Source organism: Salvelinus namaycush, unplaced genomic scaffold, assembly GCF_016432855.1.
Source record: "Salvelinus namaycush isolate Seneca unplaced genomic scaffold, SaNama_1.0 Scaffold502, whole genome shotgun sequence".
Classification (NCBI taxonomy): Eukaryota; Metazoa; Chordata; class Actinopteri; order Salmoniformes; family Salmonidae; genus Salvelinus; species Salvelinus namaycush.
In genome coordinates, this window is record NW_024061201.1 from 92,137 (window position 1) to 164,225 (window position 72,089).

The 72,089-nt window shown below is 41.6% G+C and overlaps 3 protein-coding genes across 3 annotated transcripts; all 3 read right to left on the reverse strand.

Moving 5' to 3' along the window:
• Positions 1–1,781: 1,781 nt before the first annotated feature.
• On the reverse strand, positions 1,782–2,494 carry LOC120041676 (zinc finger protein 32-like; the record flags this gene model as incomplete). Its single annotated transcript, XM_038986538.1, has 1 exon — positions 1,782–2,494. A coding segment is annotated over one exon (504 nt), but the record flags the coding sequence as incomplete, so codon positions are not given.
• Positions 2,495–23,350: 20,856 nt separating this feature from the next.
• Positions 23,351–24,822, reverse strand: LOC120041679 (zinc finger protein 135-like; the record flags this gene model as incomplete). Its single annotated transcript, XM_038986542.1, has 1 exon — positions 23,351–24,822. A coding segment is annotated over one exon (1,200 nt), but the record flags the coding sequence as incomplete, so codon positions are not given.
• A 14,570-nt stretch (positions 24,823–39,392) lies between these two features.
• On the reverse strand, positions 39,393–49,458 carry LOC120041678 (zinc finger protein 883-like; the record flags this gene model as incomplete). The annotated part of the gene is made up of 2 exons (XM_038986540.1): positions 39,393–41,622; positions 49,425–49,458. Coding segments are annotated over 2 exons (1,893 nt in total), but the record flags the coding sequence as incomplete, so codon positions are not given.
• Positions 49,459–72,089: the final 22,631 nt, after the last annotated feature.

Consider the following 72,089-nt stretch of genomic DNA (forward strand, 5'->3'; position numbering starts at 1 on the left):
TCTAAATATCACTTGATTATCAGAGGAGTGTATTATGACATCATATAGAACTACTCAGACATTCCAAATATCACTTGATTATCAGAGGGGTGTATTATGACATCATATAGAACTACTCAGACATTCCAAATCAGGCTTCATCCATATCATGAAGGTGGATATTGATCCAACCATTTCCAAAGTAATGACCGGGCTGACGGAAACAGGATATGCCTGTACAATTTTATTAATGCAGACAGACAATTTGTTAGTTCGTTTTACATGGTGGGGTCTCTTTGTGTCAGTAAAAATGTATGAATGAGAAATGGCGATGGAAACTCCTTTATGTGCAAATATTTATATAATAACCATCACATCTCAGTTAACTTGGAGTCACGCGATGATATATTGTGTGGTCCTCCCTCTACAACTTGGGAACCCATGCAGTTTATTAGGCTACAGATTAAATAAGTTATGAACTTCACAGGGTGGTGAAACTGCATGTGATGAGCTTGATGCTCCTTTCCAATACATTTTGATGGTCTTCTTCTGGTGACATGATGATTGATGCTTGGTTTCCATTTGACAAATAAAATAATATTGCTCTTATCCATAATAATCTCATCATGTAGGTAGCCTACCAACACTGTATATGTGAGCTGCTGACTACAGTACACGGGACAAGAGCACGTTTGCTATATAATACAACAGCTTTTTAAACCCTCAGTAGAGTTGAAAATGTGATGGAAACCCATTTAACTTGTATTTTTCATACGGTATATGGGATTTTAACAGCAAAAGTTGTTTTATTTGTCACACAAAGCCTTATGTCTGCAATTAGTCTGTTTGAAAGAAACATTTCTGGTGGGAAAATGCATATATTGTTTTGTACATATTTGAGAATATTCACATGAAAATCTGTCGCAAATTGCACGGAAACTTAGCTACTAAGGTGGATATTGCTCCAACACCTGCCGCTTATTCAAACCAGCCCACTGGGCACAGACGTCAGTTCAACATCTAGTTTCTATTTACATTTCTTTGAGTCGTGAATTCAACATGAAATCAACACAAAATGTCACCTGTCATTGGATTTAGCTTACAAGTTGGGTGAAAAATAAATAAAGATTCCTGATGTTGATGGCTTTTTACAAATCCAATCAGTTTTCTGCATTGATCAAACATCATCACATGGATTTGTTTTGTTGAAATGACGTGGAAACAACATTTATTCAACCAGTGGGAGGCTTGTAAATGACCCCAGGAAAGTGGAACGAGGAACTCTTCATTGAGACAATGATAAACAGCAATCTGTGGGAGAGTTGTGGTGGATATTATAAAATAAGGATCTGCTGGAATCCAAGTAAAACCAAGATTTTTTATTTCTGAGCTCAGAGAGAATAACAGAGTTACACAGCGCAGTGTAGACAGTCTGAATTCCTGAAGCATTGGGTGATGAGCACATATCTTTATAGTTTCCTGTTCCTGGGAGGGACTTTATTCATACAAGGACATAGGTGCAGCTGGTTTGCAACACAGGATGATACTCCCAGGAACAGTTTCACAAGGTTAGTCACATACGCAGATATGTGGACACATACAATTAACATTTTGCATTACAGAGTCTGTGAACATTTTAATTTCATTACATCATCAGTGGGCCAACATTGCAAATGTAAACAACGGAACAAATGCATCACATCCAAATATCACTGTATTATCTGTAGTGTTGGAGGAATGACACACAGATAAACACACACATAGTCAGAGTTTAAAAAAGGACCATTTAAACACATGGAATCTGATCTACTCTATATTCAAACTGACGTACTCCATATTCAATTCATGTTTTATTACAAAAACATATATTTGAGTATACTTTGAACCATTTCATTTAATATGGTACAAACAGGTAAACACATTCTCAGGCAACAATATAAGACAATTGGAGCACTGTGTATGTTCTCTGATAAATTTTAAGTTAATGTGATGTGAAATATAAATTTACACACTAGGAGAAGTAATTATTCTCTCCTGTGTGGATTCGCACATGATGTTTAAGTGACTGTGATGAGTAATATGTCTTCCCACAGTCTGAGCATTTGTAAGGCTTCTCCCCTGTGTGCAGTCTCATGTGTTCCTTCAGCTTCCCTGAATAGTTAAAACGCTTTCCACAGTGGGAACAATGGTAAGGCTTCTCCCCTGTGTGTATTCGCTCATGAGCTTTCAGGTTTCCTAAATGGGTAAAATGCTTTGAACACCGGGAGCAGTGGTAAGGCTTCTCCCCTGTGTGCAGTCTCTTGTGTTCTTTCAGGTTTCCTAAATGGGTAAAACGCTTTGCACACTGGGAGCAGTGGTAAGGCTTCTCCCCTGTGTGCACACTCATGTGTTCTTTCAGGCTTCCTAATTGGATAAAACGCTTTGCACAATGTGAGCAGTGGTAAGGCTTCTCCCCTGTGTGTATTCGCTCGTGAGCTTTCAGGCTTCCTGACTGGTTAAAACTCTTTCCACACTGGGAGCAGTGGTAAGGCCTCTCCCCTGTGTGCAGTCTCATGTGTTCTTTCAGGCTTCCTAATTGGGTAAAACTCTTTCCACACTGGGCGCAATGGCATGGCTTCTCCCCTGTGTGTATTCGCTCATGAGCTTTGAGGGTGTCTAACCGCTTAAAACTCTTTCCACACTGAGAGCAATGGTGTGGCTTCGTTCTTATGTGTACCCTCTCATGTCTTTTCAAGCTAACTAACTGGTTAAAACTCTTTCCACAATGGGAGCAGAGGTGTCGTCTTGCTGGTTCGGACGTCTTTGGTTCCTCCAAGGTTGGTTTTCCTCCTGCAAAAGACAATGTTAATTTTAAGAGATGCCAGAATGAAATCTCCACATGATAAAACTGCCTTGCTGAGGTTTAATCCAAATCACATCCCTCAATATCCTGATGCCAGTTTTCAAACATTTCATAATTTAAAACAAATGATGTAGAGCTTCCTGGTAATTACTGATAATATGTTTACATTACTTATTATTCTTTCTGTTATATAAGTCAGACCACAAAACACTAAACAGTTCTAGAACACTGAAGACACAGACTGGATTCCAATCAGCAGGTGGTTCTAAATACACTGCTCAAAAAAATAAAGGGAACACTTAAACAACACAATGTAACTCCAAGTCAATCACACTTCTGTGAAATCAAACTGTCCACTTAGGAAGCAACACTGATTGACAATAAATTTCACATGCTGTTGTGCAAATGGAATAGACAAAAGGTGGAAATTATAGGCAATAAGTAAGACACCCCCAAAAAAGGAATGGTTCTGCAGGTGGTGACCACAGACCACTTCTCAGTTCCTATGCTTCCTGGCTGATGTTTTGGTCACTTTTGAATGCTGGCGGTGCTTTCACTCTAGTGGTAGCATGAGACGGAGTCTACAACCCACACAAGTGGCTCAGGTAGTGCAGTTCATCCAGGATGGCACATCAATGCGAGCTGTGGCAAAAAGGTTTGCTGTGTCTGTCAGCGTAGTGTCCAGAGCATGGAGGCGCTACCAGGAGACAGGCCAGTACATCAGGAGACGTGGAGGAGGCCGTAGGAGGGCAACAACCCAGCAGCAGGACCGCTACCTCCGCCTTTGTGCAAGGAGGTGCACTGCCAGAGCCCTGCAAAATGACCTCCAGCAGGCCACAAATGTGCATTTTTGAGCAGTATATATAACCTTCATAGCTTTATGATACAGAATGTGACCTATACACTTCCTTGAACCTAAATTAAGTAAAGAAGTCATTTTGTGTGGAAGTTTCATTTTTACATTTGGAGCACATCAGGAACATCTCCCCGTTGTCGATAGGGTCGACACATTCCAAGATGGCGTAGCAGTCGGACGTGTGTTTTGTCTTGTCCCGTCCCATGTAAATATTTTTATATATTGTTTTCATTTGGTATATATTGTAATCTCACTTTCCATTTACGGACTAAATTAACTTTCCTGCAAACCGCCTCACCCAATGTGGTACAGATCTGCTATTTTTATACTTTAGAACCGGAACCCCCATCAGAAGCTAGCCAGCTAACTAGCTACTAGCTAGTAGTCAGTTAGCCACTACTAGCGGTCTTCACCGTTAACTCGGACACCAGCCAGCTTCAGCTCGGTCAATACCTGCCAGTCTGCACAGCGCGATATCAACCCAGAGCTTATCGGACTGCTTTTTCTCTACCACATCTCCGGATTCCTACCGCAAGCTCTGAACCTTTACACATCGCAGCTAGCTAGCTGCAATCCGAGTAGCTACTCCTGGCAAACGTCTCTGTCCCGAAGCAAGCACCACTTAGACTTGAACTAGCCTCGAACTAGGCCCATCTCCCAGCTTGCCAAAGTGGTCCACCAGCTAATTCTTGGGCTACAATACCTCTTTTGCCAATTGGCCTGGACCCATTACTGCCGACACGGAGCCCCGCCGATCCATCACGACTGGTCTGCCGACGTAATCGCCCGACATCGCCGAAGACCCATCTGCTAGCCCCTGCCCGCTAGCTTTCTGAATCACCATGTCTCCAGCTCGCCTAGCGTAGTAGCGACTACCGAACGGCTCCCTGACACACCTATTGCTGCTCATTGGACCCTATGATCACTCGGCTACACATGCCTCTCCCTAATGTCAATATGCCTTGTCTATTGCTGTTTAGGTTAGTTATTATTGTTTTATTTCACTGTAGAGCCCCCAGCCCCGCCCAACATGCCTTAGATAGCCCTTTTGTCCCACCCCCCACACATGCAGTGACCTCACCTGGGTTAACTGGTGCCTCTAGAGACAAAAGCTCTCTCATTATCACTCAATGCCTAGGTTTACCTCCACTGTACTCACATCCTACCATACCCTTGTCTGTACATTATGCCTTGAATCTATTCTACCGTGCCCAGAAATCTGCTCCTTTAACTCTCTGTTCTGAACGCACTAGATGACCAGTTCTTATAGCCTTTAGTCATACACTTATCCTACTCCTCCTCTGGTGATGTAGAGGCTAATCCAGGACCTGCAGCCCCACTCCCATTCCCCAGGCGCTCTCATTTGTTGACTTCTGTAACTGTAAAAGCCTTGGTTTCATGCATGTTAACATCAGAAGCCCACCCCCCCCCTAAATTTGTTTTATTCACTGCTTTAGCACACTCCGCCAACTGAGATGTCCTAGCCGTGTCTGAATCCTGGTTTAGGAAGGCCACCAAAAATCATGACATTTCCATCCCTAACTACAACATTTTCTGACAAGATAGAACTTCCAAAGGGGGCAGAGTTACAATCTACTGCCGAGTTCTGTCATACTATCCAGGTCTGTGCCAAAAACAATTAGAGCTTCTACTTTTAAAAATCCACAATTCAAATCAAAGTTTATTTGTCACGTGCGTCGAATACAACAGGTGTAGACCTTAGAGTGAAATGCTTACTTACAGGCTCTAACCAATAGTGCGAAAAAAAAGGTATGTGTGTGTAGGTAAGTAAAGAAAGAAAATAACAGTAAAAAGACATTTGAAAATAACAGTAGCAAGGCTATATACAGACACCGGTTAGTCAAGCTTATTGAGGTAGTATGTACATGTAGGTATGGTTAAAGTGACAGAAACAAGTCTATCACCGTTGCCGCTTGTTATAGATTCCCCTCAGCCCCCAGCTGTGCCCTGGACACCATATGTGAATTGATTTCCCCCCAGTCTATCTTCAGAGTTCGTACAGTTAGGTGACCTAAACTATGATATGTTTAACACCCCGGCCGTCCTACAATCTAAGCTAGATGCCCTTAATCTCACATAAATTATCAAGGAACCTACCAGGTACAACCCTAAATCTGTAACCATGGGCACCCTCTTAGATATCATCCTGACTAACTTGCCCTCTAAATACACCTCTGCCGTCTTCAACCAGGATCTTAGCAATCACTGCCTCATTGCCTGCGTCCGTAATGGGTCCGCGGTCAAACGACCATCCCTCATCACTGTCAAACGCTCCCTAAAACAATTCAGCGAGTAGGCCTTTCTAATCGACCTGGCCCGGGTATCCTGGTAGGATATTGACCTCATCCCGTCAGTAGAGGATGTCTGGTTTCTCTTTAAAAGTAATTTCCTCACCATCCTAAATAAGCATGCCCCATTCCAAAAATGTAGAACTAAGAACAGATATAGCCCTTGGTTCACCCCAGACTTGACTGCCCTTGACCAGCACAAAAACATCCTGTGGCGTTCTGCATTAGCATCGAATAGCCAGCGATATGCAACTTTTCAGGGAAGTCAGGAACCAATATAGACAGTGTCGTGGAAAATTGCAAGATGATGTTATAATGCTTGTATTGCATTATAATGGTTGTTTTATTCGACAGAAAAGAGTGTTCTGTTAACTATTGTGTGTGTGTTCCACTGAGGATGGGCCTCTATGAGATAGCACTGACAGAAGAGATTTACGATGTCTTTGGGTGATAAAACCAAAATAGTATTCCAGATAACATGAGGTAATGTTTTTGTGCTTTGAAGTACCAGGAACGAGATTAGAACCTCATCTTAGGGACCAAACTGAACGATAATTTACAGCGAATGCTATCTGGCTATGGGATACTCCTCTCTCTCAAGTAAAAGTCTTTCTTTGTGAACTTTTCTTAAGATATGTGGTTCGTCATGTAAATTGAGAGGGGTGTATTTTGGCTTTAAAAGATCTTTGTACTTTTCTGTTGACACTTTCAATGGTTCATTAGAGATAGCGCATCATTGAAAGTAAAATGCTATTGCAAAGCTCTTATTATTAAAGATGTAGTTTAAGTATAACTCTGACTGGTGTGTGAAGTTTGTAACTCTCCTCATTTGGTAAAGTAGAAATATGCCACCACAACAGTCAGTTAGGAAAGCTCAGGCTAGCTTTTTCAAATAGAAATTTGCGTCCTGTAGCACTAATTCCAAAACGTTTTGGGACACTAAAGTCCATGGAGAATAAGAGCACCTCCTCCCAGCTGCCCCCCTGCACTGAAGCTAGGAAACACTGTCACCACCGATAAATCTACAATAATCGATCATTTCAATAAGCATTTTTCTACGGCTGGCCATACTTTCCACCTGGCTACCCCTACCCCGGCCAAAAGCTCTGCACCACCTGCAGCAACTTTCCCAAGCACCAACCCCCCCACCCCCCCCCCCCCCCCCCCCCCACCCAAATCAAGACAGCTGATGTTCTGAAAGAGCTGCAAAATCTGTATCCTTACAAATCAGCTGGGCTAGACAATCTGGAACCTCTTTCCCAAAATTGTTGCAAACCCCAACTATTACTAACCTGTTCAACTTGTCTTTCGTATTGTCTGAGATCCCCAAAGATTGGAAAGCTGCCGCGGTCATCCCCCTCTTCAAAGGGGGAGACACTCTAGACCCAAACTGTTATAGACCTATTCCCATCCTGCCCTGCCTTTCTAAAATCTTTGACAGTCTCTATGGGGGTGACACAGGGTTCAATTTCTCTGTATATACAGTTGAAGTCGGAAGTTTACATACACCTTAGCCAAATACATTTAAACTCAGTTTTTCCCAATTCCTGACATTTAATCCCAGTAAAAATTCCCTGTTTTATGTCAGTTAGGATCACCACTTTATTTTAGGTGTGAAATGTCAGAATAATAGTAGAGAGAATAATTTATTTCAGCTTTATTTCTTTCAACACATTCCCAGTGGATCAGAAGTTTACATACACTAAATTAGTATTTGGTAGGATTGGCTTTAAATTGTTTAACTTGGGTCAAAGTTTCGGGTAGCCTTCCACAAGCTTCCCACAATAAGTTAGGTGAATTTTGGCCCATTCCTTCCTGACAGGGCCAAAATTGTAATTGAGACAGGTTTGTAGGCCTCCTTGCTCGCACATGCTTATTCAGTTCTGCCAACAAATATTCTATGGGATTGAGGTCAGGGCTTTGTGATGGCCACTTCAATACCTTGACTTTGTTGTCCTTAAGCCATTTTACCACAAATTTGGAAGTATGCTTGGGGTCATTGTCCATTTGGAAAACCCATTTGTGACCAAGCATTAACTTCCTGACTGATGTCTTGAGATGCTGCTTCAATATATCCACATAATTTTCTTTCCTCATGATGCCATCTATTTTGTGAAGTGCACCAGTCCCTCCTGCAGCAAAGCACCCCCACAACATGATGCTCCCACCCCCGTGTTTCATGGTTGGGATGGTGTTCTTCGACTTGTAAGCATCTCCCTTTTTCCTCCAAACATAACGATGGCCATACAGTTCTATTTTTGTTTCATCAGACCAAAGGTATGATCTTTGTCCTCATGTGCAGTTGCAAACCGGAGTCTGGCTTTTTAATGGCAGTTTTGGAGCAGTGGCTTCTTCCTTGCTGAGCGACCTTTCAGGTCATGTCGATATAGGACTCGTTTTACTGTGGATATAGGTCATTTTGTACCTGTTTCCTCCAGCATCTTCACAAGGTCCTTTGTTGTTGTTCTGGGATTGATTTGCACTTTTCGCACCAAAGTACGTTCATCTCTAGGAGACAGAACGCGTCTCCTTCCGTAGCTGTATTTATTTATTTTACCAGGTATGTTGACTGAACACATTCTCATTTACAGCAACAACCTGGGGAATAGTTACAGGGGAGAAGAGGGGGATGAATGAGCCAATATGACGGCTGCGTGGTCCCATGGTGTTTATACTTGCGTACTATTGTTTATACAGATGAACGTAGTACCTTCAGGCATTTGGAAATTACTCCCAACAATGAACCAGACTTGTGGAGGTCTACAATTTTTTTTCTGAGGTCTTGGCTGATTTCTTTTGATTTTCCCATGATGTCAAGCAAAGAGGCACTGAGTTTGAAGGTAGGCCTTGAAAAACATCCACAGGTACACCTCCAATTGACTCAAATGAGGTCAATTGGCCTACCAGAGGCGTCTAAAGCCATGTCATCATTTTCTGGAATTTTCCAAGCTGTTTAAAGGCACAGTCAACTTAGTGTATGTAAACTTCTGACCCACTGGAATTGTGCTACAGTGAATTAAAAGTGAAATAATCTGTCTGTAAACAATTGTTGGAAAAATTACTTGTGTCATGCACAAAGTAGATGTCCTAACCGACTTGCCAAAACTATAGTTTGTGAGCAAGAAATTTGTGGAGTGGTTGAAAAACGAGTTTTAATGACTCCAACATAAGTGCATGTAAACTTCCGACTTCAACTGTATCAATGATGTCGCTCTTGCTGCTGGGGATTCTCTGATCCACCTCTACGCAGACGACACCATTCTGTATACATCTGGCCCTTCTTTGGACACTGTTTTAACAAACCTCCAAACGAGCTTCAATGCCATACAACACTCTTTCGTGGCCTCCAACTACTTTTAAATGCTAGTAAAACTAAATGCATGCTCTTCAACCGATTGCTGCCCGCACCCGCCCGCCTGACTAGCATCACTACTCTGGACGGTTCTGACTTAGAATATGTGGACAACTACAAATACCTAGGTGTCTGGTTAGACTGTAAACTCTCCTTCCAGACTCACATTAAGCATCTCCAATCCAAAATTATATCTTGAATCGGCTTCCTATTTCGCAACAAAACCTCCTTCACTCATGCTGCCAAACATACGCTTGTAAAACTGACTATCCTACCGATCCTTGACATCGGCGAAGTCATTTACAAAATAGCCTCCAACACTCTACTCAGCAAATTGGATGTAGTCTATCACAGTGCCATCCGTTTTGTCACCAAAGCCCCATATACTACCCACCACTGCAACCTGTATGCTCTCGTTGGCCCTCTCTACATATTCGTCGCCAAACTCACTGGCTCCAGGTCATCTATAAGTCTTTGCTACGTAAAGCCCCGCCTTATCTCAGCTCACTGGTCACCATCAGCTTACCCACCAGTAGCACGCACTCCAGCAGGTATATTTCACTGGTCACACCCAAAGCCAACACCTACTTTGGCCGCCTTTCCTTCCAATTCTCTGCTGCCAATGACTGGAACGAATTGCAAAAATCACTGAAGCTGGAGACTTATATCTCCCTCTCTAACTTTAAGCATCAGTTGCCAGAGCAGCTTACCTGTACACAGCCCTTCTGTAAATAGCACACACAACTACCTCATCCCCATATTGTTATTTAGATTTTTTTGCACCCCAGTATCTCTACTTGCACATCATCATCTGCACATCTATCACTCCAGTGTTAATGCTAAATTGGCCTATGGCCTATTTATTGCCTTACCTCCCTAATCTTACTACATTTGAACACACTGTACATAGACCTTTTATATTGTGTTGTTGACTGTACGTTTGTTTATCTGTTTATCCCATGTGTAACTCTGTGTTGTTTTTGTAGCACTGCTTTGCTTTATCTTGGCCAGGTCGCAGTTGTAAATGAGAACTTGGATAAATAAAGGTGAAAAAAAAAGGCTTTTTTTATTTATTTAGAAGTTCACACATTTTTTTTAACATTTTGACTATCATTAATGTCATGATATTTTGAGTAAAGTAAAAAAATAATGAAATATTTTGGGTAGATGTTCCAAAAATGTAAATATGTAAAGTGTTGGTTCCATGTTTAATGAGCTGAAATAAAACATCCCAGAATTCTTCCACACGCATGAAAGATTATTTCTCTCAAATCTGGTTCACAAATTTGATAACATCCCTGTCAGTGAACATTTCTCCTTTGCCAAGATAATCCATTCACCTGACAGGTGTGCCATATCAAGAAGCTGATCAAACAGCATGATCATTACACAGGTGCACCTTGTGCTGGGGACAATAAAAGGCCACTAAAATGTTCAGTTTTGTCACACAACACAATGCCACAGATGTCTCTAGTTTTGAGGGAGCGTGCAATTGGCATGCTGACTGCAGGAATATCCACTGGAGCTGTTACCAGATAATTGAATGTTAATTTAATTTCTCTACCATAAGCCGCCTCTAACGTTGTTTAGGAGAATTTGGCAGTACATCCGACCGGTCTCACAACCGCAGACCATGTATAACAACGCCATCCAGGACTTCCACATCGTCTGAGCACCCGCCACCCAGAGCTATTTGACCAATTAGGAGAGTGATGTGGTGCTGCAGCAGTTGACCTGGCCTCCACAATCAACCGACCTCAACCCAATTGAGAAGGTTTGGGATGAGTTGGACCGCAGAGTGAAGGAAAAGTAGCCAACATGTGCTTAGCATATGTGGGAACTCCTTCAAGACTGGTTGTCCTGGTAACAGATACCAGATCTATTTTATTTGTTCAAACTAAACTACAGCACTTACTTTGATGAGTCAAATCTGATCCTTTCTTCTCTCCTCCTCCTCTCACAGTTCCATTTAGACCCGTTGTTTTCCTGCAGTCCACCAGCAGCACAGACAACCTCTTCATACCCAGCAGTAAGGCGCTACCGGGAGAGGCACGACATGGGGACTCTGGGAGGACGGAAGGGCTAGCGTTGTCCTGGTAACACTAAAGAGGGGACACAGACCATTATGGATGCTGATGTCACTGTTGTCATAAAGTGCTTAACAGAAAACCAGCCCCGGATAGAGCAAGATGTATGCTAGACCAGACCAAACTGTACCATCTGGTGTTGTGATCTGGAGAGACTCTTCTCTGACTCGTCAGCATCAGGATGTTGTTGAGGCTCCCCAGAGGATCCACGATAGTCATGTCTCTCTCCTGTGTGAACGAGAACATCAAACAGATTGTAAACTTATGATCTTCTATTACAATCATAGGGTCTAACAAGAGGCATTAATATGTCTAAAAAGGGCCCAAAATGGCCACTTCCATCATGATTTTATTAAATATTTTTTGTGATGCAAATGTAAAAGGGTCGTTCCACGAATTGGGTGAGTTTTGCATTCCTTTTAAGTATAAATTATGCACCAATATTGAATTTTAAAACCCCACATTAGTTCAACAATGGCAGAGTTTGTGCCCCTGTTTAAAACAGTACTCACTGTTGTTAATCTGATCTTCTGTCTCCTCCTCTTTCACTCCCAAAATGACCTCCTTCTTCACCTTTATTGAGACAGCCTCCTCTTCCTCTCTAAAAGGTTCTTCCTCTTTTTCCCCTACAACATCCTCCTGTTTCATTCTGAAAGCTTCTACCTCCTCTCCCACTCCTAAAGGTTCTTTATCTTTTTTCACAGCAACATCCTCTTCTTTCACTTTAACAGCCTCCTCTGCCTCTTTCATTCTGAAAGTGTCTAGCTCCTCCTCTTCCACTGTGACAGCCTCTATCCCCTCTTCCTCTTTCACTACAATATGTTCTTTCTCATATTTCACTGTAATACCCTCATCTTTCAGTGTGATATTCTCCTCTTCCTCCTTTTTCAATCTGAAAGCTTCTTCCTCCTCCTCTTCCACTGTGACAGCCTCTATCCCCTCTTCCTCTCCAAACGGAGATTTCTCTCCTTTCACTGTAACACCCTCTTCTTCTTCTTCTTTGACGACAATGTTCATTCCCAGAGCTTCTTTCTCAGTCCAGTAGACCTCCTTTTCTTTAGCAAGGGGCGAGTAGTTTAGTGAGCTCATGGTCCGTGATGTTAGCTAGTTAGCTAGCTAGTTAACATTAGCGACTAGCTTAGTGCTAGGCTCAGTATCAATCTTTAACAAGTTTGCAAATTGAACAACCAAATTAGCTAAAAGTTAACCAGTAGAAACGTCAACAGAATTGTGTTTAAAACACTGAGATTATCTAATGTACATAAACATGGTCTAAAGCGTCAATGTATCGCATTTAAATTAGCTAGCAAGCTACCGAGGCGTTTGAAAGAGTAGCCGTGTTGTTGTTCCTGAAGAAGCGTTCAGTCCACAAGATTATACGTCACGCATGAAGAGTGAGCTGAAAGACGCACATCGCCATCTGCTGGCTGGAGTGGGTAACGCAGATTGGAAACAACAGTTACTACACTTTTTGTATTGGAAATAACGTCATAATAATTTTACAATAAGCTGATATATTTTCTCTTCCATTTTACAAATAATACTTTCCTGTACACAGAAGTATAAGCTTAATATGAACATGTATATTGATTGAATTTATTTGACAGTTTGTAAAATACATACAATAAGGGCGCTCCAGCTGGTGACGCCTCCACATACAATTTAAGAAAATCATGAAGGATAACACAATAATGCTTAACAGATATTTACATGGTGGTTCTTTTCAAAAGGGGAAGGGGAAATACAACAAGGTTAGGCGGCGATTGTAAAGACAACAGACAATGAGAGACACAACTGTTGTTTGTTTCACAGCATCCGATAATTAATACAATTTCCTTTCCTAATTAACAACTATGGTACGTCTTCCTTGTCTCACATACCCTTAATATATAAACAATCAATACCTAATATATATATGCATATATATATACACAAGACAATCACAATATAATAAACAACATACCCTTAATATATAAACAATCAATCCCTAATATATATATGTATATATATATACACAAGACAATCACAATATAATAAACAACATACCCATAATATATAAACAATCAATCCCTAATATATATATATATATACAAGACAATCACAATATAATAAACAACTATGGTACATCTTCATTGTCTCACATACCCCCAATACATTTTGATTTGGCAAAATTACACAACTCTAATTCTTACACTATTAACTACTATCTTACACTACTTCTAACAAATTTGGCAAATACGGCTATTGGATCTTCCCAGACTCTTATCATCGGATGGACCCCAGCCACCAATCTGCAAGGCTTTGATCTTCCCAGACTCTTATCATCAGATGGACCCCAGCCATCAATCTGCAAGGCTTTGATCTTCCCAGACTCTTATCATCAGATGGACCCCAGCCATCAATCTGCAAGGCTTTGATCTTCCCAGACTCTTATCATCAGACGGACCCCAGCCATCAATCTGCAAGGCTTTGATCTTCCCAGACTCTTATCATCAGATGGACCCCAGCCATCAATCTGCAAGGCTTTGCCCTTTTGATCTGTGGAACCTTGCAAGTTGATTTGTAACAATAAATGCATAAAGTATTTGCTTGTTAGTTTGGATGAAAATGTAATTGAAACCAGAGTGAAAATGATCTTGAAGTTATACATTAGAATTTATTTCCTGTTGAGAGTTTACATTATAGGACCACTACTTATTCATCAGTTATTCAGCACACTACTATGTTACACAGCCCTATTATTCCCTATGATATCCTATGATACACATCCCTATGATATCCTGTGATACTATGATTCACAGCCCTATGATTCCCTATGATATCCTATGATACTATGATACACATCCCTATGATATCCTGTGATACTATGATACACAGCCCTATGATTCCCTATGATACTATGACACACATCCCTATTGGCCAGTGGAGGCGGCGCCAGACATTATAGCACCAGTACTTAATTATCCCCAACATCATTCTGAGATAACGGTTTATTTACATAAACATACACGCAGTAGTGAAAACACTGGAAAGTCAATACCTAACACGAATTTCCCGAGTCTCTGCAGCCTCCCACCACGTATAGGGCACCTCTCCTATGTCCCACTGTTCAGAGGCATATATTTATCCTACTGTTCAGCAGCCTAAAATCTGTCCTGTTTCCTACTGTTCAGTAGCCTACATCCTTATCTGTGTGTTTATCCTCAAGTGTTCTCATGTTACCTAACTGATTAAAACGATTTCCACACTGGGAGGAGTGGTAAGGCTTCTCCCCTGTGTGTGTATTCTCTCATGTGTTTTCAAGTTTAAAAACTGGGTAAAACTCTTTCCACACTGGGAGCAGTGGTACAGCTTTTCTCCTGTGTGTATTCTCTCATGCCGTTTCAGGTCCCCTAACTGGGTAAAATCCTTTCCACACTGGGAGCAGTGGTAAGGCTTCTCTCCTGTGTGTATTCTCTCATGCCGTTTCAGGACCCCTAACTGGGTAAAATCCTTTCCACACTGGGAGCAGTGGTACAGCTTTTCTCCCGTGTGTACTCTCTCATGTTGTTTCAGGTCCCCTAACTGGTTACAACCCTTACCACACTGGGAGCAGTGGTAAGGCTTGTCTCCTGTGTGTGATCTCTCATGTTTTTTAAGGTAGCTTTTCTGATTAAAACTCTTTCCACACTGGGAGCAGTGGTAAGGCTTCTCCCCTGTGTGTAATTGCTTGTGTGTTTTCAGGTTATATAAGTGGATAAAACTCTTTTCACACTGGGAACATTCTTAAAATAAAGTGGTGATCCTAACTGACCTAAGACAGTGCATTTTTACAAGGATTAAATGTCAGGAATTGTGAAAAACTGAGTTTAAATGTATTTGGCTAAGGTGTATGTAAACTTCTGACTTCAACTGTAATTATGACATAACATTGAAGGTTGTGCAATGTAACATCAATATTTAGACTTATGGATGCCACCCGGAACGGTTCCGTATTTCACTGAAAGAATAAACGTTCTGTTTTCGAAATTATAGTTTCTGGATTTGACCATATTAATGACCTAAGGCGTGTATTACTGTGTGTTTATTATATTATAGTTAAGTCTATGATTTGATATTTGACAGAGCAGTCTGACTGAGCGGTGGTAGGCAGCAGCAGGCTCGTAACCATTCATTCAAACAGCACTTTCCTGCAATTGCCAGCAGCTCTTAGCAATGCTTGAAGCACAACGCTGTTTATGACTTCAAGCCTATCAACTCCCGAGATTAGGCTGGCAATACTAAAGTGCCTATAAGAACATCCAATAGTCAAAGGTATATGAAATACAAATGGTATAGAGAGACATAGTCGACGCATCATAATTCCTATAATAACTACAAACTCAAACTTCTTACCTGGGAATATTGAAGACTCATGTTAAAAGGAACCACCAGCTTTCATATGTTCTCATGTTCTGAGCAAGGAACTTAGACGTTAGCTTTTTTACATGGCACATACTGTACTTTTACTTTCTTAATCCAACACTGTGTATTTGCAATATTTCTACCAAATTGAACATGTTTCATTATTTATTTGAGACTAAATAGATTTTATTTATGTATTATATTAAGTTCAAATAAAATTGTTCATTCAGTATTGTTGTAAATGTCATTATTACAAATACATATATAAAAATGTGCCGATTAATCGGTATTGGCTATTTTTGTTCCTCCAATAAATCCGTATCGGCGATGAAAAATCATAATCGGTCGACCTCTAGTACATACCCCAACCAGAAGTTATGGATTACAGGTAATATCCCCACTGAGCTAAAGGGTAGAGCTGCCGCTTTCAAAGAGCGGGACTCTAATCCGGAAGCTTATAAGAAATCCCGCTATGCCCTCCGACGAACCATCAAACAGGCAAAGAGTCAAAACAGGACTATGATCGTATCGTACTACACCGGCTCCGAGGTTCGTCGAATATTTGCAGGGCAAACTATCACACACTATAAAGAGAAGCACAGCCGCGAGCTGCCCCGTGACACCTACCAGATGAGCTAAATTACTTGTATGCTCGCTTCGAGGCAAGTAACACTGAAGCATGCATGAGAGCATCAGCTGTTCCGGGTCAACATTCCCAAGGCCGCAGGGCCAGACGGATTACACGGATGTGTACTCCGATCATGCCCTGACCGAGTCTGTAATACCAACATAATTCAAGCAGACCACCATAGTCCCTGTGTCCAAGAACACTAAGGTAACCTACCTAAATTACTACCGACCCGTAGCACTCACGTCTGTAGCCATGAAGTGCTTTGAAAGGCTGGTCATGGCTCACATCAACACCATTATCCCAGTAACACTTAGACCCACTCCAATTTGCATACCGCCTCAACAGATCCACAGATGATGCAAAAATTGTCAAAAGACTCCAGCCACCCTAGTCATAGACTGTTCTCTCTTTTACCACATGGCAAGCGGTACCACATGGCAAGCGGTATCAACAGTTTAAGCCCGGTATGAGGACAGGGACAGTGGAGGAAACTAAACTGTTCGCAGCACATTGATGTCAAAAAAGTTAGTAATTTCAAATGAAACAATGTTCTTTAAAGTCTATGTTGGAGTTCAGCCGTCATTTGACCTGATAAAGTAGAAAATTAAATGAATTTTGGCCATTACAGAGACGGAGGCCAAGTCTTGCAAAAAATGCTTTTCATTTATACATATTTCATGGCTTTTAGAAAAGGCTTTACAGAGTTTGTTTTAAACAATATATTTGTTGTGTAGATCAGATATTAATGAAGCAATACAGACCACATTGAAGTGTCTGGAGTTTAGTTTGTGTGTTCTACAGTATTGTAAAGAAAGGGGGGGTTGACTGGGACAGGCAATGTAACATCCATAATGTTTTTAGGAAAAGGTTTTGTAAAACAAGCACCTTACATCAGATCATCTTGAAACGTTCTCTCTAAAGCTAACTTTCATCAAGGTTTTATATGGTCTATTGGTTTCTCTCTTTTCATTGACAGAATCCTTTTTCAGTGTTATGATATTCATAACATCCATATCCACCAGTCCATCTTCCTGTCAACTAACAGAACTCTGCTGGTTGTCCTGGTAACAGATACCAGTCTATCTTCCTGTCAACTAACAGAACTCTGCTGGTTGTCCTGGTAACAGATACCAGTGGGCAGATCTATTGTATTTGTTCAAACTAAACTACAGCACTTACTTTGATGTGTCAAATCTGATCCTTTCTTCTCTTCTCCTCCTCTCACAGTTCCACTCAGACCCGTTGTTTTCGTGCAGTCTACCAGCTGCACAGACAACCTCTTCATACCCAGCAGTAAGGCGCTACCAGAAGAAGCACGACATGGGGACTCCGGGAGGGAGGAAGGGCTAGCGTTGTCCTGGTAACCATAAAGAGGGGACACAGACACATATCATTATGGATACTGATGTCACTGTTGTCATAAAGTGCTTTACAGAAACCCAGCCCAGACCCAGACAGAGCAAGCTGTATGCTACACCAGACCAAGCTGTACCATCTGGTGTTCTGATCTGGAGAGACTCTTCTCTGACTCATCAGCATCAGGATGTTGTTGAGGCTCCCCAGAGGATCCACCATAGTCATGTCTCTCTCCTGTGTGAATGAGAACATCAAACAGATTGTAAACTTATGACCATCTATTACAATCACAGAGTCTTACAAGAGGCATGAAAATGTATAAAAAGGGCCTAAAATGGCCACTTTCATCATCATTTTGTCGAATATTGTTTGTGTTGTAAATGTAAAAGGGTCGTTCCACTAAATGGGTGCCTTTTACTTCCCTTTGACATTTTAAGTAGGAAATTATGCATCAATATTGCATTTTAAAAGCCTGTTATTTTAGATGAAGTGCACTTTAATACAGACAACAAGGATAATTAAATACATCTCATTTAAAAGTCCCAAAAATATATGTATCAATGGCAGATTACACCTTAAACAATTCCTACAGTACTGAACAACATAGTCAAGTGTAGAACTTCAGTAGAATGTCCCTTTAAAACCACACATTAGTTCAACAACAGCAGAGTTTGTGTCCCTGTTTTTAAGTCAGTACTCACTGGTGTTAATCGGATCTTCAGCCTCCTCCTCCTTTATTGAGATAGCCTCCTTATCCTCTTTTACTCCAAAAGGTTCTTCCTCTTCTTTCACTACATTCTCTTCTTTCAATTTTACGGCATCTTCCTCCTTTTTGATTCTCAAAGCTTCTACCTCCTCCTCTTCCACTTTGACAACCTCTTTCCCATCTTCCTCTTTCACTGTAATATCATTCTCTCCTTTCAATGTGATAGCCTCCTCTTCCTCGTCTTTCATTCTGAAAGCTTCTTCCTCTCTTTTCATCAGAGCTTCTTTCTCCGTCTAGTTTAGTGAGCTCATGCCAGGTCGCAGTTGTAAATGAGAACTTGTTCTCAAATAGTCTACTTGGTTAAATAAAGGTGAAATAAATACAAATTGAAAATGCTCAGGGACATTAGCCTAGCGCAGTACCAATGTAACAGATTTGCTAATGTAATAAGCAAATTGCGTTTAAATGAACAAGTAGATACGTAAACAGAATGATGTTCTAAACACTAAGATTAGTATACACAATATTGGTCTAAAGATCTTAAATGGTTCGGTTTAATGTTCGCTACAAACCACCACGGTGGGTGAATCAGAAGCCTTTTGTCGCTGTTGAAGAGGCCTCCCGTCCCGTCCGCTATATTATACGTCACACAAGAACCATCAACTGAAAGACTCACATCGCCGTCTGCTGCCTGGAGTGGGTAACGCAGACTGGGAAAAAAATCCCCATTACATTGTTTATTCTGGCAAGCAATGTCATAAGAAGTCATTTAAAAACAACCAGATGTTATGTTTTCTCCTCCTTCTTTACAGCCAATACTTTCCTCCAGGGCTGACCTGCCCATTAGGCAGGATTAGGTGACAGATTGAAGAGGGTGGCATATTCCTAGCTAAATTGACCAAGGCTCATCTGGTGGTATAATTTGTATTCATTTTTGCCATAGTTATTCTGAACCTACTGCCTGCAAGTTGTCATTATCTACACCCAAAAAATGAAAATATCTTCTCAGATATCTCAAATATTTTTCTCAGACTTCAAAAGTGGTCTCCTGATGTGGTTTAATTATTGTTGTGGACTTAGAACATCCAATGTTGTTGTTTTTCTATTAACAGTGTGATTTTGGAAGCGAAAAACAGAAAAACAGCAACAATCAGAAACCTTGAAAAACTAAACGTAGAATATAAATGAAAGATTAGGTCCTTGAATGGTCAAAAACCTCTTCAAATAGAAGTACGTTTATAGCACAAAATATCTTACAGGTAGACCCTCTCTCATCATGTCACAAGCTGACAGGCTCCCAGAGGCAGGGCCATAAAAGGCCCCAGCTCACTCAACTGCCCCTCCCCTTTCCAACAGCCATCAACCCAGAACATCCTGAAGACAGAACATCTAAAAGATCATCTGGGAATCCTTTCTTCCTCAAGGAGCTTTTCAAAAGTGAGGTGAATATTCAATGTGATGTTTGTTCAGTGCATTCGGAAAGTATTCAGACCCCTTTACTTTTTCCACATTTTGTTACGTTACAGCCTTATTTGAAAATGGATTTTAAAAATATATATTCAGCAATCTACACACAATAGCCCATCATTTGGGGTGGCAGGTAGCCTATTGGTTAGAGCATTGGGCTAGTAACCATAAGGTTGATGGATCGAATCCCTGAGCTGACAAGGTAAAACTCTGTTGTTCTGACCCCGAACAAGGCACTGTTCAGCGGTAGGTCGTCATTGTAAATAAGAAATTGTTCTTAACTGACTTGCCTAGTTAAATATAAAACATCTAATTACAAAGCAAAAACAGGTTTTTAGAAACATTTATTAAAGATAAACAATATACCTTTACATAACAGTAAGTATTCAGACCCTTCAGTAAGTATTCAGACCCTTTATATGAGACTGTCAGAGTAAAAACCAAGCCATGAGGTAGAAGGAATTGTCTGTAGAGCTCCGAGACAGGATTAGGTCGAGGCACAGATCTTGGGAAGGGTCCCAACACATTTCTGCAGCATTGAAGGTCCCCAAGAACACAGTGGCCTCCATCATTCTAAAATGGAAGAAGTTTGGAACCACCAAGACTCTTCCTAGAGCTGGCGGCACAGCCAAACTGAGCAGTCGGGGGAGATGGGCCTTGGTCAGGGGGGTGACCAAGAACCCGATGGTCACTCTGACAGAGCTCTAGAGTTCTTCTGTGGAGATGGGAGAACCTTCCAGAAGGACAACCATCTCTCCACCTCTCCACCAATCAAGCCTTTATGGTAGAGTGGCCTGACGGAAGCCCCCCCTCAGTCAAATGAACATGACAGCCCACTAGGAGTTTGCCAAAAGGCACCAAAAGGACTTTCAGACAATGAGAAACCAGATTCTCTGGTCTGATGAAACCAAGATTGAACTCTTTGGCCTGAATGCCAAGCGTCACGTCTGGAGGAAACCTGGCACCATCCAAGGGGGGAGCATGGTGGTGGCAGCATCATGCTGTGGGGATGTTTTTCAGCAGCAGGGACTAGGAGATTAGTCAGGATCAAGGGAAAGATGAACCGAGCAAAGTACAGAGAGATCCTTGATGAAAACCTGCTCCAGAGCACTCAGGACCTCAGACTGGGGGCGAAGGTTCACCTTCCAACAGGACAACAACCCTAAGCACACAGCCAAGACAATGCAGTAGTGGCTTCGGGTCAAGTCTCTGGTCTCTGAATGTCCTTGAGTGGCCGAGCCAGAGCCCGGACTTGAACCCGGTCTAACATCTCTGGAGAGACCTGAAAATAGCTGTGCAGCGACGCTCCCCATCCAACCTGACAGAGCTTGAGAGAGTCTGCAGAGAAGAATGGGAGAAACTCCCCAAATACAGGTGTGCCAAGCTTGTAGCGTCATACCCAAGAAGACTCAATGCTGTAATCGCTGCCAAAGGTGCTTCAACAAAGTACTGAGTAAAGGGTCTGAATACTTATGAACATTTTGTTTTTCAAATTTGCAACAATTTCTAAAGACCTGTTTTTGTTTTGTCATTATGGGATATTGTGTAGATTGATGAGGGGAAAAAATGATTTAATACATTTTAGAATAAGGCTGTAACGTAAAAAAATGTGGAAAAAAGTCAAGGGGTCTGAATACTTTCTGAAGGCATTGTATATATCCATGTTATAAAGTATGAAAAGGCTTGTTCATTCACATGTCATGAAATCACTATGACATCATCATATTTGTATATATCCTAATGAATAAACTTTGTCTGGAAACATGGTTATTATTTATTTAACAAGGTAAGTCAACTGAGAACACATTGTCATTTACAGCAACAACCTGGGGAATCATTACAGGGGAGAGAAGGGAGGATGCATGAGCCAAATTGTAAACAGTTTATATAGTTTACACAAATATTAGTCTCTTAGCTCTTATTGCAGGACTTTGACTGTGGTACATCACCTCCCCAGTCAACCTATTGTCAGAGGGGTGTATTATGACATCATATAGAACTACTCAGACATTCTAAATATCACTTGATTATCAGAGGGGTGTATTATGACATCAGATAGAACTACTCAGACACTTCAAATCAGGCTTCATCCATATCATGAAGGTGGATATTGATCCAACCATTTCAAAAGTAATGACCAGGCTGATGGAAACAGGATATGCCTTTACAATTTTATAAAAGCCGACAGACGATATGTTAGTTCGTTTTACATGGTGGGGTCTTTTTGTGTCAGTAAAAATGTTTAAGCGAGAAATGGCGGTGGAAACTCCTTTATGCTCAAATATTTATATTTAAGTTTTGTCACGCAAAGCCTTTTATCTGCAATGAGTATGTTTGATAGAAACATTTCTGGTGGGAAAATGCGTATATTGTTTTATGCAGACTTTAGAATATTCACATGAAAATCTGTCGCAAATTGCATGGAAACTTAGCTACTAAGGTGGATATTGATCCAACACCTGCCACGTATTCAAACCAGCCCACTGGGCACAGACGTCAGTTCAACATCTAGTTTCTATTTACATTTCTTTGAGTCGTCAACTAAAGTGAATTCAACATGAAATCAACACAAAATGTCACCTGTCATTGGATTTAGGTTGCCAGTTGGATGAAAAATAACTAAAAATACCTGATGTTGATGGCTTTTTACAAATCCAATCAGTTTTCTACATCTATCATCATCACATGGATTTGTTTTGTTGAAAGTACGTGGAAACAACGTTTATTCAACCAGTGGGAGGCTTGTAATTGCCCCCAGAAAAGTTGAACGAGGAACTCTTCATTGAGACAATGATAAACAGCAATCTGTGAGTGAGTTGTGGTGAATATTATAAAATAAGGATCTGCTGGAGTCCAAGTCAAACCAAGATTCTTTATTTCTGAGCTCAGAGAGAATAACAGAGTTACACAGCGCAGTGTAGACAGTCTGAATTCCTGAAGCATTGGGTGATGAGCACATATCTTTATAGTTTCCTGTTCCTGGGCGGGACTTTATTCATACAAGGACGCAGGTGCAGCTGGTTTGCAACACATAATGATGGTCCCAAGAACAGGAGATTATAATAGGACAGTTTCACAAGGTTAGTCACATAATCAGTTATGTGGACACACATACAATTAACATTTTCTGTTACAGTCTGAATATTTGAATTTCATTAAATCATCAGTGGGCCAACAATGCAAATGTAAACAATGGAACAAATGCATCACATCCAAATATCACTGTATTATCTGTAGTGCTGGAGGAATGACACACCCAGATAAACACACACAAAGAGTTTTAAAAAGGACCATTTAAACACATGGAATCTGATCTACTTTATATTCAAACTGACATACTCCATATTAAATTCATGTTTTCTAATAAAAACAAACAAATATGTTTGAGTATACCTTGTACCATTTAATTTCATATGGTAAAAACAAGTAAACACATTATCAGTCAACAATATAAGACAATGGGAGCACTGTGTATGTTCTCTGATGAATTTTAAGTCAATGAGATGTGAAATATCGATATACAAGTAATTCTTCTCTTCTGTGTGGATTCTCTCATGACGTTCAAGTGACTGTGATGAGTAATATGTTTTCCCAGTCTGAGCAATTTCTAAGCCTTCTCCTCTGTGTGTAGTCTCATTTGTTCTTTCAGGCTTCCTAAATGGGCAAAAACTTTGCACCCTGGGAGGAGTGGTAAGGCTTCTGCCCTGTGTGTATTCTCTCATGAGCTTTAAGGGTTCCTAACACCTTAAAACTATTTCCACACTGGGAGCAGTGGTAAGGCTTCTCCCCTGTGTGTATTCTCTCGTGTTGGGTCAGGCTTCCTTTCTGGTTGAAACACTTTCCACACTGGGAGCAGTGGTAAGGCTTCTCCCCTGTGTGTATTCTCTCGTGCCGTTTCAGATATTCTGGCTGTTTGAAACACTTTCCACACTGGGAGCAGTGGTAAGGCTTCTCCCCTGTGTGTATTCTCTCGTGTTGGGTCAGGCCTCCTTTCTGGCTGAAACACTTTCCACACTGGGAGCAGTGGTAAGGCTTCTCCCCTGTGTGTATTCCCTCGTGTTGTTTCAGGTCCTCTGGCCGATTGAAACACTTTCCACACTGGGAGCAGTGGTAAGGCTTCTCCCCTGTGTGTATTCTCTCGTGTCGTTTCAGGTCCCATGACCGATTGAAACACTGTCCACACTGGGAGCAGTGGTAAGGCTTCTCCCCTGTGTGTATTCTCTCGTGTTGTTTCAGGTCCCCTGACCGATTGAAACACTTTCCACACTGGGAGCAGTGGTAAGGCTTCTCCCCTGTGTGCATTCTCTCGTGTTGTTTCAGATGACAAGGCCGATTGAAACTCTTTCCACACTGGGAGCAGTGGTAAGGCTTCTCCCCTGTGTGTATTATCTCATGTCGTTTCAGCTCCCCTAAACTGCTGAAACACTTTCCACACTGGGAGCAGTGGTAAGGCTTCTCCCCTGTGTGTATTATCTCATGTCGTTTCAGCTCCCCTAAACTGCTGAAACACTTTCCACACTGGGAGCAGTGGTAAGGCTTCTCCCCTGTGTGTATTCTCTCGTGTTGTTTCAGACGACAAGGCCGTTTGAAACTCTTTCCACACTGGGAGCAGTGGTAAGGCTTCTCCCCTGTGTGTATTCTCTCATGAGCTTTAAGGGTTCCTAAAAGCTTAAAACTCTTTCCACACTGGGAGCAGTGGTAAGGCTTCTCCCCTGTGTGTATTTTCTCGTGGGCTTTAAGGGTTCCTAAAAGCTTAAAACTCTTTCCACACTGGGAGCAGTGGTAAGGCTTCTCCCTTGTGTGTATTTTCTCGTGTTGTTTCAGGTTCCATAACCGGTTACAACCCTTTCTACAGTGGGAGCACTGGTGTCGTCTTGCTGGTTCGGACGTCCCTGGCTCTGGTTCCTCTGAGTCTGGTCTTTCTCCTGCCAAAGACACTGTGTTATTTTTAAATAGAGACCCGAATGAAACCTCCACATGATAAAACAACCTTGCTACGAGGGTAAATCCTAAATCAGATCTCTCAATAACCTGAGGCCAGTTTTAACAATTATAGTGTGATTTTAAAACAAATGTAGAGCTTCCTGGCAATTACTGCTATGTTTACATTACTTATTTTATTCATCCTGTTTTACAAGTCAGAACACAAAAAAATAGACAGTTCTAGGACACTGAAGACACTGAAGACACAGACGTCGCTAGATTCCAAAGAAGCAGGTGGTTCTAAATATATAACTTTCATAGCTGTATGATACAGAATGTGACCTACACACTTCCTTAAACATAAAAAAACTAAAGAAGTAATTTTGTGTGGAAGTCCAAAACTTGTTTTTACGTCGAAAATACAAAGCACAAGATACAAAGCACTTGAACTTTGTGAAGCGTTTATTTGGGCTGCAATTTCTAAGGCTGCTAACTCTAATGAACTTATGCATCAGAAGTAACTCTGGGCTTTCCATTCCTGTGATGGTCCTTAAAGTAATGATGGACTGTTGTTTCTCTTTGCTTATTTGAGCTGTTCTTGACATAATATGGACTTCGTCTTTTACCCAATAGGGCTATCTTCTGTATACCACCCCTACCTTGTCACAACACAACTGATTGGCTCAAACACATTAAAACCTGTTACAAGACCATGGTGCTTGCCTACGGAGCTGTGAGGGGAACGGCACCTCTGTACCTTCAGGCTCTGATCAGGCCCTACACCCAAACAAGGGCACTGCGTTCATCCACCTCTGGCCTGCTCGCCTCCCTACCTCTGAGGAAGTACAGTTCCCGCTCAGCCCAGTCAAAACTGTTCGCTGCTCTGGCACCCCAATGGTGGAACAAACTCCCTCACGACGCCAGTTCAGCGGAGTCAATCACCACCTTCCGGAGACACCTGAAACCTCACCTCTTTAAGGAATACCTAGGTTAGGATAAAGTAATCCTTCTACCCCCCCCCCCCCTTAACCTCTAATTCCTCCCAAACCCGGATCCGGGAGCACCCCCCACAGTAAAAAAGCTGACTAGCATAGCGTCACAAGTAAATACTAGCATCTAAATATCATTAAATCACAAGTCCAAGACACCAGATGAAAGATACACATCTTGTGAATCCAGCCATCATTTCTGATTTTTAAAATGTTTTACAGGGAAGACACAATATGTAAATCTATTAGCTAACCACGTTAGCAAAAGACACCATTTTTTTACTCCACCAGTTTTTTACTCCATCAGTAGCTATCACAAATTCGACCAAAAAAGATATAAATAGCCACTAACCAAGAAAAAACTTCATCAGAGGACAGTCTGATAACATATTTATTGTATAGCATATGTTTTGTTAGAAAAATGTGCATATTTCAGGTATAAATCATAGTTTACCATTGCAGCCACTATCACAAAACTCAACAAAAGCGACTAGAATAACTACAGAGAGCAACGTGTATTACCTAATTACTCATCATAAAACATTTCTTAAAAATACACAGCGTACAGCAGATGAGACACAGATCTTGTGAATCCAGACAATATTTCAGATTTTCTAAGTGTTTTACAGCGAAAACACAATATAACGTTATATTAGCTTACCACAATAGCAAACATCACAACAGCATTGATTCAAGCAAAAACATAGCGATTAGTATAAGTCACCAAAAGATATACATTTTTTCACTAACCTTCTCAGAATTCTTCAGATGACAGTCCTATAACATCATATTACACAATGCATATAGAGTTTGTTCGAAAATGTGCATATTTAGCGGCACAAATCGTGGTTATACAATGAGAATTATTGGCCAAAACTTAGAGGAATCTGTCCGGCGCCATCTTGGTGAAGCACCTATTCTAATCGAAAAATATTCATAAACTTGACTAAAAAATACAAGTTGGACAGCTAATGAAAGATAAATTAGTTCTTAATGCAATTGCTGTGTTAGATTTTTAAAATTAACGTTACTAGACATACAGTGTGCGTTACAGCCAGACCAGTGCCTGCAAAAATGGCGACCATACACTTTTACATTTTTCCACATAAATACGGAATAACATCACAAATATCTCTTACTTTTGGACGAGCTTCCATCAGAATCTTGGGCAAGATGTCCTTTGTCCAAAAGAATCGTTGCACGGTCCTAAAACGTCCTCTTCACCTTTGGAATTAGCAGCTAACAATAGCTATGTCGCACAGACATGCCCAAACCTCAAAGCGCAATACTAAGGAAATACCGAAAATAGCAATATACTCGCATAAACTGATATAACTCGGTTTAAAATAACTTCGTTATGATGTTTCTAACACTTATATTGAATTAAATCACAGACGGATATACATAAGGCCTAAAACGAGAGCGTTTGAGCATGCCATTCTGATGTCCTCTGCGTCTTGAAGAAAGTCGAAAAGAGCGGACACTGCATGCCATGGGGTTTTATAAGCTCTGAGATCTACGTAGAAGCTCCATTCCACTTCTCATTGGTTACTGACATCCAGGTGAAGGCGGGTGCAGTTCATGACGACCCATAGGATGCATACAGAGTTTTAAACTGATCCTAGAACAGAGTCAACATTTTCAGATTTTGCAGTACCTATCAGGAATTTCGCTGCCAAACGAGTTCTGTTTCACTCAGAGAAATAATTCAAACGGTTTTAGAAACTAGAGAGTGTTTTCTATCCAATAGTAATAATAATATGCATATTGTACGAGCAAGAATTGAGTACGAGGCAGTTTAATTTGGGAACGCTAAATGTCGAAGTTGAAACAGCACCCCCTGTAGTGTCAAGAGGTTTTAAAAGAGTTAGATGCATTATTGTAAAGTGGTTGGTCCACTGGATATCATAAGGTGAATGCACCAATTTGTAAGTCGCTCTGGATAAGAGCGTCTGCTAAATGACTTAAATGTGAATGTAAATGTTATGGCTAGGGGTTCCGCTAGCGGAACGTTTTGACAACATCCGGTGAAATTGCAGAGCACAAAATATTTTTTATTCACAAGTGCAATACACCAAATTAAAGCTTAACTTCTTGTTAATCTAGCCACCGTGTCAGATTTCAAAAAGGCTTTACGGCAAAAGCAAACCATGCGATTATCTGAGGACAGCACCCCATCAAACAAACACATGACAATCATATTTCAACCCGCCAGGTGCGATACAAAACTCAGAAATAACTATATAATTTGTGCCTTAAGTTTGAAGAGCTTCTTCTGTTGGCACTCCAATATGTCCCATAAACATCACAAATGGTCCTTTTGTTCAATTAATTCCGTCGTTATATCTCCAAAATGTCCATTTATTTGGCGCGTTTGATAAAAAAAAACACCGGTTCCAACTCACCCAGCATGACTACCAATATCTAATAAGTTAAGTTACCTGTAAACGCTGTCCAAACATTTCAAACAACTTTCCTAATCGAACTTTAGGTATTTTAAAATGTAAATAATCGAGAAAATTTAAGACGGGATAAACTGTGTTCAATACAGGATAAAAACAACGTGAAGCGTGTGACCTGGAGCGCGGATCAAAACATTAGAGAGCACTAGGCTGGACCCTCGTTCTGAATAGCCGTACTTCTTCATTTCTCTAAAGAAAAACATCAACCAATTTCTAAAGACTGTTGACATCTAGTGGAAGCAATAGGAACTGCAACCAAGTGCCACAGAAAAGTGCCACACAAAGCCATTTGAAAACAGAGTCACCTCAACAACAAAAAATTCCTCCTGGATGGTTTGTCCTCGGGGTTTCACCTGCCAAATAAGTTCTGTTATACTCACAGACATTATTTTAACAGTTTTAGAAACTTTTGAGTGTTTTCTATCCAAATCTACCAATTATATGCATATCCTAGCTTCTGGGCCTGAGTAGCAGGCAGTTTACTTTGGGCACGCTTTTCATCCGGACGTGAAAATACTGCCCCCTATCCCAAACAGGTTTTAAGGAAAGAAATTTCACAACTTAACTTCTAAAAAGGCACACATGTTAATTGAAATGCATTTCAGGTGACTACCTCATGATGCTACAGTCCTCCTTTAAGACTCCATGCTACAGCCCTCCTTTAATACTCCATGTGTCATCATTAGATGCTACAGTCCTCCTTTAAGACTCCATAATGTTTCATCATTAGATGCTACAGTCCTCCTTTAAGACTCCATCATGTTTAGAATGTGTCTGGAAGCGCTACTCTATCTATTCTACTCTCATCCTTTCAGTTTTAATCATATTTATGATAATAATGTTATAATAGGTAATAACTAACTTTAATAACTAGGGTTAATACCTGCCTGGCGCCCCAACAAAATCTTTATCTTTACCCCCCTCTAACAATACCGCTACAGAATTAGCATATTAGAACATGTAACTTAAGGTCATCTGAAATATTTAGGACTAACTAATTCTTTGCCACCCATTCTGAAACTAACTGCAGCTCTATGTTAAGTGTTGCAGTCATTTCAGTTGCTGTGGTAGCTGACGTGTACAGTGTTGAGTCATCCGCATACATAGACACACTGGCTTAACTCAAATGTCATTGGCATGTTCTTGGTAAAGATTGGAAAAAAGAAGGTGCCAAACAGCTGCCCTGGGGAATTCCTGATTATACCTTGATTTTGTTGTACAGGCTTCCATTAAAGAACACTGTGTTCTGTTAGACAGGTAGCGCTGGGGCGGCAGGTAGCCTAGTGGTTAGAGCGGTAGGCCAGTAACCGAAACATTGCTGGATCGAATCCCCAAGCTGACAAGGTAAAACTCTGTCGTTCTGTCCCTGAACAAGGCAGTCCTAGGCCGTCATTGAAAAAATGTATTTGTTCTTAACTGACTTGCCTAGTTAAATAAAGTTTACATTTATTTAAATGTATTTATCCACAATATAGCAGGGGGTGTAAAGCCATACGTTTTTTTCAGCAGCAGACTATGATCGATAATGTCAAAAGCCGCACTGAGGTCTAACAAAACAGCCCCAACAATACTTTTGTCATCAATTTCTCTCAGCCAATCAGTCATTTGTAAGTGCTGTGCTTGTTGAACGAACTTCCTTATAAGCTGAAAGTCTCAATTTGTTTACTGTAAAATAGCATTGTATCTGGCCAAACAGCATTTATTTTTTTAAATGTAAGGGTTGGTAACAGGTTGATTGGTCGGCTATTTAAGCCAGTAAAGGGAGCTTTACTATTCTTGGGTAGTGGAATGACTTTAGCTTCCCTCCAAGCCTGAGGGAACACACTTTCTAGTAGGCTTAAATTGAAGATAATGCGAATAGAAGTGGAAATATCGGCCGCTATTATCCTCAATCATTTTCCATCCACGTTGTCAGACACCAGTGACATGTCATTGTTGATTTTTTTGCCCAAAATGTCATTTAAGGTGCTCCAAAGCTTTTTAAAATCATCCTTCATGTCATTTATCTTTGTTTCATAGTGTAGTTTCTTCTTTTTATTCAGTTTAGTCACATGATTTCTCAATTTGCAATAGGTTTGCCAATCAGTTATACAGCCAGACCTATTTGCCATCTCTTTTGCCTCCCTCTTCATCATACCATTTTTAAATTCCTCATCAATCCACGTGGATTTAACAGTTTTTACAGACATCTGTGGATTAGATGAAGCAGGGGTTGAGGTCAGGACAGATTGTCATCAGGGAGACGAAGGTGTGGTATCCTGTTACCCTCTTTACTCTCTTCCTGTGGAACCATAAGATGTAAGGATTGGAGAGAAGGAGGAGTGTCTTAAGTGAGATATATATCTGGATGGAACAAATGTTGGGATGTCTGAATTGCAGCTGTACATAACCTTTGGGAATAATTAAACTTGGTTAAAGCTTCTCTAGTGTCTGTGAGTTATTTACTGTGAAAAAAAAGAACCTAACAACATCTACAACATAGGAATCACTACAAACAATTGTATGACCTCTTATATAGAACAGTAGGCCCAGCCTTTTGGAACTGTGGTTTTCCTAGATATGGCTACTATATTGTGATCACTACATCCGATGAATTTGGATACTGCTTTCAAACAAATATCTGCAGCATTAGTAAAGATATGATCAAAATATGTTGATGATTTAATTTCTGTACTGTTTGTAACTACCCTGGTAGGTTGATTGATAACCTGAACAAGGTTGCAGGCACTGGTTATAGTTCAAAGCTTTCTCTTGAGTGGGCAGCCTGATCACAGCTTCCCTCCAGTATTAGTTAATTAATTAACAGTGTCTGGAGTTTAGTTTGCCTGTTCTACAGTCTTGTAAAGATACGGGGGTTGACTGGGACAGGCAATGTAACATCCATAATGTTTTAAGAAAAAGTTTTTGTAAAATTTGCACCTTACAACGGACCATTGAAACTTTCTCTCCAAAGCTAACTTTCATCAAGGTTTTATATGGTCTATTGGTTTCTCTCTTTTCATTGGCAGAATCCTTTTTCAGTGTTATGATATTCATAACATCCATATCCACCAGTCTATCTTCCTGTCAACTAACAGACCTCTGCTGGTTGTCCTGGTAACAGATACCAGTCTATCTTCCTGTCAACTAACGGAACTCTGCTGGTTGTCCTGGTAACAGATACCAGTCCATCTTCATGTCGACTAACAGAACTCTGCTGGTTGTCCTGGTAACAGATACCAGTGGGCAGATCTATTTATTTGTTCAAACTGAACTACGGAACTTACTTTGATGAGTCAAATCTGATCCTTTCTTCTCTCCTCCTCCTCTCACAGTTCCACTCAGCCCCGTTGTTTTCCTGCAGTCCACCAGCAGCACAGACAACCTCTTCATACCCAGCAGTAAGGTGCTACCGGGAGAGGCACGACACGGGGACTCCAGGAGGGAGGAAGGGCTAGTGTTGTCCTGATAACCACAAAGAGGGGACACAGACACATATCATTATGGATGCTTATGTCACTGTTGACATAAAGTGCATTACAGAAACCCAGCCCAGACCCCGATAGAGCAAGCTGTATGCTAGACCAAACCAAGCTGTACCATCTGGTGTTCTGATCTGGAGAGACTCTTCTCTGCCTCGTCAGCATCAGGATGTTGTTGAGGCTCCCCAGAGGATCCACGATAGTCATGTCTCTCTCCTGTGTGAACGAGGACATCAAACAGATGGTAAACTTATGACCATCTATTGCAATCTTAGAGTCTTACAAGAGGCATGAATATGTCTAAAATGGCCACTTTCATCACGATTTCCTAAAATGTTGTTTGTGATGCAAATGTAAAAGGGTCGTTCCACAAAATGGGTGACTTTTGCGTCCCTTTGATATTTTAAGTAGAAAATATGCACCAATATTGAATTTTAAAAGCCTGTTATATTAGATGAGGGGAACTTTAATATAGACCACATGGAGAATTCACCACATGGAGAATTCAATACATCTAATTGAAAAGTCCTAACAAAAAATGTACCAATGGCAGATCGAACCTTTAACAATTTATACAGTACTGAACAACATATTCAAGTATAGAACTTCAGTAGAACGCCCCCACAGTTCAACAACTGCATAGTTTGTGCCCCTGTTTTCAAGACAGTACTCACTGGTGTTAATCGGATCTTCTGTCTCCTCCTCTTTCACTCCCAAAACGTCTTCCTCCTTCACCTTTATTGAGATAGCATCCTCTTCCTCTCTAAAAGGTTCTTTCTCTTCTTTCACTATAACAGCCTCCTCTTCCTCCTTTTTCATTCTGAAAGATTCTTTCTCCATACAGCAGACCCCCTCTTCATTAGCAAGGGAGGAGTAGTTTGGTGAGCTCATGGTCAGGGATGTTAGCTAGCTGGCTAGCATTAGCGACTAGCCTAGTGCTAGGCTCAGTATCAATCTTTAACAAGTTTGCAAATTGAACAAGCAAATTAGGTTAAAGTTAAGCAGTTGATACGTCAACCGAAATTTGTTTAAAACACTGGGATTAGCTAATGTACACAAACATGGTCTAAAACGTAAACCTTTCAGTTTTATGTTGGCTAGCAAGCTACCGAGGTGGTTGAAAGAGTATCCGCGTTGTTGTTCCTGAAGAAGCGTCCGGTCCAGAAAAATGACACGTCACGCAAGAAGCAACACCTGAAAGACGCACTTCGCCATCTGCTGACTGGAGAGGGTAACGCAGTTTGGTAACAATAGTTACTACACTTTTTGTATTGGAAAAAACGTCATAATAATTTAACAATAAGCTGATATATTTTCTCTTCCAAATAATACGTTCCTGTACACAGACGTAGAAGCTCAATATGAATATGTAGATGATTAATAAATACTTATATGAATAGGTAGTGTGTTAATACACATTTTCTCTGTTTATTTTTCACATTCGTTTTTATCTAGATGTGACCATACTATTCCCTTAAAGCCACGCTCTATAAGATACAAATCATCCTGTAAACAACAGAGCAAATGCATCACATGCAAATAGCACTTGATTATCTGTAGAGCTTTACACTGAGTCTACAAAACATTAAGAACACCTGCTCCTTCCATGACTTAGACTGACCAGGTGAATCCAGGCTAAAGCTATGATCCCTTACTGATGTCACTAGTTAAATCCACTTCAATCCGTGTAGATGAAGGGGGGAAACAGGTTAAATAAGGATTTTTAAGCCTTGAGACATGATACATGGATTGTGCATGTGTGCCATTTAGAGAGTGAATGTGGAAGACAAAATATTTAAGTGTCTTTGAACGGGGTATTGTAGTAGGTGCCAAGCGCATCGGTTTGTGTCAAGAACTGCAACGCTGCTGGGTTTTTCAGCTCAACAGTTTCCCATGTTTACCAAGAATGGTCCACCACCCAAACAGTGGTGGTCAGTGCCGTTTAAGATGAGGCAGGACGATTGTTTTTTTCATGAGCATGGCCTTAATTCTATTACAGCATATTGGATGACTGTCATTCATATTTCACTCACCCTGTTCAATGTAACAGCAATAGGTTTAGGCTACTACATGATACTAACATTTCCCCTATACCCATCATGAGGTAGCAACCTAGCCTATGAATGAAAGTTTAGAATGTAGGTTCACACAGGTCGAGAGCAAATTTTGCGGTGACAGACAGTGACACATGGACAGACAGTGACACATTCAATATCGCCTTGCACACTCTCGCCTGCATCTAGCTGAAATAGAGATATTACTGGACAAATTCAGGTATGTTTATCCTGGTCTTGTTCCGTTTAAGAAACATTTGTCAACAGAATCGGCGGAATGAATACACCCCTGATCATGCATAAACACAGTTCACTTTCATAACAGCCACATTGTATTCCTTCTCTCCTCCTCTCACCTTTTCCCTTTGCTTCTGGACTTCAATGCACAACACATCAGCTGTATGTGACCAGGCGAAAAAACCTTTCCAAGTCAAACCATACCATAACTGCTACACACAGCCTACATCCTTGTCACCATATTAGCTAAAGTAATGTCATAGTCAACATAGCTAATAGAACTAACGCGTTAGTAAACCTGCTACAATCATGCAGTAACATTACAGTGTACAGTCAGTAAGCAGTTTAGCACTTACATTGGCGGGTCCCAGTGGCAATAAATTAGTAAAACCAAAAGCTTACCTTGACTTGGAAGAGTTCCAGTGTTGTGTTGGATAGTCATAGCCAGCTAGCTAACATAGCATCCCTTTGTTTGACCCAAGTGTTTGAGTAGGCTAAACTGTAGTAGACCTTACCGTGAAATGCTGAATACAACCTTACTGTGAATTGCTTACTTACAAGCCCTTAACCAACAATGCAGATTTAAGAAAAATAAGAGTTAAGAAAATATTTAGTAATAAAACCAAAGAAAAAAAGTAACACAATAAAGAATACAGGAGGTACCTGTACAGAGTCAATGTGGAGGCTATATACATGGGGTACCAGTACAGAGTTAATGTGGAGGCTATATACAGGGGGTAGCGGTACAGAGTCAATGTGGAGGCTATATACAGGGGGTAGCGGTACAGAGTCAATGTGGAGGCTATATACAGGGGGTAGCGGTACAGAGTCAATGTGGAGGCTATATACAGGGGGTAGCGGTACAGAGTCAATGTGGAGGCTATATACAGGGGGTACCAGTACAGAGTTAATGTGGAGGCTATATACAGGGGGTACCAGTACAGAGTTAATGTGGAGGCTATATACAGGGGGTACCAGTACAGAGTTAATGTGGAGGCTATATACAGGGGTACCAGTACAGAGTCAATGTGGAGGCTATATACAGGGGTACCAGTACAGAGTCAATGTGGAGGTTATATACAGGGGGTACCAGTACAGAGTTAATGTGGAGACCATATACAGGGGGTACCAGTACAGAGTTAATGTGGAGCCTACATACAGGGGGTACCAGTACAGAGTCAATGTGGAGGCTATATACATGGGTGTACCAGTACAGAGTCAATGTGGAGGCTATATACAGGGGGTACCAGTACAGAGTTAATGTGGAGGCTATATACAGGGGGTACCAGTACAGAGTTAATGTGGAGCCTACATACAGGGGGTACCAGTACAGAGTTAATGTGGAGGCTATATACAGGGGTACCAGTACAGAGTTAATGTGGAGGCTATATACAGGGGGTACCAGTACAGAGTTAATGTGGAGGCTATATACAGGGGGTACCAGTACAGAGTCAATGTGGAGGCTTTATACAGGGGGTACCAGTACAGAGTCAATGTGGAGGCTATATACAGGGGGTACCAGTACAGAGTTAATGTGGAGGCTATATACAGGGGGTACCAGTACAGAGTCAATGTGGAGGCTATATACAGGGGGTACTAGTACAGAGTCAATGTGGAGGCTATATACAGGGGTACCAGTACAGAGTCAATGTGGAGGCTATATACAGGGGATACCAATACAGAGTCAATGTGGAGGCTATATACAGGAGGTACCAGTACAGAGTTAATGTGGAGGCTATATACAGGAGGTACTAGTACAGAGTCAATGTGGAGGCTATATACAGGGGTACCAGTACAGAGTCAATGTGGAGGCTATATACAGGGGATACCAATACAGAGTCAATGTGGAGGCTATATACAGGAGGTACCAGTACAGAGTTAATGTGGAGGCTATATACAGGGGGTACCAGTACAGAGTCAATGTGGAGGCTATATACAGGGGATACCAATACAGAGTCAATGTGGAGGCTATATACAGGAGGTACCAGTACAGAGTCAATGTGGAGGCTTTATACAGGGGGTACCGGTACAGAGTCAATGTGGAGGCTATATACAGGGGGTACTGGTACAGAGTCAATGTGGAGGCTATATACAGGGGGTACCAGTACAGAGTTAATGTGGAGGCTATATACAGGGGTACCAGTACAGAGTTAATGTGGAGGCTATATACAGGGGGTACCAGTACAGAGTTAATGTGGAGGCTATATACAGGGGTACCAGTAATATACTGAGGTACAGCTTAGGAGCAGGTGTTGAAATAAAAAACATACAGCTTTATACAGTTTGATTTAATGAGGCTTAATGACCAAAAGCACAATTCTATTTTTGTAGAAAACATGAGACAAGTGTACGAGCATTATGCCTGTTCTCTAATGAACTTTAAGTAGCCTACATTTGATGTGATATACTCCTTTCGAGACAGGATTGTGTCACGGCACAGATCTGGGGAAGTGGACCAAAACATTTCTGCAGCATTGAAGGTCCCAAAGAACACAGTGGCCGCCATCATTCTTAAATGGAAAGTTTGGAACCACCAAGACTCTTCCTATTGCTGGCCGCCCGGCCAAACTGAACAATTGGGGGAGAAGGGCCTTGGCCAGGGAGGTTACCAAGAACGCGATGGTCCCTCTGACAGGGCTCAAGAGTTCCTCTGTGGAGATTGGAGAACATTCCAGAAGGACAACCATCTCTGCACCACTCCACCAATTTGGCCTTTTTGGTAGAGTGGCCAGACGGAAGCCACTTCTCAGTAGCAGGGACTGGGAGACTAGTCAGGATCGAGGGAAAGATGAACGGAGCAAAGGACAGAGAGATAATTGATGAAAACCTGCTCAAGATTACTCAGGACCTCAGACTGGGGCAAAGGTTCACCTTCCAACAGGAAAACAACACAAGGCACACAGTAGAAAAACATAGAGGTGGCTTTGGGAAAAGTCTCTTAATGTCCTTGAATGGCCCAGCCAGAACCCGGATTTGAACCCGATCGAACAACTCTGAAGAAATCCTGAAAATAGCTGCGCAGCGACGCTCTCCATCCAACCTGACAGATCTTGAGAGGATCTGCAGAGAAGAATGGGAGAAACTCCACAAATACAGGTGTGCCAAGATTGTAGTGTCATACCCAAGGCGGCTTGAGGCTGTAATCGCTGCCAAAGGTGCTTCAACAAAGCACTGAGTAAAGGTTCTGAATACTTATTTAAATGTGATATTTCAGTTTTAATTTTAAATTGCATTTGCAAACATTTCTAAAATCCTGTATTTGCTTCGTCATTACAGAGTCACAATTGTTGTGCAGATTCATGAGGAACACCTCCCAATTTAATCAATTTTAGAATATTCCAGTAAATTCAGGAAGTAAACTGAAAATGCCAATTCTCTTCTATGTTTTTCAATGAGGAAAATGTGGAATTTGGTTTACTTCCTGATTTGACTGGAATTGAAATGGAATTGACTCCGACCCTGGTTTTACTACAAAGCTGTCAACGTCATCATTTAGTCAATCGGTGTTATAATGTATAACGCTCACAGATGTTCTTGTTCTCAATCAGAGTACATTTTCTAATTGAATAAAACAGAATTAAACAAATAAAATGTATTATGCACCTGAGTATCTTCAACATGGACAGTCTGGTTGATTCTCTGCTCAACAACACTGACTGTGAATCAATCTGGTTGATTCTCTGCTCAACAACACTGACGGTGTCAAACTTTGATGTGTGTCCAGGCTGTCACTTCTGTCATCAGCTACTAACACAAAGTGTAGAGTGTAGACTTTGTATAGTCACTGTACAGCCTTAACTGTGGAGTGACCTCATAAAATGGGATATCAGCCAACTCAGTGACAACCACAGAACACAACTATGTATAGTTTACACAAATATTAGTGTCTTAGCTCTTATTGCAGAACTTTGACTGTGGTACATCACCTCCATAACCAACCTATTGTGTGTATTGAACATTCATATTGGACTGTAGCAGCACAGCTAACTGGCTACTAATCAACCTATTGTGTGTATTGAACATTCATATTGGACTGTAGCAGCTAGCTAACTGGCTACTGATCAACCTATTGTGTGTATTGAACATTCATATTGGACTGTAGCAGCTAGCTAACTGGCTACTGATCAACCTATTGTGTGTATTGAACATTCATATTGGACAGCCTTACCTATATAGTAGCACCACCACCCATCAGCCTATTCTCTTCTTGACGTCAAAGCTGCAGTGTATTGTTGGTATAGGAGTATTAAATTAATGAATAATCCTATTTATTTAAAGCCCCGCTAAGATGTCACCATACTATTCCTTTAAAGCCCCTCTGTCAGATATAAATCATCAGAATGGATATGCCTGTACACTTTTATAAATCCCGACAGACGATTTGTTACTTCATTTGACAATTTGTTTGTATATTTGTGTCAGTAAAAATGTCTAAGCGAGAAATGGAGGTGGAAACTCCTTAATGCTCAAATATTGATTTAATAACCATCACATCTTAGTTAACTTGGAGTCACGTGATGATATGTTGTGTGGTCCTCCCTCTACGACTTGGGAACCCATGCAGTTTATTAGGCTACAGATGAAATAAGTTATGAACTTCACAGGGTGGTGAAAGTGCATGTGATGAGCTTGATGCTCCATTCCAATACATTTTGATGGTCTTATTCTGGTGACATGATGATTGATGCTTGGTTGCCATTTGACAAATAAAATAATGATCTCATCATTCGGGTAACAACGTTTATTCAACCAGTGGGAGGCTCGTAAATGCCCTCAGGAAAGTAAAACAAAGAACTCTTCATTGAGACTAATAAACAGCAATCCGTGGGTGAGTTGTGGTGGATATTATAAAATAAGGATCTGCTGGAGTCCAAGTCAAACCAAGAATCTTTATTTCTGAGCTCAGAGAGAATAACAGTTACACAGCGCAGTGTAGACAGTCTGAATTCCTGAAGCATTGGGTGATGAGCACATATCTTTATAGTTTCCTGTTCCTGGGAGGGACTTTAATCATACAAGGACGCAGGTTCAGCTGGTTTGCAACACATAATGATGGTCCCAAGAACAGGAGATTATAATAGGACAGTTTCACAAGGTTAGTCACATAATCAGTTATGTGAACACACATACAATTAACATTTTCCGTTACAGTCTGAATATTTGAATTTCATTAAATCATCAGTGGGCCAACAATGCAAATGTAAACAATGGAACAAATGCATCACATCCAAATATCACTGTATTATCTGTAGTGCTGTAGGAATGACACACCCAGATAAACACACACAAAGAGTTTTAAAAAGGACCATTTAAACACATGGAATCTGATCTACTTTATATTCAAACTGACATACTCCATATTAAATTCATGTTTTCTAATAAAAACAAACAAATATATGTTTGAGTATACCTTGTACCATTTAATTTCATACGGTAAAAACAAGTAAACACATTATCAGTCAACAATATAAGACAATGGGAGCACTGTGTATGTTCTCTGAAGAATTTTAAGTCAATGAGATGTGAAATATCAATATACAAGTAATTCTTCTCTTCTGTGTGGATTCTCTCATGACGTTCAAGTGACTGTGATGAGTAATGTTTTCCCAGTCTGAGCAATTTCTAAGCCTTCTCCTCTGTGTGTAGTCTCATTTGTTCTTCCAGGCTTCCTAAATGGGCAAAAACTTTGCACCCTGGGAGGAGTGGTAAGGCTTCTGCCCTGTGTGTATTCTCTCATGAGCTTTAAGGGTTCCTAACACCTTAAAACTATTTCCACACTGGGAGCAGTGGTAAGGCTTCTCCCCTGTGTGTATTCTCTCGTGCCGTTTCAGATATTCTGGCTGTTTAAAACACTTTCCACACTGGGAGCAGGGGTAAGGCTCCTCCCCTGTGTGTATTCTCTCGTGTTGGGTCAGGCCTCCTTTCTGGCTGAAACACTTTCCACACAGGGAGCAGTGGTAAGGCTTCTCCCCTGTGTGTATTCTCTCGTGTTGGGTCAGGCTTCCTTTCTGGTTGAAACACTTTCCACACTGGGAGCAGTGGTAAGGCTTCTCCCCTGTGTGTATTCTCTCGTGCCGTTTCAGACATTCTGGCTGTTTGAAACACTCTCCACACTGGGAGCAGTGGTAAGGCTTCCCCCCTGTGTGTATTCTCTCGTGTTGGGTCAGGCCTCGTTTCTGGCTGAAACACTTTCCACACTGGGAGCAGTGGTAAGGCTTCTCCCCTGTGTGTATTCTCTCGTGTTGGGTCAGGCTTCCTTTCTGGTTGAAACACTTTCCACACTGGGAGCAGTGGTAAGGCTTCTCCCCTGTGTGTATTCTCTCGTGCCGTTTCAGCTCCCCTGACCGTTTGAAACACTCTCCACACTGGGAGCAGTGGTAAGGCTTCTCCCCTGTGTGTATTCTCTCGTGTTGGGTCAGGCCTCCTTTCTGGCTGAAACACTTTCCACACTGGGAGCAGTGGTAAGGCTTCTCCCCTGTGTGCATTCTCTCATGTTGTTTCAGTTGACAAGGCCGTTTGAAACTCTTTCCACACTGGGAGCAGTGGTAAGGCTTCTCCCCTGTGTGTATTCTCTCATGTCGTTTCAGCTCCCCTGACCGATTGAAACACTGTCCACACTGGGAGCAGTGGTAAGGCTTCTCCCCTGTGTGTATTCTCTCATGTTGTTTCAGGTCCCCTGACCGATTGAAACTCTTTCCACACTGGGAGCAGTGGTAAGGCTTCTCCCCTGTGTGTATTATCTCATGTCGTTTCAGCTCCCCTAAACTGCTGAAACACTTTCCACACTGGGAGCAGTGGTAAGGCTTCTCCCCTGTGTGTATTCTCTCGTGTCGTTTCAGCTCCCCTGAACTGCTGAAACACTTTCCACACTGGGAGCAGTGGTAAGGCTTCTCCCCTGTGTGTATTCTCTCATGAGCTTTAAGGGTTCCTAAAAGCTTAAAACTCTTTCCACACTGGGAGCAGTGGTAAGGCTTCTCCCCTGTGTGTATTTTCTCGTGGGCTTTAAGGGTTCCTAAAAGCTTAAAACTCTTTCCACACTGGGAGCAGTGGTAAGGCTTCTCCCCTGTATGTATTATCTCATGTCGTTTCAGCTCCCCTAAACTGCTGAAACACTTTCCACACTGGGAGCAGTGGTAAGGCTTCTCCCCTGTGTGCATTCTCTCGTGTTGTTTCAGATGACAAGGCCGTTTGAAACTCTTTCCACACTGGGAGCAGTGGTAAGGCTTCTCCCCTGTGTGTATTCTCTCATGAGCTTTAAGGGTTCCTAAAAGCTTAAAACTCTTTCCACACTGGGAGCAGTGGTAAGGCTTCTCCCCTGTGTGTATTTTCTCGTGGGCTTTAAGGGTTCCTAAAAGCTTAAAACTCTTTCCACACTGGGAGCAGTGGTAAGGCTTCTCCCTTGTGTGTATTTTCTCGTGTTGTTTCAGGTTCCATAACCGGTTACAACCCTTTCTAAAGTAGGAGCACTGGTGTCGTCTTGCTGGTTCGGACGTCCCTGGCTCTGGTTCCTCTGAGTCTGGTCTTTCTCCTGCCAAAGACACTGTGTTATTTTTAAATAGAGACCCGAATGAAACCTCCACATGATAAAACAACCTTGCTACGAGGGTAAATCCTAAATCAGATCTCTCAATAACCTGAGGCCAGTTTTAACAATTATAGTGTGATTTTAAAACAAATGTAGAGCTTCCTGGCAATTACTGCTATGTTTACATTACTTATTTTATTCATCCTGTTTTACAAGTCAGAACACAAAAAAATAGACAGTTCTAGGACACTGAAGACACAGACGTCGCTAGATTCCAAAGAAGCAGGTGGTTCTAAATATATAACTTTCATAGCTGTATGATACAGAATGTGACCTACACACTTCCTTAAACATAAAAAAACTAAAGAAGTAATTTTGTGTGGAAGTCCAAAACTTGTTTTTACGTCGAAAATACAAAGCACAAGATACAAAGCACTTGAACTTTGTGAAGCGTTTATTTGGGGTGCAATTTCTAAGGCTGGTAACTCTAATGAACTTATGCATCAGAAGTAACTCTGGGCTTTCCATTCCTGTGATGGTCCTTAAAGTAATGATGGACTGTTGTTTCTCTTTGCGTATTTGAGCTGTTCTTGACATAATATGGACTTTGTCTTTTACCCAATAGGGCTATCTTCTGTATACCACCCCTACCTTGTCACAACACAACTGATTGGCTCAAACACATTAAAACCTGTTACAAGACCATGGTGCTTGCCTACGGAGCTGTGAGGGGAACGGCACCTCTGTACCTTCAGGCTCTGATCAGGCCCTACACCCAAACAAGGGCACTGCGTTCATCCACCTCTGGCCTGCTCGCCTCCCTACCTCTGAGGAAGTACAGTTCCCGCTCAGCCCAGTCAAAACTGTTCGCTGCTCTGGCACCCCAATGGTGGAACAAACTCCCCCACGACGCCAGTTCAGCGGAGTCAATCACCACCTTCCGGAGACACCTGAAACCTCACCTCTTTAAGGAATACCTAGGTTAGGATAAAGTAATCCTTCTAACCCCCCCCCCCCCCCCCCCCCCCTTAACCTCTAATTCCTCCCAAACCCGGATCCGGGAGCACCCCCCACAGTAAAAAAGCTGACTAGCATAGCCTAGCATAGCGTCACAAGTAAATACTAGCATCTAAATATCATTAAATCACAAGTCCAAGACACCAGATGAAAGACACACATCTTGTGATTCCAGCCATCATTTCTGATTTTTAAAATGTTTTACAGGGAAGACACAATATGTAAATCTATTAGCTAACCACGTTAGCAAAAGACACCATTTTTTTACTCCACCAGTTTTTTACTCCATCAGTAGCTATCACAAATTCGACCAAAAAAGATATAAATAGCCACTAACCAAGAAAAAACTTCATCAGATGACAGTCTGATAACATATTTATTGTATAGCATATGTTTTGTTAGAAAAATGTGCATATTTCAGGTATAAATCATAGTTTACCATTGCAGCCACTATCACAAAACTCACCAAAGCGACTAGAATAACTACAGAGAGCAACGTGTATTACCTAATTACTCATCATAAAACATTTCTTAAAAATACACAGCGTACAGCAATTGAAAGACACAGATCTTGTGAATCCAGACAATATTTCAGATTTTCTAAGTGTTTTACAGCGAAAACACAATATAACGTTATATTAGCTTACCACAATAGCAAACATCACAACAGCATTGATTCAAGCAAAAACATAGCGATTAGTATAAGTCACCAAAAGATATACATTTTTTCACTAACCTTCTCAGAATTCTTCAGATGACAGTCCTATAACATCATATTACACAATGCATATAGAGTTTGTTCGAAAATGTGCATATTTAGCGGCACAAATCGTGGTTATACAATGAGAATTATTGGCCAAAACTTAGAGGAATCTGTCCGGCGCCATCTTGGTGAAGCACCTATTCTAATCGAAAACTATTCATAAACTTGGCTAAAAAATACAAGTTGCACAGCTAATGAAAGATAAATTAGTTCTTAATGCAATCGCTGTGTTAGATTTTTAAAATTAACGTTACTAGACATACAGTGTGCGTTACAGCCAGACCAGTGCCTGCAAAAATGGCGACCATACACTTTTACATTTTTCCACATAAATACGGAATAACATCACAAATATCTCTTACTTTTGGACGAGCTTCCATCAGAATCTTGGGCAAGATGTCCTTTGTCCAAAAGAATCGTTGCACGGTCCTAAAACGTCCTCTTCACCTTTGGAATTAGCAGCTAACAATAGCTATGTCGCACAGACATGCCCAAACGTCAAAGCGCAATACTAAGGAAATACCGAAAATAGCAATATACTCGCATAAACTGATATAACTCGGTTTAAAATAACTTCGTTATGATGTTTCTAACACTTATATTGAATTAAATCACAGACGGATATACATAAGGCCTAAAACGAGAGCGTTTGAGCATGCCATTCTGATGTCCTCTGCGTCTTGAAGAAAGTCGAAAAGAGCGGACACTGCATGCCATGGGGTTTTATAAGCTCTGAGATCTACGTAGAAGCTCCATTCCACTTCTCATTGGTTACTGACATCCAGGGGAAGGCGGGTGCAGTTCATGACGACCCATAGGATGCATACAGAGTTTTAAACTGATCCTAGAACAGAGTCAACATTTTCAGATTTTGCAGTACCTATCAGGAATTTCGCTGCCAAACTAGTCCTGTTTCACTCAGAGAAATAATTCAAACGGTTTTAGAAACTAGAGAGTGTTTTCTATCCAATAGTAATAATAATATGCATATTGTACGAGCAAGAATTGAGTACGAGGCAGTTTAATTTGGGAACGCTAAATGTCGAAGTTGAAACAGCACCCCCTGTAGTGTCAAGAGGTTTTAAAAGAGTTAGATGCATTATTGTAAAGTGGTTGGTCCACTGGATATCATAAGGTGAATGCACCAATTTGTAAGTCGCTCTGGATAAGAGCGTCTGCTAAATGACTTAAATGTGAATGTAAATGTTATGGCTAGGGGTTCCGCTAGCGGAACGTTTTGACAACATCCGGTGAAATTGCAGAGCACAAAATATTTTTTATTCACAAGTGCAATACACCAAATTAAAGCTTAACTTCTTGTTAATCTAGCCACCGTGTCAGATTTCAAAAAGGCTTTACGGCAAAAGCAAACCATGCGATTATCTGAGGACAGCACCCCATCAAACAAACACATGACAATCATATTTCAACCCGCCAGGTGCGATACAAAACTCAGAAATAACTATATAATTTGTGCCTTAAGTTTGAAGAGCTTCTTCTGTTGGCACTCCAATATGTCCCATAAACATCACAAATGGTCCTTTTGTTCAATTAATTTCGTCGTTATATCTCCAAAATGTCCATTTATTTGGCGTGTTTGATAAAAAAAAACACCGGTTCCAACTCACCCAGCATGACTACAAATATCTAATAAGTTAAGTTACCTGTAAACGCTGTCCAAACATTTCAAACAACTTTCCTAATCCAACTTTAGGTATTTTAAAATGTAAATAATCGAGAAAATTTAAGTCGGGATAAACTGTGTTCAATACAGGATAAAAACAACGTGAAGCGTGTGACCTGGAGCGCGCATCAAAACATTAGAGAGCACTAGGCTGGACCCTCGTTCTGAATAGCCGTACTTCTTCATTTCTCTAAAGAAAAACATCAACCAATTTCTAAAGACTGTTGACATCTAGTGGAAGCAATAGGAACTGCAACCAAGTGCCACAGAAAAGTGCCACACAAAGCCATTTGAAAACAGAGTCACCTCAACAACAAAAAATTCCTCCTGGATGGTTTGTCCTCGGGGTTTCACCTGCCATTTCAGTTCTGTTATACTCACAGACATTATTTTAACAGTTTTAGAAACTTTTGAGTGTTTTCTATCCAAATCTACCAATTATATGCATATCCTAGCTTCTGGGCCTGAGTAGCAGGCAGTTTACTTTGGACACGCTTTTCATCCGGACGTGGAAATACTGCCCCCTATCCTAAACAGGTTTTAAGGAAAGAAATTCCACAACTTAACTTCTAAAAAGGCACACATGTTAATTGAAATGCATTTCAGGTGACTACCTCATGATGCTACAGTCCTCCTTTAAGACTCCATGCTACAGCCCTCCTTTAATACTCCATGTGTCATCATTAGATGCTACAGTCCTCCTTTAAGACTCCATAATGTTTCATCATTAGATGCTACAGTCCTCCTTTAAGACTCCATCATGTTTAGAATGTGTCTGGAAGCGCTACTCTATCTATTCTACTCTCATCCTTTCGGTTTTAATCATATTTATGATAATAATGTTATAATAGGTAATAACTAACTTTAATAACTAGGGTTAATACCTGCCTGGCGCCCCAACAAAATCTTTATCTTTACCCCCCTCTAACAATACCGCTACAGAATTAGCATATTAGAACATGTAACTTAAGGTCATCTGAAATATTTAGGACTAACTAATTCTTTGCCACCCATTCTGAAACTAACTGCAGCTCTATGTTAAGTGTTGCAGTCATTTCAGTTGCTGTGGTAGCTGACGTGTACAGTGTTGAGTCATCCGCATACATAGACACACTGGCTTAACTCAAATGTCATTGGCATGTTCTTGGTAAAGATTGGGAAAAAGAAGGTGCCAAACAGCTGCCCTGGGGAATTCCTGATTCTACCTTGATTTTGTTGTACAGGCTTCCATTAAAGAACACTGTGTTCTGTTAGACAGGTAGCCCTGGGGCGGCAGGTAGCCTAGTGGTTAGAGCGGTAGGCCAGTAACCGAAACATTGCTGGATCGAATCCCCAAGCTGACAAGGTAAAACTCCGTCGTTCTGTCCCTGAACAAGGCAGTCCTAGGCCGTCATTGAAAAAATGTATTTGTTCTTAACTGACTTGCCTAGTTAAATAAAGTTTACATTTATTTAAATGTATTTATCCACAATATAGCAGGGGGTGTAAAGCCATACGTTTTTTTCAGCAGCAGACTATGATCGATACTGTCAAAAGCCGCACTGAGGTCTAACAAAACAGCCCCAACAATACTTTTGTCATCAATTTCTCTCAGCCAATCAGTCATTTGTAAGTGCTGTGCTTGTTGAACGAACTTCCTTATAAGCTGAAAGTCTCAATTTGTTTACTGTAAAATAGCATTGTATCTGGCCAAACAGCATTTATTTTTTTAAATGTAAGGGTTGGTAACAGGTTGATTGGTCGGCTATTTAAGCCAGTAAAGGGAGCTTTACTATTCTTGGGTAGTGGAATGACTTTAGCTTCCCTCCAAGCCTGAGGGAACACACTTTCTAGTAGGCTTAAATTGAAGATAATGCGAATAGAAGTGGAAATATCGGCCGCTATTATCCTCAATCATTTTCCATCCACGTTCTCAGACACCAGTGACATGTCATTGTTGATTTTTTTGCCCAAAATTTCATTTAAGGTGCTCCAAAGCTTTTTAAAATCATTCTTCATGTCATTTATCTTTGTTTCATAGTGTAGTTTCTTCTTTTTATTCAGTTTAGTCACATGATTTCTCAATTTGCAATACGTTTGCCAATCAGTTATACAGCCAGACCTATTTGCCATCTCTTTTGCCTCCCTCTTCATCATACCGACAACTCCATTGTGTCCTCCTCCCAGAGCGCTAAGAACCTTGGCGTGATCCGGGACAACACCCTGTCGTTCTCAACTAACATCAAGGCGGTGGCCCGTTCCTGTAGGTTCATGCTCTACAACATTCGCAGAGTACGACCCTGCCTCACACAGGAAGCGGCGCAGGTCCTAATCCAGGCACTTGTCATCTCCCGTCTGGATTACTGCAACTCGCTTTTGGCTGGGCTCCCTGCCTGTGCCATTAAACCCCTACAACTCATCCAGAACGCCGCAGCCCGTCTGGTGTTCAACCTTCCCAAGTTCTCTCACGTCACCCCGCTCCTCCGCTCTCTCCACTGGCTTCCAGTTGAAGCTCGCATCCGCTACAAGACCATGGTGCTTGCCTACGGAGCTGTGAGGGGAACGGCACCTCCGTACCTTCAGGCTCTGATCAGGCCCTACACCCAAACAAGGGCACTGCGTTCATCCACCTCTGGCCTGCTCGCCTCCCTACCTCTGAGGAAGTACAGTTCCCGCTCAGCCCAGTCAAAACTGTTCGCTGCTCTGGCACCCCAATGGTGGAACAAACTCCCTCACGACGCCAGGTCAGCGGAGTCAATCACCACCTTCCGGAGACACCTGAAACCCCACCTCTTTAAGGAATACCTAGGATAGGATAAAGTAATCCTTCTAACCCCCCCCCCCCCCCCCCCCCTTAAAAGATTTAGATGCACTATTGTAAAGTGGCTGTTCCACTGGATATCATAAGGTAAATGCACCAATTTGTAAGTCGCTCTGGATAAGAGCGTCTGCTAAATGACTTAAATGTAAATGTAAATACCATTTTTAAATTCCTCATCAATCCACGTGGATTTAACAGTTTTTACAGCCATCTGTGGATTAGATGAAGGAGGGGTTGAGGTCAGGACAGATTCTCATCAGGGAGATAAAGGTGTGGTATCCTGTTACCCTCTTTACTCTCTTCCTGTGGAACCATAAGATGTAAGGATTGGAGAGAAGGATGAGTGTCTTAAGTGAGATATATATCTGGATGGAACAAATGTTGGGTTGTCTGAATTACAGCTGTACAGAATTACAGCTTGAAAATTACAGACCTCTCATCTTTTTAAGTGGGAGAACTTGCACAATTGGTGGCTGACTAAATACATTTTTGCCCCACTGTATTTCTGGATGGAACAAATGTTGGGTTGTCTGAATTACAGATGGACATAACCTTTGGGAATAATTAAACTTGGTTAAAGCTTCTCTAGTGTCCGTGAGTTATTTACTGTGAAAAAAAATAACCTAACAACATCAACAACATAGGAATCACTACAAACAATTGTATGACCTCTTTTATAGAACAGTAGGCCCAGCCTTTTGGAACTGTGGTTTTCCTAGACATGGCTACTATATTGTGATCACTACATCTGATGGATCTGGATACTGCTTTAAAACACATTTCTGCAGCATTAGTAAAGATATGACCAAAATATGTTGATGATTTCATTCCTCTACTGTTTGTAACTACCCTGGTAGGTTGACTGATAACCTGAACAAGGTTGACGGCACTGGTTATAGTTCAAAGCTTTCTCTTGAGTGGGCAGCCTGATCACAGCTTTCCTCCAGTATTAGTTAATTCATTAACAGTGTCTGGAGTTTAGTTTGCCTGTTCTACAGTCTTGTAAAGATAGGGGGGTTGACTGGGACAGGCAATGTAACATCCATAATGTTTTAAGATAAAGTCTTTGTAAAACAAGCACCTTACAACGGATCATTGAAACTTTCTCTCCAAAGCTAACTTTCATCAAGGTTTTATATGATCTATTGGTTTCTCTCTTTTCATTGGCAGAATCCTTTTTCAGTGTTATGATATTCATAACATCCATATCCACCAGTCTATCTTCCTGTCAACTAACAGAACTCTGCTGGTTGTCCTGGTAACAGATACCAGTCTATCTTCCTGTCAACTAACAGACCTCTGCTGGTTGTCCTGGTAACAGATACCAGTCTATCTTCCTGTCAACTAACAGAACTCTGCTGGTTGTCCTGGTAACAGATACCAGTCTATCATCCTGTCGACTAACAGAACTCTGCTGGTTGTCCTGGTAACAGATACCAGTCTATCATCCTGTCGACTAACAGACCTCTGCTGGTTGTCCTGGTAACAGATACCAGTGGGCAGATCTATTGTATTTGTTCAAACTGAACTACAGAACTTACTTTGATGAGTCAAATCTGATCCTTTCTTCTCTTCTCCTCCTCTCACAGTTCCACTCAGCCCCGTTGTTTTCCTGCAGTCCACCAGCAGCACAGACAACCTCTTCATACCCAGCAGTAAGGTGCTACCGGGAGAGGCACGACACGGGGACTCCGGGAGGGAGGAAGGGCTAGCGTTGTCCTGGTAATCATAAAGAGGGGACACAGACACATATCATTATGGATGCTTATGTCACTGTTGTCACAAAGTGTTTTACAGAAGCCCAGCCCAGACCCCGATAGAGCAAGCTGTATGTTAGACCAGACCAAGCTGTACCATCTGGTGTTCTGATCTGGAGAGACTCTTCTCTGCCTCGTCAGCATCAGGATGTTGTTGAGGCTCCCCAGAGGATCCACGATAGTCATGTCTCTCTCCTGTGTGAACGAGGACATCAAACAGATGGTAAACTTATGACCATCTATTGCAATCTTAGAGTCTTACAAGAGGCATGAATATGTCTAAAATGGCCACTTTCATCATGATTTCCTAAAATGTTGTTTGTGATGCAAATGTAAAAGGGTCGTTCCACAAAATGGGTGACTTTTGCATCCCTTTGATATTTTAAGTAGAAAATATGCACCAATATTGAATTTTAAAAGCCTGTTATATTAGATGAGGGGAACTTTAATATAGACCACATGGAGAATTCAATACATCTAATTGAAAAGTCCCAACAAAAAATGTACCAATGGCAGATCGAACCTTTAACAATTTATACAGTACTGAACAACATATTCAAGTATAGAACTTCAGTAGAACGCCCCCACAGTTCAACAACTGCATAGTTTGTGCCCCTGTTTTTAAGACAGTACTCACTGGTGTTAATCGGATCTTCTGTCTCCTCCTCTTTCACTCCCAAAACGTCTTCCTCCTTCACCTTTATTGAGATAGCATCCTCTTCCTCTCTAAAAGGTTCTTTCTCTTCTTTCACTATAACAGCCTCCTCTTCCTCCTTTTTCATTCTGAAAGGTTCTTTCTCCATACAGCAGACCCCCTCTTCATTAGCAAGGGAGGAGTAGTTTGGTGAGCTCATGGTCAGGGATGTTAGCTAGCTAGCTAGGTAGCATTAGCGACTAGCCTAGTGCTAGGCTCAGAATCAATCTTTAACAAGTTTGCAAATTGAACAAGCAAATTAGGTTAAAGTTAAGCAGTTGATACGTCAACCGAAATTTGTTTAAAACACTGGGATTAGCTAATGTACACAAACATGGTCTAAAACGTAAACCTTTCAGTTTTATGTTGGCTAGCAAGCTACCGAGGTGGTTGAAAGAGTATCCGCGTTGTTGTTCCTGAAGAAGCGTCCGGTCCAGAAAATGACACGTCACGCAAGAAGCATCACCTGAAAGACGCACCTCGCCATCTGCTGGCTGGAGTGGGTAACGCAGTTTGGCAACAACAGTTACTACACTTTTTGTATTGGAAAGAACGTCATAATAATTTAACAATAAGCTGATATATTTTCTCTTCCAAATAATACGTTCCTGCACACAGACGGAGAAGCTCAATATGAATATGTAGATGATGAATAAATACTTATATGAATAGGTAGTGTGTTAATACACATTTTCTCTGTTTATTTTTCACATTCGTTTTTATCTAGATGTGACCATACTATTCCCTTAAAGCCACGCTCTATAAGATACAAATCATCCTGTAAACAACAGAGCAAATGCATCACATGCAAATAGCACTTGATTATCTGTCGTGCTATACACTGAGTCTACAAAACATTAAGAACACCTGCTCCTTCCATGACTTAGACTGACCAGGTGAATCCAGGCTAAAGCTATGATCCCTTACTGATGTCACTAGTTAAATCCACTTCAATCCGTGTAGATGAAGGGGGAAACAGGTTAAATAAGGATTTTTAAGCCTTGAGACATGATACATGGATTGTGCATGTGTGCCATTTAGAGAGTGAATGTGGAAGACAAAATATTTAAGTGTCTTTGAACGGGGTATTGTAGTAGGTGCCAGGCGCATCAGTTTGTGTCAAGAACTGCAACGCTGCTGGGTTTTTCAGCTCAACAGTTTCCCAGGTTTACCAAGAATGGTCCACCACCCAAACAGTGGTGGTCAGTGCCGTTTAAGATGAGGCAGGACGATTGGTTTTTTCATGAGCATGGCCTTAATTCTATTACAGCATATTGGATGACTGTCATTCATATTTCACTCACCCTGTTCAATGTAACAGCAATAGGTTTAGGCTACTACATGATACTCTAATTGTCCCTATACCCATCATGAGGTAGCAACCTAGCCTAAATCTTTGCAGTGACACATGGACAGACACACTCAATATCGGCTTGCTCACTCTCGCCTGCATCTAGCTAAGATAGAGAAGGTGAACAGTATAACTTTAGACCGTCCCATCGCCCATACCCGGGCGCGAACCAGGGACCCTCTGCACACATCAACAACAGTCACCCTCGAAGCATGGTTACCCATCACTCCACAAAAGCCGCGGCCCATGAGGTAGCAACCTAGCCTATGAATGAAAGTTTAGAATGTAGGACACACAGGTCGAGAGCGAATTTTGCGGTGACAGACAGTGACACATTCAATATCGCCTTGCACACTCTCGCCTGCATCTAGCTGAAATAGAGATATTACTGGACAAATTCAGGTATGTTTATCCTGGTTTTGTTCCGTTTAAGAAACATTTGTCAACAGAATCGGCGGAATGAATACACCCCTAATCATGCATAAACACAGTTCACTTTCATAACAGCCACGTTGTATTCCTTCTCTCCTCCTCTCACCTTTTCCCTTTGCTTCTGGACTTCAATGCACAACACATCAGCTGTGTGTGACCAGGCGAAAAAACCTTTCCAAGTCAAACCATACCATAACTGCTACACACATCCTACATCCTTGTCACCATATTAGCTAAAGTAATGTCATAGTCAACATAGCTAATAGAACTAACGCGTTAGTAAACCTGCTACAATCATGCAGTAACATTACAGTGTACAGTCAGTAAGCAGTTTAGCACTTACATTGGCGGGTCCCAGTGGCAATAAATTAGTAAAACCAAAAGCTTACCTTGACTTGGAAGAGTTCCAGTGTTGTGTTGGATAGTCATAGCCAGCTAGCTAACATAGCATCCCTTTGTTTGAGCCAAGTGTTTGAGTAGGCTAAACTAGATAGCTGCATTTGCTAGCTAAGTAAGTGAAACTGAAAGTGTAAAATAAGTGACGAAATATCTCTCTCTCGCTTCTCCTTCATTTTGGAATAAAATAATTTGTTCAAAACTGTTCAACTTTTGTCTTTTTCTCTCTCTTTGAGTCAACTACTCACCACATGTTATGCACTGCAGTGCTAGCTAGCTGTAGCTTATGCTTTCAGTACTAGATTCATTCTCTGATCCTTTCATTGGTTGGACATCATGTCAGTTCATGCTGCAAGAGCTCTGATAGGTTGGAGGACGTCCTCCGGAAGTTGTCATAATAATAATAAGTCTATGGAAGCCTTGAGGATCCTCCTAGGTTTTGTATTGAAGTCAATGTAACCAGAGGAGGATGCAAAGTAGTATGTTTTAATCAATTATTATTTGGTGATAAAAGTATACTAAATATAATTACATCTAAACTGAAACTGACATACTCCATATTTAGTTCAAATAAATTGTTATTTGCCACATGCGCTGATTACAACAGGTGTAGTAGACCTTACCATGAAATGCTGAATACAACCTTACTGTGAATTGCTTACTTACAAGCCCTTAACCAACAATGCAGATTTAAGTAAAATAAGAGTTAAGAAAATATTTAGTAAATAAACGAAAGAAAAAAAAGTAACACAATAAAGAATACAGGAGGTACCTGTACAGAGTCAATGTGGAGGCTATATACAGAGGGTACCAGTACAGAGTTAATGTGGAGGCTATATACAGAGGGTACCAGTACAGAGTTAATGTGGAGGCTATATACAGGGGGTACCAGTACAGAGTTAATGTGGAGGCTATATACATGGGGTACCAGTACATAGTTAATGTGGAGGCTATATACAGGGGGTACCAGTACAGAGTCAATGTGGAGGCTATATACAGGGGGTACCAGTACAGAGTCAATGTGGAAGCTATATACAGGGGGTACCAGTACAGAGTCAATGTGGAGGCTATATACAGGGGGTACCAGTACAGAGTCAATGTGGAGGCTATATAGAGGGGGTACCGGTACAGAGTCAATGTGGAGGCTATATACAGGGGGTACCGGTACAGAGTCAATGTGGAGGCTATATACAGGGGGTAGCGGTACAGAGTCAATGTGGAGGCTATATACATGGGGTACCAGTACAGAGTTAATGTGGAGCTATATACAGGGGGTACCGGTACAGAGTCAATGTGGAGGCTATATACAGGGGGTACCAGTACAGAGTCAATGTGGAGGCTATATACAGGGGGTACCAGTACAGAGTCAATGTTGAGGCTATATACAGGGGGTACCAGTACAGAGTTAATGTGGAGGCTATATACATGGGGTACCAGTACAGAGTCAATGTGGAGGCTATATACAGGGGGTACCGGTACAGAGTCAATGTGGAGGCTATATACAGGAGGTACCAGTACAGAGTCAATGTGGAGGCTATATATAGGGGATAACGGTACAGAGTCAATGTGGAGGCTATATACAGGGGGTACCGGTACAGAGTCAATGTGGAGACTATATACAAGGGGTACCAGTACAGAGTCAACGTGGAGGCTATATACAGGGGGTACCAGTACAGAGTCAATGTGGAGGCTAAATACAGAGGGTACCTGTACAGAGTCAACGTGGAGGCTATATACAGGGGGTACCGGTACAGAGTCAATGTAGAGGCTATATACAGGGGGTACCAGTACAGAGTCAATGTGGAGGCTATATACAGGAGGTACTGGTACAGAGTCAATGTGGAGGCTATATACAGGAGGTACCGGTACAGAGTCAGTGTGGAGGCTATATACAGGGGGTACCGGTACAGAGTCAACGTGGAGGCTATATACAGGGGGTACCGGTACAGAGTCAATGTGGAGGCTATATACAGGGGGTACCAGTACAGAGTCAATGTGGAGGCTATATACAGGGGGTACCAGTACAGAGTTAATGTGGAGGCTATATACAGGAGGTACCAGTACAGAGTTAATGTGGAGGCTATATACAGGAGGTACCAGTACAGAGTCAATGTGGAGGCTATATACAGGGGGTACCAGTACAGAGTCAATGTGGAGGCTATATACAGGGGGTACCAGTACAGAGTCAATGTGGAGGCTATATACAGGGGTACCAGTAATATACTGAGGTACAGCTTAGGAGCAGGTGTTGAAATAAAAAACATACAGCTTTATACAGTTTGATTTAATGAGGCTTAATGACCAAAAGCACAATTATATTTTTGTAGAAAAACATGAGACAAGTGTACAAGCAGTATGCCTGTTCTCTAATGAACTTTAAGTAGCCTACATTTGATGTGATATATTCTTTTCGAGACAGGATTGTTTCACGGCACAGATCTGGGGAAGTGGACCAAGGCATTTCTGCAGCATTGAAGGTCCCAAAGAACACAGTGGCCGCCATCATTCTTAAATGGAAAGTTTGGAACCACCAAGACTCTTCCTATTGCTGGCCGCCCGGCCAAACTGAACAATTGGGGGAGAAGGGCCTTGGCCAGGGAGGTTACCAAGAATCCAATGGTCCCTCTGACAGGGCTCAAGAGTTCCTCTGTGGAGATTGGAGAACCTTCCAGAAGGACAACCATCTCTGCACCACTCCACCAATTTGGCCTTTTTGGTAGAGTGGCCAGACGGAAGCCACTTCTCAGTAGCAGGGACTGGGAGACTAGTCAGGATCGAGGGAAAGATGAACGGAGCAAAGTACAGAGAGATAATTGATAAAAACCTGCTCAAGAGCACTCAGGACCCCAGACTGGGGCAAAGGTTCACCTTCCAACAGGAAAACAACCCTAAGCACACAGTAGAAAAACATAGAAGTGGCTTTGGGAAAAGTCTCTGAATGTCCTTGAATGGCCCAGCCAGAGCCCGGATTTAAACCCGATCGAACAACTCTGAAGAAATCCTGAAAATAGCTGCGCAGCGACGCTCCCCATCCAACCTGACAGATCTGAGAGGATCTGCAGAGAAGAATGGGAGAAACTCCATACCCAAGGCGGCTTGAGGCTGTAATCGCTGCCAAAGGTGCTTCAACAAAGTACTGAGTAAAGGTTCTGAATACTTATTTAAATGTGATATTTCAGTTTTATTTTTAAAATGCATTTGCAAACATTTCTAAAATCCTGTTTTTGCTTCGTCATTATAGGGTGTTGTTGTGCAGATTCATAAGGAAAACCTCCCAATTTAATCAATTTTTGAATATTCCAGTAAATTCAGGAAGTAAACTGAAAATTCCAATTCTCTTCTATGGTTTTCAATGAGGAAAATGTGGAATTTGGTTTACTTTCTGAATTGACTGGAATTGAATTGGAATGGTTTTACTACAAAGCTGTCAACGTCATCATTTAGTCAATCGATGTTATAATGCATAACGCTCACAGATGTGCTTGTTCTCTTTCAGAGTACATTTTCTAATTTAATAAAACAGAATTAAACAAATAAAATGTATTTTGCACCTGAATAACTTCAACATGGACAACCTGGTTGATTCTCTGGTTGATTCTCTGCTCAACAACACTGACTGTGAATCAATCTGGTTGATTCTCTGCTCAACAACACTGACTGTGAATCAATCTGGTTGATTCTCTGCTCAACAACACTGACTGTGAATCAATCTGGTTGATTCTCTGCTCAACAACACTGACTGTGAATCAATCTGGTTGATTCTCTGCTCAACAACACTGACGGTGTCAAACTTTGATGTGTGTCCAGGCTGTCACTTCTGTCATCAGCTACTAACACAAAGTGTAGAGTGTAGACTTTGTATAGTCACTGTACAGCCTTAACTGTGGAGTGACCCCATAAATGGGATATCAGCCACCTCAGTAACAACCACAGAACACAACTATGTATAGTTTACACAAATATTAGCATCTTAGCTCTTATTGCAGGACTTTGACTGTGGTACATCACCTCCCCAGTCAACCTATTGTGTGTATTGAACATTCATATTGGACTGTAGCAGCTAGCTAACTGGCTACCGATCAACCTATTGTGTGTATTGAACATTCATATTGGACTGTAGCAGCTAGCTATCTGGCTACCGATTAACCTATTGTGTGTATTGAACATTCATATTGGACTGTAGCAGCACAGCTAACTGGCTACCGATCAACCTATTGTGTGTATTGAACATTCATATTGGACTGTAGCAGCTAGCTAACTGGCTACCGATCAACCTATTGTGTGTATTGAACATTCATATTGGACTGTAGCAGCTAGCTAACTGGCTACCGATCAATCTATTGTGTGTATTGAACATTCATATTGGACAGCCTTACCTGTATAGTAGCACCAACACCCATCAGCCCAATCTCTTCTTGACGTCAAAGCTGCAGTGTATTGTTGCTATAGGAGTTTATGGAAACAGGATATGCTGTACACTTTTATAAATGCAGACAGACAATTTGTTAGTTTGTTTTACGTGGTGGGAGCTTTTTGTGTCAGTAAAAATGCCTAAGTGAGAAACGGAGGTTTAAACTACTTTATGAGCAAATATTTATATAATAACCATCACATCTTAGTTAACTTGGAGTCACGTGATGATATGTTGTGTGGTCCTCCCACTATGACTTGGGAACCAATGTAGTTTATTAGGCTACAGATTAAATAAGTTATGAACTTCACAGGGTGGTGAAACTGCATGTGATGAGCTTGATGCTCCTTTCCAATACATTTTGATGGTCTTATTCTGGTGACATGATGATTGATGCTTGGTTGCCATTTGACAAATAAAATAATATCTCTCTTATCCATAATAATCTCATCATGTATGTAGCCTACCAGCACGGGACAAGAGGACATTTTCTATTTTACGTAACAGTTTTTAAAACCATCAGTGAAGTTGAAAATGCGATGAAAACCCATTTAACTTGTATTTTTCATTTGGAAAATGGGAATTTAACAGCAAAAGTTATTTATTTGTCAGGCAAAGCCTTTTATCCGCAATAAATCTGTTTGATAGAAACATTTCTGGTGGGAAAATGTGTATATTGTTTTATGCAGATTTTAGAATATTCACATGTAAATCTGTCGCAAATTACGTGGAAAATTAGCTACTAAGGTGGATATTGATCCAACACCTGCCGTTTATTCAAACCAGCCCACTGGGCACAGACGTCAGTTCAACATCTAGTTTCTATTTAGTGATTTGTCAACTGAGTTGAAATCAACACAAAATGTAACCTGTCATTGGATTTAGGTTGCAAGTTGGGTTGAAAAATAAATCCAATCCGTTTTCTACATCTATCATCATCACATGGATATATTTTGTTGAAATGACGTGGAAACAACGTTTATTCAACCAGTGGTTTGTAAATGCCCCCAGGAAAGTGGAACTAGGAACTCTTCATTTAGACAATGATGAAACAGCAATCCGTGGGCGAGTAAGTGAACATTTTAATGTCATTAAATCATCAGTGGGCCAACAGTGCAAATGTAAACAATGGAACAAATGCATCACATCCAAATATCACTTTATATCTGTAGTACTGGAGGAAAGACACCCAGATAAACACAAACACAGTCAAAGTTTTAAAAAGAACCATTTAAACACATGGAATCTGATCTACTCTATGTTCAAACTGAAATACTCCATATTCAATTCATGTTTTCTAATAAAAACACACACATATATGTTTGAGTATACTTAGTACATTGGTAAAAACAGGTAAACACATTCTCAGTCAACAATATAAGACAACGGGAGCACTGTGTATGTTCTCTGAGGAATTTTAACCTTTCTAGGACACACGTTCCGCTAGCGGAACCCCTCGACAACATTCCGCTGAAAAGGCAGCGCGGGAAATTCAAAAATATTTTTGGGAAATATGTAACTTTCACACATTAACAAGTCCAATACAGCAAATGAAGGATAAACATCTTGTTAATCTACCCATCATGTTCGATTTAAAAAATGCTTTACAGCGAAAACACAACATATGATTATGTTAGATCACCGCCAAGTCCAAAAAACACACAGCCATTTTCCCAGTCACAAAAAGCAGAAATAGAGATAAAATGAATCACTAACCTTTGATGATCTTCATCAGATGACACTCATAGGACATCATGTTACACAATACACGTATGTTTTGTTCAATAATGTACATATTTATATCCAAAAATCTCAGTTTATATTGGCGCCATGTTCAGAAATGCCTCCAAAATATCCGGAGAAATTGCAGAGAGCCACATCAAATAACAGAAATACTCATCATAAACTTTGATGAAAGATACATGTTTTACATAGAATTAAAGATACACTTGTTCTTAATGCAACCGCTGTGTCAGATTTTAAAAAAACTTTACGGAAAAAGCACACCATGCAATAATCTGAGACGGTGCTCAGATATAAACAACATTTCTCCACCATGTTGGAGTCAACAGAAATACGGAATTACATGATAAATATTCCCTTACATTTGATGATCTTCATCAGGATGCACTCCCAGGAATCCTAGTTCCACAATAAATTGTTGTTTTGTTCGATAATGTCCATTATTTATGTCCAAGTAGCTACTTTTAGTACACACATCCAAACACTCGTGCAGGTCCAGGCGAACGTCGGACGAAAACTTCAAAAAGTTACATTACAGGTCGAATAAACTTGTCAAACTAACTATAGAATCAATCTTTAGGATGTTGTTATCCTAAATATTAAATAACATTCCAACCGGAGAATTCCTTTGTGTCTGTAGAAGTAATGGAACGTAGTAGATATCATTTGGAATGCGTGTGACCAGGACCTGGCACTCTGCCAGACCACTGACTCAAACAGCCCCCATCCGGCTCAACATCACAGTAGAAGCTTCATTCAACGTTCTACAGACTGTTGACATCTAGTGGAAGGCGTAGGAAGTGCAAACAAATCCATATCTTACTGGGATTTCATTAGGCGATGAGTTGAAAATCGACCCGCCTCAGAATTCCCACTTCCCGTTTGGGTTTTTGCCTGCCATATGAGTTCTATTATACTCACAGACATCATTCAAACAGTTTTAGAAACTTCAGAGGGTTTTCTATCCAATAGTGATAATAATATGCATATATTAGCATCTGGGACAGAGTAGGAGGCAGTTCACTTTGGGCACGCTATTCATCCAAAGTGAAAATGTTGCCCCCTATCCCTAAAAAGTTTTAAGTCAATGTGATGTGAAATATCAATATTACACACTAGGAGAAGTAATTAAGTCAATGTGATGTGAAATATCAATATTACACACTAGGAGAAGTAATGACGTCAATGTGAAGTGAAATATCAATTTACACACTAGGAGAAGTAATGAAGTCAATGTGATGTGAAATATCAATTTACACACTAGGATAAGTAATTATTCTATCCTGTGTGGATTTTCATATGACTTTTAAGTGACTGTGATGAGTAATATGTCTTCCCACAGTCTGAGCATTTGTAAGGCTTCTCCCCTGTGTGCAGTCTCATGTGTTCTTTCAGCTTTCCTAACCGGTTAAAACGCTTTCCACACTGGGAACAGTGGTAAGGTTTCTCCCCAGTGTGGATTCGCTCATGAGCTTTCAGGCTTCCTAACTGGCTAAAACTATTTCCACACTGGGAGCAATGGAAAGGCTTCTCCCCTGTGTGTATTCGCTCATGAGATCTCATGTTTCCTAACTGGTTAAAACTCTTTCCACACTGGGAGCAATGGTGTGGCTTCGACCCTGTGTGTGTCCTCTGATGTCTGTTCAGGCTTCCTAATTTGGTAAACCTAGTTCCACACTGGGAGCAGTGGTAAGGCTTCTCCCCTGAGTGTATTCGCTCATGAGATTTCATGTTTCCTAACTTGTTAAAACTCTTTCCACACTGGGCGCAATGGAAAAGCTTCTCCCCTGTGTGTATTCGCTCATGAACTTTCAGCTTTCCTAACTGGTTAAAACTCTTTCCACACTGTGCGCAATTGTATGACTTCTCTCCTGGTTGTGTCCTCTCATGTCTTTTCAGACTTCCTAACTTGGTAAAACTCTTTCCAATCTGGGAGCAGAGGTGTCGTCTTGCTGGTTTGGACGTCTCCGGTTCCTCCAAGTTTGGTTTTCCTCCTGCCAAAGACAGTGTTTATTTAAAGAGAGACCTGAATGAAATCTCCACATGATAAAACTGCCTTATGAGGTTTAATCTAAATCAGATCCATCAAACATTTCATAGTTTTAAATTATCTTGGTGTGATTTTAAAACAAATGTTGTAGAGCTTCCTGGTAATAACTGAACTGTTGCCAGTTTACATTACTTATTTATTCATTCTGTTTTATAAGTCAGAACACAAAACACTAAACAGTTCTATGACACTCAAGACACATCGCTGGATTCCTATCAAGCAGGTGGTTGTAAATGTATAACCTTCATAGTTGTATGATACAGAATGCGACCTACACACTTCCTTAAAACCTAAAATAAGGGGAAGTTCACACATTTTAACTATCATTAATGTCACGATATTTTGGGTAAAGTAAAAAAGAATGTGAAATATTTTGGGAAGATTAAAAATATAAAATATGTAAAGTGTTGGTCCCATGTTTCATGAGCTGAAATAAAATATCCCTGAATTTTTCCACACGCATGAAAGCTTATTTACCTCAAACTTGGTGTACAAATTTGTTTATATCCCTGTTAGTGAACATTTCTCCTTTGCCAAGATAATCCATTCACCTGACAGGTGTGGCATTTCAAGAACCTGATTAAACAGCATGATTATTACACAGGTACACCTTGCGCTGGGGCCACTCTAAAATGTGCAGTTTTATCACACAACACAATGCCACAGATGTCTCAGAGGGAGCGTGCAATTGGCATGCTGACTGCAGGAATGTCCACTGGAGCTGTTGCCAGGGAATTTAATGTACAGTACCAGTCAAAAGTTTGGACACCTACACATTCAAGGGTTTTTCATTATTTTTACTATTTTGTACATTGAGGAATAATAGTGAAGACATCAAAACTATGAAAAAACACATATGGAATCATGTAGTAACCAAAAAATGTGTTAAACAAATCTAAATATATATTAGATTCTTCAAAGTAGCCACCCTTTGCCTTGATGACAGCTTGGCATTCTCTCAACCAGCTTCACCTGGAAAGCTTTTCCAACAGTCTTGTAGGTGTTCCCACATATGCTGAGCATTTGTTGGCTGCTTTTCCTTCACTCTGCGGTCCAACTCAACCCAAACCATCTCAATTGGGTTGAGGTCGGGTGATTGTGGAGGCCAGGTCATCTTATGCAGCACTCCATCACTCTCCTTCTTGGTCAAATATCCCTTACACAGCCTCGAGGTATGTTGGGTTATTGTCTTGTTGAAAAACAAATGATAGGCCCACTAAGCCCAAACCAGATGGGATGGTGTATCACTGCAGAATGCTGTGGTAGCCATGCTGGTTAAGTGTGCCTTGAATTCTAAATAAATCACAGACAGTGTGACCAGCAAAGTACCCCCACTCCACCTCCTCCATGCTTCATGGTGGGAACCACACATGCAGAGATGATCCGTTCACCTACTCTGTGTCTCACAAAGACACGCCGGTTGGACCCGAAAATCTTAAATTTGGACTCAGACCAAAGGACAGATCTAATGTCCATTGCTCATGTTTCTTGGCCCAAGCAAGTCTCTTCTTATTATTGGTGTCCTTGAGTAGTGGTTTCTTCGCAGCAATTCGACATTGAAGGCCTGATTCACGCAGTCTCCTCTGAACATGTTGATGTCTTCTACTCTGTGAAGCAGTTATTTGTGCTGCAATTTGAATAATGAACTTATCCTCTGCAGCAGATGTCTCAGAGGGAGCGTGCAATTGGCATGCTGACTGCAGGAATTTCCACTGGAGCAGTTTCCAGAGAATTTTATGTTTATTTCTCTACCATAAGCTTAGGCAGCTTATGGTAGAGAAATTAACATTCAATTCATTATAGAGAATTTGGCATCCAACCGGCTTCACAACCGCAGACCGCATATAACCACGCCAGTCCAGGACCTCCACATTGTCTTAGACCTGCCACCCGGACAGCTTCATTGTCTGGGCTGGTCTTGGCTCCCCAGCGGGTAGGCCTGTCTTCCAAGTGGGTGGGCTTATGCCCTCCCAGGCCCACCCATGGCTGTTCCCCTCCCCAGTAATGTGAAGTCCATAGATTAGGGCCTAATGAATTTATTTACATTGACTGATTTCCTTATATGAACTGTAAGTTGTTGAAATTGTATAACCAAATACAGTGAGGGGAAAAAAGTATTTGATCCCCTGCTGATTTTGTACGTTTGCCCACTGACAAAGAAATGATCAGTCTATAATTTTAATGGTAGGTTTATTTGAACAGTGAGAGACAGAATAACAACAAAAAAATCCAGAAAAACGCATGTCAAAAATGTTATAAATTGATTTGCATTTTAATGAGGGAAATAAGTATTTGACCCCCTCTCAATCAGAAAGATTTCTGGCTCCCAGGCGTCTTTTATACAGGTAACGAGCTGAGATTAGGAGCACACTCTTAAAGGCAGTGCTCCTAATCTCAGCTTGTTACCTGTATAAAGGACACCTGTCCACAGAAGCACTCTCTTAAAGGGAGTTTTTTCCCCCCTCACTGTATATATTTTATATTTGAGATTCTTCAAAGTAGCCACCCTTTGCCTTGATGACAGCTTTGCACACTCTTGGCATTCTCTCAACCAGCTTCATGAGTTAAAATCAAATCAAATGTTAATTAGTCACATACACATGTTTAGCAGATGTTATTGCGGGTGTAGCGAAATGCTTGTTTCTCTAGCTCCAACAGTGCAGTAATAACTAACAAGTAATATCTAACAATTTCACAACAATACACACACATCTAAAGTAAAGGAATGGAATTAATATATAAATATTTGGACGAGCAATGTCAGAGCAGCATAGACTAAGATACAATATAATAGAATACAGTATGTACATATGAGATAAGTAATGCAAAATATGTTAACATTATTAAAGTGACTAGTGTTCCATTACTAAAGTGGCCAGTGATTTCAAGTCTATGTATATAGAGCAGCAGCCTCTAATGTGCTAGTGATGGCTGTTTAACAGTCTGGTGGCCTTGAGATAGAAGCTGTTTTTTAGTCTCTCGGTCCCCGCTTTGATGCACCTGTACTGACCTCGCCTTCTGGATGATAGCGGGGTGAACAGGCAGTGGCTCGGGTGGTTGTTGTCCTTGATGATCTTTTTGGCCTTCCTGTGACATCGGGTGCTGTAGGTGTCCTAGAGGGCAGGTAGTTTGCCTCCGGTGATGCGTTGGGCAGACCACACCACCCTCTGGAGAGCTCTGCGGTTGCGGGCGGTGCAGTTGCCGTACCAGGTGGTCATACAACACGACAGGATGCTCTCGATTGTGCATCTGTTGTGCCTTCTTCACCACACTGTCTGTGTGGGTCGACCATTTCAGTTTGTCAGTGATGTGTACGCTGAGGAACTTGAAGCTTTCCACCTTCTCCACTGCGGTCCTGTCGATGTGGGTAGGGACGTGCTCCCTCTGCTGTTTCCTGAAGTGCCCGATCAGCTCTTTTGTTTTGTTGACATTGGGTGTGAGGTTATTTTCCTGGCACCACAGCCCCAGGGCACTCACCTTCTCCCTGTAGGCTGTCTCGTCATTGTTGGTAATCAGGCCCCACTACTGTTGTGTCGTCTGCAAACTTGATGATGGAGTTGGAAGCGTGTGTGACCACGCAGTCATGGGTGAACAGGGAGTACAGGAGGGGGCTGAGCATGCACCCTTGTGGGGCCCCAGTGATGAGGATCAGCGAAGTGGAGGTGTTGTTTCCTACCTTCACCACCTGGGGGCGGCCCGTCAGGAAGTCCAGGACCCAGTTGCACAGGGCAGGGTTCAGACCCAGGCTTAATGATGAGCTTGAAGGGTACTATGGTGTTGAATGCTGAGCTACAGTCAATGAACAGTATTCTTACATAGGTGTTCCTCTTGTCCAGATGGGATAGTGCAGTGTGCAGTGTGATGGCGATTGCATCGTCTGTGGATCTATTGGGGCGGTAAGCATATTGAAATGGGTCTATGGTGTCACGGAAGTTAAGGTAGAGGTGATATGATCCTTGACTAGTCTCTCAAAGCTCTTCATGATGACAGAAGTGAGTGTTACAGGACGATAGTTTCCTTTGCTTTCTTGGGTACGGGAACAATGGTGGACATATTGAAGCATGTGGGGACAGCAGACTGGGATAGATTGAATATGTTGAATATGTTCAGCCAGCTGGTCTGCTCTGAGGATGCAGCTTGGGATGCCGTCTGGGCCGGCAGCTTTGCAAGGGTTAACGCGCTTAAATGTCTTACTCACGTCGGCCACGGAGAAAGAATGTCCAGCCCACAGTCCTTGGTAGCGGGCTGCGTCGGTGGCACTGTGTTATCCTCAAAGAAGAAAGTGTTTAGTTTGTCCGGAAGCAAGAAGTCGGTGTCCGCAACGTGGCTGGTTTTCCCTTTGTAGTCCGTGATTGACTGTAGACCCTGCCACATACGTCTCGTGTCTGAGCCGTTGAATTGCGACTCCACTTTGTCTCTATACTGACGTTTTGCCTGTTTGATTGCCTTACGGAGTGAATAATTACACTGTTTGTATTCGGCCATATTCCTAGTCACCTTGCCATGGTTAAATGGATGGTCTGTGCTTTCAGTTTAGCGCGAATGCTGCCATCTATCTACACTTGTTGTATTCGGCGCATGTGGCAAATAAAGTTTGGTTTGAAGACGGTTGTAAAAGCATTCCAGGTGAAGCTGGTTGAGAGAATGCCAACAGTGTGCAAAGCTGTATTTGTATTAGTCAGGGACAGCCCTACTGGTAACAGATACCAGTGGGCAGATCTATTGTATTGTTCAAACTACAGCACTTACTTTGATGTGTCAAATCTGATCCTTTCTTCTCTTCTCCTCCTCTCACAGTTCCACTCAGCACCGTTGTTTTCCTGCAGTCCACCAGCAGCACAGACAACCTCTTCATACCCAGCAGTAACGCGCTACCGGGAGAGGCACGACATGGGGACTCTGGGAGGGTGAAAGGGCTAGCGTTGTCCTGGTAACCATAAAGAGGGGACACAGACACATATCATTATAGATGCTGATGCCACTGTTGTCATAAAGTGCTTTACAGAAACCCAGCCCAGACCCAGATAGAGCAGGCTGTATGCTAGACCAGACCAAGCTGTACCATCTGGTGGTCTGATCTGGAGAGACTCTTCTCTGCCTCGTCAGCATCAGGATGTTGTTGAGGCTCCCCAGAGGATCCATAATAGTCATGTCTCTCTCCTATGTGAACGAGAACATCAAACAGATGGTAAACTTATGATCTTCTATTGCAATCAACGAAATTGGTGCCTTTTGCATCCCTTTGATATTTTAAGTAGAAATGATGCACCAATATTGAATATTAAAAGCCTGTTATATTAGATGAGGTGAACTTTAATGTAGACCACATGGAGAATGCAAATTCAATACATCGAAGTCTCATAAACATATGTACCAATGGCAGATTGCCCCTTCAACAATTCCTACAGTACTGAACAATATATTCAAGTGTAGAACTTCAGTAGAATGCCCCTTTAAAATCACACATTAGTTCAACAACAGTTTGTGCCCCTATTTTTAAGACAGTACTCACTGGTGGTAATCAGAACTTCAGTCTCCTCCTCTTTCACTTCCTCCTCTTTTATTGAGATAGCCTCCTCTTCCTCTTTTACTCCAAAAGGTTCTTCCTCTTCTTTCACTTCATTCTCTTCAGTCAATGTTATGGCATCTTCCTCCTTTTTGATTCTGAAAGCTTCTACCTCCTCCTCTTCCACTTTGACAACCTCTTTCCCATCTTCCTCTTTCACTGTAATATCATCCTCTTCTTCTTTCAATGTGATAGCCTCCCTTTCCTCCCTATTCATGCTGAAAGCTTCTTCCTCTCCTTTCATCAGAGCTTCTTTATCCGTCTAGCTTACATAGCTCATGATCCGCGCGATTAGCCTTGTACATTATCAATTTAACACATTTGCTAATTTAACAAGCAAATTACGTTTTAATGAACTAGTAGAAAGGTAAACAGAATTATATTTAAAACACTAAGAGTAATATACACAAAATTGGTCTAAAGAGCTTCAATGTTTCGGTTTTATGTTCGCTAGCAAACCACCGCGGTGGGTGAATCAGAAGCCTTTTGTCGCTGTTGAAGAAGCCTCCAGTTCCGTCCACTAGATTATACGTCACGCAAGCAGCATCACCTGAAAGACTCAAATCGCCATCTGCTGACTGGAGTGGGTAACGCAGACTGGAGAAAAATCTCCGTTACAATGTTTATTCTGGCAAGCAATGTCATAAGAAGTAATTTTAAAACAACCAGATGTTATGTTTTCTCTTCCTTCTTACAGCCAATACTTTCCTCCAGTGCTGATCTGCCCATTAGGCAGGATTAGGTGACAGATTGACAAGGGCGACATTGACGAGGATGGCATATTCCTAGCTAAATTGACCAAGGCTCATCACTAACAACACATAATAACACCTCACATAATGCTGCCCAAATACAATGAAAACTTCTCTCACCCAGTGGCTTATGGACTATTTAGGTGAGTGTTGCTGTTGCCACATGAAGCAGTGCCCGCTTTGTTTAAGGACAGATAGGACGTGGACAGATAGGGCTCTACCTTTGTAGAGCACATGCCACTTTACCCTTCCAGTCACTAAATTGCCCTTTTGGCTGGTGGTATAATCTGTATTATAATTATAATCTTTATTCATTTTTCTCATAGATATTCTGAACCCACTGCCTGCAAGTCGTCTAAATTAGCCTCAGTGATTTGTATTTTCCTTCAACTTTCTGAAGAGGAAACAGTCAGGAAATGCCCCTGTCTAAGTGCATTTGTCTACCATTATGTGTAGCTGTTAGCGATGATGCTAATAACAACTATCTTCTGGTTGATGGAAAAGCTTTCCCCAAAACCTTGTCAATTAAATGTTAACTACAAAGTAGTCTATGCCTACCTGGCAGAATGATATCATGATTATTTGCATCAACCAGTTGTGATTTGTTCAGCAAACTCTGCAATCACATGTGTGCTACAGACACCACTAACCAAGCAAGGCTCTTGCTGGTGCCACTTGAATTAAAGGGTATCTACACCCAAAAATGAAAACATCTTAGATTTTTCTCAGACTTCAAAAGTGATCTCCTGATGTGGTTAAATTATTGATGTTGACTTAGAAAAACAACAACATTAGATGTTCTATTAACAGTGTGATTTTGAGAGAAAAACAGAAAAACAGGGACAGAAACCTGGAAAAACTAAACAAAGAAAACAGAATTAGAGAAAAAAACAAAAACGGAATTAGGTAAAGAAATATATATTTAATAGGACTTTACTGATATCCTGAAGTGACCTTTAACCTCCCTGCTCCTCAATACTTCTTCCACTGGATCAAACCTTCAGCCAAGTAGGATATATGATAGTGGTAACACATGGAGTTGGGTTGGATATAGTCATGGTAGGATACATGATAGTGGCAACACATGGAGTTGGGTTGGATATAGTCATGGTAGGATACATGATAGTGACAACACATGGAGTTGGGTGGGATATAGTCATGGTAGGATACATGATAGTGGCAACACATGGAGTTGGGTGGGATATAGTCATAGTAGGATACATGATAGTGGCAACACATGGAGTAGGGTTGGATATAGTCATGGTAGGATACATGATAGTGACAACACATGGAGTTGGGTGGGATATAGTCATGGTAGGATACATGATAGTGGCAACACATGGAGTTGGGTGGGATATAGTCATGGTAGGATACATGATAGTAGCAGAGAGAACGTAAACAATGTAAACAATTATGCATATGCACACAGAGCCAGAGTAAAAAAAACATTTTAATCACAGAGTGTGTACATTCAAACTGACATACTCCACATTCAATTCACTTCTTGAGATTTGAAAACAACAACATACAAATGTATTTTTTTTGAGTTTTATCCAATCCGATTTCATATGTAAATAATGACATAAACCTCATCTTGTCATTTTCAGCAGAGGTGTCGTGCTGCCAGAGTACGGAGGAGCGGGGCTCCCTCACCTCTTCATACACAGAGCTGGTAAAACTATTTCTGGACAAATTCATTCTGATAAATTCTAAATAAATGATTTTTAAATCACCACTAAAATCCCATGAAAAACGACAGAATGACAAATCAAATAAATATAGAGTATATAGCAGCCCAGTTGTAAATGGTGATTTCTTCCCTGTATTTTCTCTGTATAGCAGCCAAGAGATGAATGGTTGTTATGTTTCACTATATTGGTATCACTCCGCGGCGGAGAGATACATCCGAGGTGAGGATTTACAGATTTACTCTCGTGTACACCTGTGTCACGGCTGGGGTTCGCCCCTATATATAGACCCCCTGGCCGCGACACACGTTCTCTTTCATTTTATCGGCAGACGTCCGTATGGTTTGAGGTACAAACTTTCTGAATTTCGCTTGGTAAGTCACTGGTAAGCGTAATATCTTACATGGAAGTATATATATATACTCACTGGCTGTTTGCAGCCTGGAGCAGTTGGCCACAACATGGCCAGCCCCTCTTGAGTGCTCCATCTGCTGCGCGCGGTTGATCTGTATCTTCCGACCCCTGGTTTGTCATACTTGTGTTTCATTAGCGTTACACTACGATTCCGTGTGTATCCATTAGTATGATGGCTCTTGCTGCCACAAACTGTAATGGACCGTTTACACAACTTGACGACTGGCTTGTTCTATGTGTGTGCTGTGAATTTCTTTAACACGCTGCTCTGGGTTCTCTGCTAATTATCTTGCAGGTTTTGTTTCTTGTTCTTTCCCCTGCAGAGTGTAAGAGTATGGTGGTGGGGCTTCCACTACCTGGAGACATCAACTTTGGAGTTCCTTAACGTAATTACTTCATCATATTGTGCTGTTTTTTTTACTGCTTGGACGTTAAAGGTAATATTTTGCAGTACAACAACATATAAATCAAATCCATTACCCAGTTACTGTTTTGTCTGCCTGTTTTTCCCCACACGGGGTCTTCCCTGTTTTTTTTGCAGAGTTACAGGGTAAATTATCCCTCAGCGGGTTCCTGTTCCTCCAAGCGGGTCGTCGGACTCCTGCTCCGTGGCCTTGTTGGCTTGGCTGAGCTTATGGCTTCCCTTTGTGACAGATGTGATGGTGGCATCCCCCCCTGGGGATCTGCATACCTTGTGTATGTACTGCCTGGGTTTGAGCCATGCGGCGAGGGCGGTGGAGCGCCCTACTGGATGCCTGTTTTGTGTGTTGTTCTCAGAATGTCTGCGCCTATGGCGCGACTGGAGGCCATGCGCAAGTGGGTCGGCAAGGCTCAGGCTAAGGATGAGCTCCCTGCCTCAGGAGTGGTGCGCAGCGAACTGTTAGTCCCTCTACTGGGCCCAGTATCCCTCCCAGGAAATGTGGCCGAACCCACCGCAGGCCTCTCTACTGGGCCCTTGTGCTGCCAGTCCTGGACGGGGGCATGAGTCGGACCACTGGGACCACCTTGAACGGAGGGTGCATGCCTTGCGTCAGGAGGTTGATAGCTTCGATGGCGAAGACAGCTGTTCCTTGTTGGCCAGTGATAGGCTGTTCACCGTGAGCAGGGCTACCAGGCTGACAGGCCATCAGAAGCTGGCAGTGGGGCTTCATCGTCCCCAGCAGCTCGAGAGGCTATGAGGAGCCTACTCACTCGGGTAGTGTTATATAATTTTGTAATTAATGTTCATAAATTGCAATGATCTTTTTTGGTCTGAACCACAGAGGTTGTAAAGTTCTGGTTTAAATGAAACAGACAGAATTCCTATCTCACAATTAGTCAGATACAATTTTATTGGCGAAAGCTCTGACGTGCAAAAACGTTCCTTTTATACTTTCTCTTAACCTACACATAACCTAACACATACATACACACTATATTTGGATTATCCCCTGAAGTCTCACCACAGTTTATTACCACTCAGCTGACAGTTCCAGTCCCCCCCAGATACGGAAAACCTGGAGGGGCTCTCCCTATCAAATCAAATCAAATGTATTTATATAGCACCTTCGTACATCAGCTAATGCTACAAGGTGCTGTATAGAAACCCAGCCTAAAACCCTAAACAGCAAGCAATGCAGGTGTAGAAGCACGGTGGCTAGGAAAAACTCCCTAGAAAGGCCAAAACCTAGGAAGAAACCTAGAGAGGAACCAGGCTATGAGGGGTTGCCAGTCCTCTTCTGGCTGTGCCGGGTGGAGATTATAACAGAACATGGCCAAGATGTTCAAATGTTCATAAATGACCAGCATGGTCAAATAATAATAATCACAGTAGTTATCGAGGGTGTAGCAAGTCAGCACCTCAGGAGTAAATGTCAGTTAGCTTTTCATAGCCGATCATTAAGAGTATCTCTACCGCTCCTGCAGTCTCTAGAGTTGAAAACAGCAGGCCTGGGACAGGTAGCACGTCCGGTGGACAGGTCAGGGTTCCATAGCCGCAGGCAGAACAGTTGAAACTGGAACAGCAGCAAGGCCAGGTGGACTGGGGACAGCAAGGAGTCATCATGTCAGGTCGTCCTGACGCATGGTCCTAGGGCTCAGGTCCTCCGAGAGAGAGAAGGAGAGAATTAGAGAGAGCATACTTAAATTCACACAGGACACCTGTCCTATCTTATCTCCACAGAGTTATAGCTGGGTCGGTTCAAACATAGGTTAACGAGTCTCTTTGCTTTTCTTTCGGCACACACATACATTCCTTTCTTCCCCAATGGTTATCATTTTTAATTACCCCTTGTCCATGCTACATAACCTCTAATCCTAATGGTTAAGTTTTTGGGTAGAATTATTTAATCATTTATCTTAAACCTTGATAAAATATTTTAACAGGGAGTACCAAGATGGAGGCACGGTGGCGTCAACACAATGGTGGGGGAGAGCCAAGATGGAGGCACGGTGGCATCAACACTATGGTGGGGGAGCCAAGATGGAGGCACGGTGGCGTCAACACAATGGTGGGGGAGAGCCAAGATGGAGGCACGGTGGCGTCAACACAGTGGTGGGGGAGTACCAAGATGGAGGCACGGTGGCTTCAATACAGTGGTGGGGGAGAGCCAAGATGGAGGCACGGTGGCTTCAACACAGTGGTGGGGGAGAGCCAAGATGGAGGCACGGTGGCGTCAACACAATGGTGGGGGAGAGCCAAGATGGAGGCACGGTGGCGTCAACACAGTGGTGGGGGAGTACCAAGATGGAGGCACGGTGGCGTCAACACAATGGTGGGGGAGAGCCAAGATGGAGGCACGGTGGTGTCAACACAATGGTGGGGGAGAGCCAAGATGGAGGCACGGTGGCTTCAACACAGTGGTGGGGGAGTACCAAGATGGAGGCACGGTGGCGTCAACACAGCGCCTCCTATCAGTCATCTAGTGTATATATAAATCATTGGGTATGACAGGTGAAATAAGCTCATTGGGC